Source organism: Lontra canadensis, unplaced genomic scaffold (genome assembly GCF_010015895.1).
Source record: "Lontra canadensis isolate GAN:19392208 unplaced genomic scaffold, GSC_riverotter_1.0 scaffold1, whole genome shotgun sequence".
NCBI classification, from domain to species: Eukaryota; Metazoa; Chordata; class Mammalia; order Carnivora; family Mustelidae; genus Lontra; species Lontra canadensis.
Window position 1 is genome coordinate 84,531,803 of NW_022630995.1, and position 72,089 is coordinate 84,603,891.

Genomic DNA, 72,089 nt, shown 5'->3' on the forward strand with positions numbered 1-72,089 from the left:
CAGATATTGGTCTCATTGGATGTAGTCTTAGAGACTACTGGAAATCCTTTATTACATTACTAAGGCTGTACCAAGCCAGTTGCACAGATGTAGCTTTTGTTGTTCAGATGCTTACAACCTGAAACTTTAATTCATATTCCCACTCAGGATCTGCCAAGATCAAAAGTTTTGCATGCCTCTTCTCTACTCAGGAAACCATTAATTAACACCTCTTCACAAACAAACCTCACTCTGACTTTCCTTCTACTTCATTCTTTCTTTTGTCTAATGTTCCTCCTGACATAAACAGGTAGGATCAAAAACTGCATCAGTTAGCTATCTTCCATAACCACCCTTAAGTCTGCCCTGGTATTTATGTCTCTGACTACCAGACAAGAGTTTCCTTTCCACATCACCCAAGAGTATATTCTATTGTGTATTAGAGCTACAAGGATGCAAAGTGACATTCCGGACAGAATGCCAAACAATGTCAGGGAAATACTAAAAAGCATCCTATTGAGAAAATCATCCATTTACTGGAGATCAGAACCACATATGCAAGCCAAACATGCCCAAGTAGGAAGGAGATACATAAAAAAGAGAGGTCAAATGGTGTAGGGGTGAGTGACTAAAGGAAATAAATAAATAGAAATCAAGTGACTCAGAGCCAATGAATTACCTAAAACCAATGAAAATAAAATAGCACACATGAGGTCTGGTGATTATGTAAAAGTTGGAAAGTTATGTGTAAGTCTAGAACTTCTTTAATTCAAACCCTATTCAATTCCTCTGAAAATAAACTCATTTATTTTCAAATCTTTGACTTTGAGCATAGTTGGCTCCTTTTCATTCATTTATAGAACAGACATTCATATGAACACTGTGCTTTCCTATGATGACTAATCTAAGAAAAGTAAAAGGGGCCACTGGTTTAGCAATGGCTGCCAGATGGCAGCTGGGACACAAACACCCCCAGGCAGCACAAGGAAGTAAAAAGAATAGTTTATTGCAGGTGATAACACCACTTAAAGCAATGCAAATTATGACTAACATATTTGAGAATAGTGTGGATGAATGTTTAGCATTAACTGAGACCTAAATAAAATCAACTGAGTCATCAGGGGAAATTAATGACATTTAAATCTATTCTTCTAAAATGAGGAGAGTAAGGCATTCCCAGATTGTAGCTAAGGCTTTTGTGCCCCAGAAAAATGAGCTTGTAATCCTCTGACAAGGCTGTGAATAACTCAAATGAATATAGTCTTAGTTCAATTTGGAATTAAATTACCATATATCTGCTGGCATCTGTGCTATGCTGGCCTCTAGACAAGCGCCTTATTTAATTTACTCTATCATCTATCATCTGTCTATCTATCATCTATCTATCTATCTATCATGTCTTTATTTCATGCATATAGCATGTTTCCATGTTTCTGGATATGACTTAAATTCTACCAATGAGATGGTTTTTTATGTAATTTGAAAGATAAAATATAGAATCCACTTTTCCTTTGCCAGAGATGAGAGCTACAAAGTGTCTGGCAGATGAGTTCTTACAAGGGCAGTTTGAACCCATTCCCCTGCCGATCACTCAATTGGGGGGTGGGGGTGGGGGGCACAGGCTGAGACACTGGTAGTCATTTTTTGCATTTTCCTGACCTCTAGTGGCAGCAACTTCACTACTTTCTGGATCATGATTCCGTTTGTGATCAAAAGCCAGTGATAAGTGCCTCACATTGTTTTCCTAGTCCTCCCACCAGTTTTGTGTGCACCCAACTCCCTGTATTGTCATTATTTGAAATACCTGTAAGGTTTCTGTTCTCCTAAATGAACCAGCCCCCTACTCCACCCATATGATTAAAATCTTAGAACACTTTCTCAAAATATTTATAAGACCATATTTTACTTATCCATACATCAGTAGATGAATATTTGAATTGTTTTCATTTTTGGCGATTACAAATAATGGTAAATAACTATACATGAATAAAAATTCATGTATAGTTATGGTTCTATGAACTTTCATGGCATGTTTTCAGTTCTCTTGGATGCAACACCTCAGAATGGAATTACTAAATCATATGGTAACTATCTGTTTAAACATTTGAGCAATTTCCAGACTATTTCCCAAGGCACCTGCACCATTTTATATTCCTACTACCAGTGGGTGGAGGGCCCAATTTTTCCACATTCTTGTCAACACTTCTTATCATCTGTATTTTTTACTCTAGCCAACCTAATGGATATGAAAGTATATCATAATGGTATTCTGACTTGCATTCCTTTGATAGATAATAATGTTGAGGTTCATTTTATGAATTTTTTAATCATCGTATCTTTTTGCCCTCTTTGTGTTTATCTTATCTATAAGGTTCTTTATCTTTATTTTTGGGTTGTAAGAGATCTTTATATATTATAGATATAAGTCCTTTATCAGATAGATCATTGGCAAAAATTTTCTCCCATTCTGTACATTGTCTTTTCACTTTATTGGTGTTGTCCTCTGACAGAAATAACTCTTTAAAAGACTATTTGATGATATCTTTTTTATTGTTTCTTGTGTTGCTTGTGCTTTTACTGTCACATCTAAGAAACTGTCAATTCTAAGGCTACATAGATTTATGCCCACTTTTTCCCTTAAGGGTTTTATATTTTTAGGTCTTGCATTTAGGCTTTTGATCCATTCCAAAGTGATTTTTGTTTCATTTTGTTTTATAGACGGTGTGAGGTAGAATTCCAAGCATCATTCTTTCAATGGTGAATTTCCATTTTCTAATACATTTGTTGAAAAGACATTCCTTTTCGATGTATCTGACTGGATACCCTTATACAAATTCAACTGACTGTAAGTGTATGGATTTCTTTCTAGATTTTCAGGGTTTTTTGTTTTGTTTTGTTTTGTTTTGTTTTGTTTTGTTTTTTGTTTTTCCCTGTTGATTGAGATGTCTATCTTTATTTCATTACTGTACTCCATAGATTACTGGAATTTCATTAGTAAGTTTTAAAATTGGGAACTCTGCATTCTCCCAATTTGTTCTTCTTTTTGATTTTTTTTTTCTATTTTTCAGTCTCTTGACCTTCCATATGAATGTTAGAGTCAGCTTGTCAGTTTCTATAAAGAAGTCAGGTGAGATTTGATAGAAACTGTGTGGAAACTGTAGGTCAATTTGAGGAATATTGTCATCTTAACACTATTAAGTGTTCACCTCATGAATGTGGGGTGTCTTTCAATTTATTTCTGTTATTTTAGCTATCACTTAATAGTGGGCTTTTTGGTTTTTTTTTTTTAGATTTCAAAATATAAATTTTGAATTTATTTTTAAAAATGTATTTCTAAGTGTTTTTATGGTATTGCAAATGGAATTGCTTTCTTAATTTCAACTTCAGTTTGTTTATTGTTCCTGTACAGAAATATAATTAACTTTGTACATTGACCATATATCCTGGGGACCTTTCTAACCTCATTATATCTAAGAGTTTTTTAATGTATTCCTTAGGACTTTTTAAATATACACGTCATATCACTTAAAAATAAAAGAAATTTTTCTTCTACTTTTCTAATCTGGATTCCTCTTTATTTCATTTCTATGCTGAACTGTCCTGACTAGAACCTCCATTACATTGTGGTATAGAAGTTGTGAGAGATACTTGTTCCTCATGTTAGAGAAAAAGCAGTCTTTCACCATTTAGTTTGATATTACCTGTGGGTCTTCAATTCAGTTTATCAGGTGAGAAATTTTCCTTACGGAATAACAGTTTGTTATTTTTTTCCACGAAAGGTGTTAGATTTTTCAAGTGCTTTTTTCTGTGCCTATTGACATAATCATGTGATTTTTGTCTTTTATTCTATTCATGTAGTATATTACATTAATTGATTTTTCAAGATATTAAACCAACCAATTTGAATAAAACTCATTTACTCATGGTGTATATCTATATATATTTATATTTATAAATTTTGTTGATTTTGTGTCAATGTTTATAAGAGCCAGTGGTCTGCAACTTTCTTTTCTTGTGATGCTATTATCTGGCTTTGGTATCAAGGTAATATTGACCTTACAGAACTAACTATTCCCTTTTCTATTTTTGGAAAAGTTTGTAAGGAATTGATTAACTTGTTATTTTACAACTGAACTATTTTCTAACAATTAACTTATTTAATCAATTCAGAAGTTATTTGGTTCTATAGAATGAGGTAGCAAAATAAACTGATTTTTTTTTTTTTTACATTAACAGCTAACTAAGATTTCATTTACGTTAACAGCTAATCAACTGGGCCAGTATTTATGGAATAATGTTCTTAAATCACTGAATTGGAAAGTTATTGTTTAATAATGCTAAATTCACAGATTCATCAATCAAAACTGCTTAGCTATTCCTACTTTCTTTTTCGTTTAACTTGTCAAGGTTGTGGAGTCATTCCATGAAGAATTTCCATAGACTTCCTGTCCTGGCTGCCATAGTAGTATTGTTTTAGAAACAAAGTCTGTGTTATATTGTGCTTCTCAATCTTACTTAATTCTTAATTACATTAATTCCAATGTAATTCTATTACATTAATTATTATTAATTATTGTTAATTAATTACATTAATTAATATATCTTGTATCCTACTGTATAACTATTCTAGGAGTTTCCTAATCTTGTATTCTTACATCTTCATTTTCATGGATAACACATTAGACATCTATGGGGCAAACAATAAACACATTTGTCAAAACCCACAGAACCATACAATACAAAGAGTGAATTCCAATGTAAGCAATGGATGTCAGTTAGTAACAATACATCAGTTTGGCTCATGGATTGTAACAAACATCTATATTAGTTGTCGAAAATGTCAGTAATGTCATTGTGATGGAGGAGAGGGGGTAGTTGGAACCTTTCTATACTTTCTATTCAATTTTTTTGTCAACCTAAAAGTTCTCTTAAAAAACATGCATTGCTTTAAAATAAATGAACAACATGTAAAGACATTCTAAAGAGCTACATGAATGATATCTGTTTTTAAAATCAGATATTAACTATAAGAATGCTTTGCAGAATAAAGAATTTGACACTATGGTTCATTATTAGTGAATTACTTCCCTTTACACTGTTCCCCAAAGATCCTCTGCAGATTTAGAGTCCTTCTTGTCCCTTGTGACCCATTCTTTTGAATCATCAGTTCTCTGTTCTACAATATTTAAATTAGAGCAACTGTGACAATGTCATGTCTATTTTCATGTGACTTTGCTGCTTATTTCCCTATTTTATAGAGTCTGAGTCCTGATAGACCCTTGAAGATCCTATCCAAGACAGTAACATCATTTAAATTGTTGCTTCCCAATAAATCATAGCAAAGAAGAGCAAACTTCATCTAATTCCAGTAAAAACACAAACTGAATACTCATCAAATTGAACAGAATTAAATAATTGTGATCTAATGAACAGTGTTCTGCTATCAAGATGGCATTTTTCTATGAACATCTAATGACATGAAAAACACTCTCAACGTGCTCAATTAAAATAGAAAGATAAAAATTGATAGAGATAAATATAGATATGAAAGGAATACATCAAAAATAGCTATTCTGTCCATAATTGCCTGGAAGAACCAAGAAATTTTAAATTAAATTAAATTAAAATTTTTAAATTAAAAAATTCCTACAGTTTGTCACCCGGACATACACTTCATTAAGTTGTCCGTTAGAAAAAATAGCTTAACTGAAAATGCACACTTACAAGTCAGAGGTCTCATTTTTGTAACACTGAAGTGGAAACATATAATTTTTTCAACTTTTTATTTTGACATAATTTTAGATTAACCAAAGAGTTAAGTTTGTATGAAATACAAGTGGTTCTTACATACCCTATACCTAGATCCCCTTAATATTGACATCTTACAATATGATGGCATGCTTACCCAAAGGAAGAAATTATAGGTACAATACTATTAAATAAACTACATGTTTTATTTGGATTTCATTAGCTTTTTTTTTTTTTTTTTTTTCCTAATATCCTTTCCCTGGTCCAGGATACCATATCACATTTAGTTTCCACACTTCTTTTGTTGACTCCAATCTTGACAGTTTTTTACCATGCTTTCTTAGTTTGCATGACCTTGACACTTTTGAAGAATACTGCTCATATTTTGTACAATGTTTCTCAATTTAAGTTCCTGTAGTATTTCCTTGTTATTAGAGTCAGGTTATATTCTTTTATGTTTTGTTTGTTTTACGTTTTTTGTTTTGATTTTGTTTTTGTTTTCACAAGAATTCTACAGAGAAGAAGTGCCCTGCTCACCGAATGGTATCAAGGAGTACATGGAAACAACATGACTTAGTGGCGATACTAATTTTGTTCACTTGGTTAAGGAGATGTATTCAGGTTTCTCTACTGTAATCCATTATATAAATCATTATTATAAAATTATTATTTTTCCATTTTTGCACTCTATTCATTAGAGATTAACAATAAAATTCAGCCCACATTCAAAGGCAGGCTAATTAAGTGCAGAATATATTTCAAAGAAATGTTTTAAACATCTATTCTCTTTATGGCTTTTGAATGGTGTTTCTCTTGATTGACAGTGTGTAACATGCTCATTGTGTAAGAGTTTTGCCTCTGAATGGCAAGGCCTAGCTCTGAGGGACGCAGTACATTTCACACATGCCCTGATGGTTAAAGTTTGGTGCCATTTCCACAGCCATTTTGCATGGTGTAATAAAGAGATAACGGACAAAGAGTGATTTCCTTTTTATTTTTTTTTAAAGATTTTATTTATTTATTTGACAGAGAGAGATCACAAGTAGGCAGAGAGGCAGGCAGAGAGAGAGGAAGGGAAGCAAGTTCCTTGCTGAGCAGAGAGCCTGAAGCAGGGCTTAATCCCAGGACCCTGGGACCACTACCCGAGCCAAAGGCAGAGGCTTTAACCCACTGAGCCACCCAGGCGCCCCTCCTTTTTATTTTTATAGATAAAAAATATTGGTTCATTCTAGAGATTATAATATTGGTGATTCTATTTTTTTAGTCTTTTGGTATTCATTAAATTTTCTTCAATATGCATGAGTGGATTTCATAACAACAAAAAGGGATGTTATGTAAAAACAAACAAAATAATGGGTTTATGCAAGGAATGTATGATAATGGATGTAAAGCTTGAAGTAGAATAGCCAAAAGGATCAATCTTAAACATTTTTTCTCTGACTAAAAATAGGGACTGGCTTTGGTGGTGCTGGTTCTCTGATGCTCTTGGCTGAACTTTTTATATTCTGCCCAGTTCTCCAGGTTTGTTCTCACTGCTGCAATTTATAGAGGGTGATGGATTAGTGGGTGTCAATTATAAAATAAAGAATAAAAATTTCCAAAGGAAATGAAAACTCGTGAAGTGGATGGACCCTCAAATTATGTTGTTTTTTACTTAAAACATGTGTCCTGAATTCATCCTCTTTTCTTCATCATACTTTATGCAACAGAATTATTTCAGACCATCATTGCCTACTACTTTGCAATAGTCTGGTGGCCTCTGTAACCACTTACTTCCCAGTTAGGACAACTACACATTCTAGTGAGGTTTAGCTGCCTAAATTTTAACATATAATGTCATTTCCTATGGTGGGTTGAATGGTAGGCCCTCCAAAAGGTATGACTATAGCCCAGAACCCTTGGACGTAACATTATTTAGAAACCAAGATCCTTTGCAAATGTGATTAAGGATCTCAGGATGAGATACCTGGTTATCCAGGTGGGTCCTAAATCCAATGACAAATATCCTTATAAGAGAAACACAGAGCAGAGAATACAGAGAAGAGGAAAAGACCATACAAAAATGAAGGCAGAGATTGGAATTATGCAGCCAAGAGTAAAGAATGCTAGGAGCTACCACAAGCCAGAAGAAGAAAGGAAGGATTCTCTCTCAGACAGAGGCGTCAGAGGGAGTGTGTCCCTGCAAACATCTTGGTTTCAGACTTCTGGCCTGTGGAATTGTGACAAAATAAATTTCCATTGTTTTAAGCCACAAGCTTATGACAGTATGTTAAAACAGCCCTGAGAAATGGATATATTTTCAGTTTATAAATTCTTATTAGATCCTATGATCTAAACTGTTTTTCAAACTTGGGAACTCATAAACCTTTAAGAATATTTCTATAGGGGCGCCTGGGTGGTTCAGTTGGTTAAGCGACTGCCTTTGGCTCTGGTCATGATCCTGGAGTCCCAGGATCTAGTCCCACATCGAGCTTCCTGCTCAATGGAGATTCTGCTTGTCCCTCTGACCTTCTGCCCTCTCATGCTCTCTCTCAAATAAGTAAAATCTTAAAAGAAAAAAGAATATTTCTATAGACCGCTGAAGTCTAGGGGCCCTATTTTGAGAAATGTTTCAAATTTTTGTCCTCATTTGTTTGTGCATTCAGTGAGTATAGAAATAAGTAAAATGAAAGGAAGAAACTGATGAATCTCGAATCTGGGATAAAAGTGTTACCTGCAGCAGGAAAGTCCTTGGGGAGCAAGACAAGATGATATTCCAGGTACATAGAAAGGATTTAGCCCATGATAGAAGGAGGAAAATTGATACTATATATATATATATATATATATATATATATAATCTCTCTCTCTCTCTCTCTCTATATATATATATATATATAGTCTACTTTCTACTTTCAACACCTAATGTGCTAATAATGCAATCCAGAAGAAAAAAGGCATACTTTTAGTTTACAGAGGGTCTGAACCAAATTTCAATAAAGAGATAAAATCTTAGACTCCTGGTAGGCTCTGTCAGTTAAGCATCATCCTTTGGCTCAGGTCAGGATCCCATGCTCCTGGGACTGGGCTCCACGTGGGGCTCCCTGCTCAGTGTGGGGGAGGGGAGCTTCTCCACCTCTCTCAGCTCCCCCCACTCTGCTTGTGCTCTGTCTCTCACTCTCTCTCTCTCTCTCAAATAAATAAATAAAATCTTTTAAAAAAAGAAAAAGAGTTAAAACCCTATCTGAGCAGAAGGATAAAGGATGCTAACCACTTTTGGTAAAGAATGAAGTAAAGAACCAGCCATGACTAAAAGACAGAATATACAGCATTTTTTAGTTTGATGACAATATGGGGTTAATGAAAGGAAAGAGTATAAAATGAATTTATAAATGTAAATTCCGACCTGGTTAGGAGATGGTCTAGCTTCGAAAGATAGGTCAAAACTTGAGAGTATAAATCTGAAATTAATAGCTAATCACTTATATTTTTTTAAGACAGGAGGAGGATGGTGTAACATAATTAGACAGACCCATGCTTTTGAAAGATAGATGAGGCAGCTTTGTGTCTAGAGACAAAGCTGAAAGGCTGTGAGCAGTAATTGCTGTCAAACTTACTCTGGAGGTGCGGGTTCAACTAGGCACATCATGGCCAAGGTCTCTTCTGTTTCCATTAGGTTTCCTTTAAAATTAAATGATTTAAACAAAAAATAGTCCCAAATAAAACAAGTTCAGAAATTTTATTGACCTCTTAAACAAGCACTAAATAGGGAAAGCAGTGACTTCACTTTGTGTGGAGACTTCCCCAAAAGTTTGCCAAAGTGGAAAGCTGCAAAATATTCTGATTATTTGTCGAAAGCCCCAGGTTTGCTATTCTGAAAAGGATAAGTATTTTACAGCTAGGATGGGTCATAATAACATCAGCTAAATATTTTACAATGCCCAAAACATTGCTTTGAACACTCTCTTAATCTATCTGACTTATCTTAATGGAAAAGATGATCATTTTATTTTCTTTATTAATGCATTAGGGTACTTATCCACTTGAGTGTTTATTGTATCGCTTGTCTTTTCTTCTAAATGAACTTAATTTATCTCTATGTCCATATTTAAACACCTAAAGTGAACATGGCAATATAGGGCATTACTTGCTACTTAAGGCCTACTTACAAGACGTTGTAAAGGTGGTGGCCGACTTTTGGGAATGTTGAATGTGACACTGCACATAACTCTACCTAACTCTCCCTAGTCAGGAGATTCTTCATACTCTGAGTAAGAGTCCAAATATGAAGATTTTTAAAATAAATATAGGCTTTTTTTCTTACTTTTTAAGGAGAGGATATTGTGTGATTTCACACACGTAATTTAAAAATTGTAGATACATACAACAGTAATAAAGGGAAATAGAAATGGGATTTATGTTGTATCATAGATGATTTATAAATAATTGAAAAACAAAAACATCTACGTTTTTAATGCATCATGATTACAAATAAATATTTAGAAATAAAAAAGTACAATGTAGAGTACGTTTACTAAAAAATTTTTACTAAATTGGGTTCACCTTAACCACAAGTGGTGATCCCACTATAATCCATGGCACTGGTCGTTTATTTGAAATAAAATGTTTACATTCTTAGTTACCAGCTCAATTTTTTAAGGAAACTAGGAGAGAAAAGAAAGAAAATTTAACTAATGATTTCAGAAAAAAATAGTAAGAAACACATTTTTAAGGTCACTACATAAATGACCAATGTTTAAATTCACCCAAAAGATAAAATAATTTTAATCGCACTTGTCTCTAATAAGCTGGCCTCAAATTATATAAATTATAAAATGGATAGAACTTCTAAGAAGTTTAGGTAAATCTATTAATATAGCGGGAGAGTTCAACATCCTTCTATTAATCACTGAAGAGAGAAATAACAAACCCCCAAAATGAAGATATGATTTGAATAGTAAAAATAAACTTTATTTTAATGGATATATACAGATTTCTGTGCCCTCAAATTATAGTAAACGTATTTTTCTTGAGTTCAAAACACACATTCACAGAACTGATCACTTCACGAAGCCATGAATTAGGTAAAAATTAATATCAAAGTGTGGATATCATATAGATCATGTTCTTTCAGGATGATTCAATTCAGTTAAAAATGTAAAAGAACAACAATAACATAATATGAATAAATAAACCCCAATTATTGGAAAATTTTAAAAACCTATCTAGACATTTTACAGTGAAATAAGTTGACATAATGTAAATTTAAAACAAATAACTTAGAACTAAAAATAATCACATTGTACATCAAATCCTGTGGGAAAACACAGAAATTTTTTTGAAAGAAATGTATGCTTCATATCTTAAACTAGAAAAGAAAACAACTGAAAAAGAATAAACTTACTTATAAAAGAAACAGTGAATAAATCTCAAATTAGAAGGAACAATGGGAGCAGATCAAAGAACTAGAAACACTTGCACACATTTACCACATGTACCAAGGTAAGACTGTTCATAGCACTGTCTATAACAACAGTTGAGAAAAGCACAAATGCTAATCAGTAAAAGAATATACACATGTTACAGCCATATCAGAATATTAAACAATAGTAAAAATGAATGAAAGAAATCTACATGTAAGAAACTGTATACCTCTTGGTATTTAACCTGTCACCCAGAATGAGTTGGAGAGTATCTGAAAGGGAAAAAAAGTCCTGAAGAAAATATATAGTGTATACTGCTATAAAATTTCAAAACAAACACTGTACTTTTATATTAAACTTTTTATTTTGAGATAATTGTAGGTTCACATACAATGGTAAGAAATAATACAGAGGAGTCTTGCGTACCCTTTATGCGGTTACTATCATTAGTAACATCTTGTAAAACTATAGTATAATACCACAACCAGGATTTTAGTATTGAATCCCAACCACCAATCTCATTCAGATTTTCCACATTTTGCTTGTACTTCTTTTTGTGGGTATATTTAGTTCTACGCCATTCCGTCACGTACTCGTGGGTTTGTTAATTGTGCAGAGTCACTTCGAGTAATCCCCTCTTCAGTATCCCTCTGGCTCCCCTCTAATAACCACACTTCCTCAGCTTTATCCCTAACTCTGGTAAGTAATGATCTTTTCTACATTTCTATAGTTTTGTTATTTCAAGAATCTTATTTAAATGAAATATTACAGCATGTAATGTTTTGCGACTGACTTTTTTCTCTCATTATATCTCCTTGTTGATTGACTCGTGTTGCCGCCTGGATCAGTCATTTTTCCATTTTATTGCTGAGTAGTATTGCTATAGTATGAATGTACCACAGCTTGTTTCACCATCTGGGTTGTTTTCAGTTTTCAGCTATTATGAATAAAACAGCTATTCTTCATGTACAGGACTTTGTTTGTTCACTTGTTTGAATGAATATAAGTTTCCACTTCTCTGGGATAAATACCTGCATGTTCAATAGATGTGTTATATGTAATTACATGTTTAATATTGTAAGAAGATGTCACACTATTCTCCAAAGTCAGTGTATAATTTTACCTTCTTACCAGCCATGTATGAGTGATCCAGTTTCTCTGGATCCTTGTCAGTGTTTGTCATTATCATTACTTCTTATTTTAGCCATACTGATAGATGGGTGAAGATATCTCATTGAGGTTTTAATTTGCATCTTCTTAATGGCTAATGCTGTTGAAAATCTCTTCATATGCCAAATACTCTGTCTTATTTTTTCTAAAAGTTTTATAATTTTATATATTATACTTAAATCTATTACCCATTTTGAGTTTGTTTTTTATAAGTTGTGAGAGTTAAGTTGTGATTTGTTTTTGTTCTTTTGCTTTGGATATAAAAGAGCTTCTACATCATTTGTTGAAAAAAGCCCAGGGGTAATGACAAAGATTGGGTTCTCTGGAAAAGAGAATCCGAGAAGGAGATTTCTGTATAGAACATGAAGAGGAGAGATTGTAGTGGAGTAAAATATGGTTTCCAAAGGGGGGGGAATAAAAAAGGCCTTAACAGCCCCCATAGAGAGGTCTGGTGTTGGAATGGCCCCACAGAGTTGTCCTGAGCTGGAGCAAGAAGCCTGAACCTATACCTTTCCCCACCACACACTGACTGGATACATGCTGCTTCTGAGAAAGTGACCTTGGAAGAGAGCGTTCTCAATTTCAAGAGGGGGATGAAAGAAGACTTTGTCAATCACCAACACTCCCAACACTTGGATGAATAAATTCCTTATTCTTGAATAGGTGATCCATGCAGCTAACCCCAGCATCCACTACAAAAAGTTCAAAATTCAGAATAATGTTTACCTCTGGCAGTGGAGAAGATAAAGAAATGGTACAATGGAGACCCCTTAGAAGTTATTTGGAAGGCTCTAGTTTTTGGTTTGGACAGCAGTTTCATAGGGATTTATGTTATTAAATGAGTGACTAAAAATGAGAATAAATAAAAAAATAATAAAAGACTCTTATATTGGACCAATGATGATAGTATGGCATATATGAAACATCAATACATAAAATGAACTATAACTTAGATAAAGAACTTGTGATTCTTCCTTAAAGACAAAGGTTAGCTTCAGAAGTTGAATTATCCCATTGCCCAGCTGAATTGCTTCTCTAGTATACCTGGTTTGGGAGTATACTTCCTATGCCTCATGTTTCCTCTCACCTTAATATCAAATGAAAGGGTTTTAACCATTCCAAAGATCGATACACAATCTTTGCTATTTACTAACTTGTTGTTCTTATCCTCTGAGAAGCAATAAAGAAACATACAATGTAATCAGATCTATGGGTCTTGGAAATTAACCAAACAAAGCAAGGTAGGATTTCAAAGCCTTGAATTTTAGTATTATTTTCTTGCTTTTTTAAGAGAGAAATCATGGTTTGACGTTCTTGTTTCTTAAACATGAATTCAGGAAAAATGTACATGGGGAGATCACTGGAAGTTTAAATAACTGAGACTCCTGCAGGCAATTTCCATTTCTAGTCTGATTCAGTGATTTCCATTTGCAGTCAGCTTCACTAGAGCGGAAGCCTGTGAACTGTCCTGTTTGCTAACAGCAATTCTCTCTGGGAAAAAAAAAATCATTTGTTCTCTCTCAAGTGTGACTCTTTAGGCAGAGGATGCTGTGAGTGTTTATTCTGTGGTGTTTGAATTTTCCTCTTAGCTTGAATTTCCCTTTACTCAAACACAACGGTAGGATACTGGGTGAAGGGCAGGGAATGGTGAGGGTATAAAGGTCAGGTTTCTGTGCAGGCATAATTTTGACAAAGAACTCCAATTCAGTTATTTCCAGTTCTACATCTAGACTTGTCTAGCAATCGATGTACTATGTGCTTGAATTTCCAACTTCTCATTCTTTAAAGTCCTTTTATGATTCGCAGACATGCTGAAAGTGATTTGAATGTAAAAGAGCATTCAGAGTTATTGTTTCCGCAGTTGCTTTGTTAGTCTGTAAAGTGGATCTCCCAGAACTTCGTAGTGCCAGTTGGGTTCTCCCCATGCATATGCTTGGCACCGCTTGCCATTCTGCTATATGGCATCTAATGGCAACAGACAGAATTTGTACAGGACCTCCATCTTTGAAGTTACTACCCCCATGCAAAAAATATTGCAGTTTAAGAATTTATGTAAATGTTACATTTATAACGATATAGGTTACAGTATTTCCTCCTTGAGGAAATATTTCTAAATGTTTCTACATATTCTTTATATAAAATAGTTTGTCACCATTTTCTCCTGTGATTTGGAGCTTAGAAGAGAGAATGAGATTTTTAAATAGGAAATCTGCCATTTCTCATTAAATTCTCATTACACTACTAGGCAATAGGTGCGATTACTGTCATTGTACAAATGATGAAAGGCTGTGAGATGCTAGGTTATTTGAGGGATTAAAGGGACTAATAAGATTGCTAGTTTGGAAATAATATTCTATCCCATTACACCTAAATTTTGCCAACTTTTTTTGAGTGACTCAGATTTTAACAGGCATTCAAAACAAACAAACAAAATCCTTACAGTTTGGTTGCATGATGAAATGTTTATAAAATCTACTTAATATATGTTGCTTCAATTTATTATGGCAAAACATTAAAAAAATTTTAATTGTATCATACAATATGATGTAACCTACCCAGCCCCAAAAGATGTAGGGTTTCTTTTGTAACTTGTAAACATTTCAAGAGAAATATAATTCCAAGGTACAAAATGTTAGAAAGATGTTGATTCTGAAGTATATATACTTCTCAGTGAAGTGGTTTTTGAAAAGAGTCTAGCTCATTTTCAAAAGCAGAGAGTCACAAAATCACTTTTTCCACAAGGTATAAAGAAACATTTACTTTGGAGTGACTGCAAGTATGTGCTGAGGATTGAATGTATTTTGTTCTCAATATTTTCTTAAAACCACAGGAAAGGATTAGGTTTTATATATTCTTTCATATCCTCACATCTTTAAAGGAAGACAAAGGTATCAGGGTATGCTATGATTTATTCTCAAGGGAATTTCCATTTGCATTTTATAACTATTTTTGTTTTGACATATAGGATTTTCTAGAGTATACCAAAAAGCCTAGAAAAGACTTCAGAATATGGCAGGGCCTTTGATAAAAGAAAGGCAAATTGTTCCCCATTGTGCTTCCTGCACTACTAGCCAAAATACATATAATTGGACTTTGCCATTCGTACCTTGGTTTTTTTGTTTTTTTTTTTTTTTCACCCTCCGGTCTCTCCACCCTTTACCACATACCTACACACAAACACACATGAATGCATACACTCACGCACAATTCTAATATGCAAACCAGAAGAAGTAAAATGTAGATTATGACAATATAGGTAGAATGCTTCGAAATCTTTAGTCTTGAGCATTTGAAAGTAAGCTCTTATACATTTTTGTTATTCTTACATACTTTTCTCTTTGATTAAATCATATTTATCAAACTTCTACTATGTTTCAGGATCTATAGTAGAAATAAGGAGGCCAAGTATGGACTAGATAAAGTCTCAGTAGATATGGAGCTTAGAGTCAAGTGTGGACACTGACCTGGAAAGTGAAGTGTGAAGTATATTAAGGAAGAAGAGGTTCAGTGTAAAAAGTTATTGATTAGAAGGTGAAGAATTAAACTTATCTAATGATGAGGGCGCATTCTTTAAAGATCTAAGTCTTAGACTAACATGAAAGGATAAATTCCTCACCTTATTCCTTAAGGTGAGGATGAAAGATTGAAAGATTAACAGTATCCTATACAAATACACCTCCCGGGGTGGGGAGGAACCAGAACCAATAAATTCTGTAAACAATCCTTGAAATCTGAATGAAAGTCAGAAGATGTACAGCATAAAGATCAAAGATAAAGTGCCATGAGATAAAGACTGGAGCTGTAAGAACTATAATGTCAGTAGTTTCATAGAGATTTTGGATATTTCACAACAAAAGGAAGCTAGCCCATGGTTTTAAGAATGGCAATGACAAGGTTAGATTTCTATTTTCATAGATTCCGCTGGTTTCTGGGCCAAGAATGAATCAGAGAGGGCAAGCACAGACATGGAGGGAATGACCAGAAACCCTCACAGTGGTAAGCCTTTGGGCTTCACTGACGATGGCAGAAGAAGGGATATTAATATTCCAAATGTATTTCTGAGGTAGGAAGAACAATTTGATAAACAGATATGGACTATGAGGAAGAATGAAAAATCAAGGATTACTTCCAGGTGTCAAGTTTAACTAGCTAAGAGATTGGTGGTCCCTTCTGCAATGAAAAGGAACACTGGAAAAGAAATGTGCCTCCTTAAGATGATGAGTTTGGTTGGCTAATAAGTTCAATTTGAAGTTAATGACCAAAGTTCAATTTAACCAGAACTTACAGCACTAATGAGAAAATGTAGGGATGACTGAGGCTCCCTCACCTCTCCCCAGTGACAATATTTCCCAGGTCTCATTCTATAGTGATTGTCCCATTCAGGACTATAATGTCCATCTCAATTTGCTCTTTGAAGCATTGTTAATTTGGGATTGGATTCTATTATTGAGTGTGATGCACAAGCACACAGCTACTTGACGTTCATGACTGCTGACACTCCCTCAAAAAGTGTCAAATAAAACCTGGTGTGACTAAGCAAAGCCTCAAGGAAACTCATCACTCCATTCCTCTCAACCCAGTATTACTGGTAAACTTGATATCCTAAGTCTAAAATAATCAAACGAGAATCTTTTTTCTCTTTTGCATTTTATTTTTCTCCTTCCATTTTTTTTAATTGCATTTAGTTTTATTTTCTTTCTGAAAATATCAGATAACTTAGCAGCCATATGTACAGATTTAACTTCAATTGAAACTCTAAGGTCAATAATCATAATAGTGGTGAATATCTATAGACTGCTTCAAATAACTTGGAGTACCTTGTTGTCATTTACAAATTCAAACTGAAATGTAGTGGATATAAGCAGATTTGTTAAATTGTTCCAGTTGGATTCTAATCTCATAACATGCCTCAAGATTAGATTTTAGTTCTTAATAGTTTAGCCAACTGTTCCCTTTAGAGGATAGAAATCAGTTACCCCTAAGACAAGATTGGAATTACTGTGCAATTCTTGGAACAGGAAATGGCAATCCTGTCTTTGTAGATCTAGTTCCTTATGTCAACTTCAGAGCTTTCTGACCTCATATCTAGAGCTTCTGTGGTTAAGGAACAGTAGTTCTTTATACAAGATCAATGAAACTCTGATTTTAAAGTTTCAGAGACTCATAGTAAGAAACTTAAGAAGAGAGTAAACAAAATTAATAGAAAGAATTACTAGGAGAGACTGAGTAGCTTTTATCTTTGATCTTTTCTTTCCAAAGTTTAAGGCACCTCCACCTTCTTTATCAAATAAGAAATAGCAGTAGAAAAATTAAAGGAAATCTGATGTTAGAGTAAAGGTTTTGGGATAAAAGAAGAGAAAAGAAAAAAAAAACTTTTGAATAAATCCTATGATTTTATTACCATACTATAATGTTCCAATCCATAAAGTGTATGTCATGTTCGAAAAAATAGTGTCAACCATTGAAGCATTTAATACATAATGTAAACTTGGCTTCACTCTGTTCTGGAACAGACTGAACTCATGTGAAGCCAAATTTCAGATCCAAGTACAACTGGAAAATTAAGAACTTCAGTTTTGCAGCAAAAGCGTATCATGAAGTCCATTTAATCGCCTGCCATCATTGCTGTTTCTGTAACCATGTCAACAAAATATAAACAATAGTAAATGTCACTATTTAAGGTGCTTAAACCATGAAGCCACCAAAATTGTATGGAAAATTGTATGGAAAGACGTACTTTGGTACAGGAAGCCATGGTGGAAGGAGTATTTCAGAGAAAGCCGCTCTTTTTTGGCAGAGACTGACCATTCCATGTTGGATTTCTCATTCAGAAGGACCTTTGGAGTTCTACCATCTACTGACTTCATCTGTATGCAATAATTAATGTAGACCTGAACCTTGGATGGTAGAATACTTTCTAAATTGGTTGCTCATTGAGAAAGAAGTAAGTTTCATAAGAAAAATCACTCCCTTGTGTGTTTTATATCCTTTGAGGATATTATTATTATTATTATTATTTTACCAAACAGATAAATCAATGTTAGTGGGATTTTATGGAATAAAAGTAAAGTGGAAACCTGAAAATTAATAATTGGAGCAATTTTTATTCATTATTTCCATTACTTTTTTGAAGTATCAAAAGTTAGTACACAAAGTTGCTTTCCTAATGTACCAAAGGCTTATATTATTTTTTTAAGATTTTATTTATTTGACAGAGAGAGATCACAAGTAAGAAGAGAGGCAGGCAGAGGGTGGGGGGTGGGGAAGCAGGCTCCCCGCTGAGCAGAGAGCCCAATGCGGGGCTCGATCCCAGGACCCTGAGAGCATGACCTGAGCCAAAGGCAGAGGCTTAACCCACTGAGCCACACAGGCACCCCTCAAAGGCTTATATTAAAGAGTGCAGTCACTAACCCTAAAACTTCCCATTACTCAGACAACTTCTCCAGAGATAATAATTTTCTTAGTAATTATTTCCATATTTCTAACCAAAATGTGCTTACATTGTTGTTAGTGATTAGCAATTTGGCATTTATCTATTGATTTCTGCTATGTCAAATGGAGATAGATTTCTTTCTTCAACCTGTCTTTCCCTGCCTTCTCAATATAATTATGTAACTACTGACTTACTGAATTAAACAGTGTTTACATCATCATAACCATTGTCGACTATAGTACCAAGCATTGTACTATAATTGGATTTTAAATTGTCAAACTTGTTTTTCTTAAATCAACAATTCCCTCCTTTTGTCTTTCTTTCTCTCCCTTTCTCCTCCCCCCTCCCCTTTCCTCTTATCTCTTTCCTCTTCTCTTTTTCTCTCTATATGTAATCACCACCAAATCAAAACCAAAAGTCACCAACAAGTAACTTCTCCTATTATCTATTTACTAAGTGTCTTGTTTTCCTACAGCTTGTTCTTCCTCCCTAAGCTAAAAACTGCCCTGGCTATTTTAGAAATCTGATTCCCAGTCACCCTAAGGCTTCTCTTCACTGTTCTCCTGGGTTAGATGCACCCATTCCTGCATCTTACATCTTTTTCTTGGTTTGCATTACTGCTTCCTCTAATCATTCACTAAAAAAGTAGTGCATAGGGACAATATTTGGGGGGCCCCTCATAGATCTGAAATATCTCTCTCTGTATTGTATATTCTTGAGTTGTTATCTAGCCATATATCTGTATTTTTCAGAGTTGTTATAGCAGTTTTTTGAAGTCTGCGTCATTCATCTACTTTTAAAAATAATTTTATTAACTGGGCCACCTAGGTGGAGCCAGTTAAACCACAGTTAAGCATCAGTTAAGCATCCGACTCTTGGTTTCAAGCTCAGGTCATGATTTCAGGGTCATGAGATTGAGCCGTCTGTCAGTCTCTGCCCTCAGCACAGAGTAGGCTTGAGATTCTCTCTCTCTCTCTCCTCCTCTCCTCTACCCCACCCCCTGCTAGCATGTGTGTGTGTGCACTCTAACAAATAAAATCTTAAAAAAATAATAAATAAATAAAAATAATTTTATCAAATATGTATGCATCTCTCAATAATATATTAAGTTTTGTCATTTTTGAATTTTAAAAAACAGAATCATAAGACTCATTTTGCAGCTAACTATTTTTCCTCATTCTTGTTTTTGAGGTTCATTCATATTGGTGCATATAACTTAGAGTTTTAATTTTTTTCATTAATGTATAATAATTCTAGTGTATAATTATTCTAAAAATTACTTATACTTCCTGGCATTCAAAAGTTGAATGGATTGGTTTTTGCCATCATAAACCATGCTACTATGTATACTATGTATACAGTGTCACAAAAATGTAAAGATCTATTGTTGTGTTTCAAGAATATATAAAGAAATGAAATCCTGGGACCATATGTTCAACTTAACTAGGTAATGTGATGTTCAACTTAACTAGGTAATGTGATACTATATCCAACATGGTAGTAAAATGTATACCCCCATGTTTAGTTCATGTTAATCCTTGTCTTTGCTGATATGTGGTTTCTTCTGACTTGAAAATTTTTCCCAATCAGTTCTACAGGAAATGATGCCTTATTTTGGTTTTAATTTGTGGTCACCCAATGGCTAATGCAGTTGGGCATCTTTTCATGTTCCTACACATTTTGCATGTCCTGTTCTGAGAAATACATCCATGTCTTTTGCTCATCTTACTATTAATTTGTCTATTTCTTATTTATAATGAGTTCTTTATTTTGGATATGAAACTTTTAGCAATTAAATGTATTACAAATTTCTCTCAGGTGTTATTTGTTTTTTCACTCTATGCTGTTGTTTGATAAACAAAATTCCTCAATGTAACTTAATTATATTGCATATAGTTAATGCATTTAAATTAATCAATATGTTTATTGTTCACATTTATAATTTCTTTTTCAAGAACTCCTTCCTTATCCAAAGGTTAAGATGAGGATAAAGTATTTGCTAAAGGGCTTAATTTTTTTTCTGTAACAATTATAATATATGTATATATAATAATTGTTACAGAAAAAAATATATATATAAAATTTCTTTGCTTCTTCATGATTGAGTTTTCTTTTATTTTTAATTAACATATAACATTATGTTAGTTTGAGATATACAACATAATGATTCAATATTTTTATATATTGCAAAATTGTCATCACAGTGCCTAGTTAACATTGTCACCATACATACTAACATTTTTGTGTGTGATGAGAACATTAAAGATCTAGTCTTCTAGCAACTTTTAAATATGCAATATGTTATTATTCACCATATAGTACATCTCCATGAGTTATTTAATAACTGGAAGTTTTACATTTTGACCTCCTCTACTCATTTTGCCCACCCCCATCACCCCCACCTTTGGCAATCTCCAATCTGTTCTCTGTATCTATAAACTATTTTTTTAAATTCCACATGTAAGTGAGATTAGATGGTATTTGTCTTTCTCTGATGACTAATTTCTCATAGCATAATGCTCTTAAGGTCCTTCCATGTTGTTGCAAATTAGTTGTTTTGTTTTGTTTGTTTACTAGGGTTTTTTTTGAGATCGAATTTTGAGTTACTGATTTCTAATCATTCCTTTTTTAGCATATTTATTTAAAGTTATATATTTGTACCTGTGAATTTCACAAATTTTCCAAATTTCAGGAAGTTAGTGTTTTTCTATTATCTTAGTTTTATTATTTTCTAATTAATTCCATTGTTATCATTGATTAAGGCTTTCTCAATGACCCAAAATATTGTGTCTGTTGTATAAGCACTCAAAAACATTGTAAGTCACATGTGCACTTGAAAAAGTATATATGAATTATGTTGCTGTTGTATACAATATTCTTCATAAACCCATTAGGCCATTTTCAAAAATTTTTGCTTAGATCTCGTATATTCTCGTGAATATTTTTTTTCTATGCGTTCCATTAACTATTGAGAGAGTTGTATTGAAATCTTTAGATACGCTGATCTTTCTATTTCTCTTGTAGTTCTGTCAATTTTCTGTGGTTTATTTATATTTTGTGTGATTAAGATTTAGGATTGTGTTATCTTTCAGTTTTATTGATCTTTTTCGTTAAGGCTCTATTTTGTCCAAAGTCTATTTTGCCTAATATAATAGCTTCATCAGTTTTATTTTTGCTAGCATTTGCATTTTACGTTTTCATTCCTTTTATAGTGAACCTTCTTATGTCCTTATATTTCAAGAGTAACTTTTTAAAACATAAAAGAGTTGGGTTTGGTTTTGTTTATTGTTATCTAACAATCTTAGGCTACTGGTAAGAGTAGTCAATTTACCTTTTATGTAATTACTGACATACATGTATTTATATTTATGTTCTTACTATCGTTTCTAATTTTATTTATCTGTTTTGTGTTACCCTTTCCCCTGTTTCTGGCTTTATTTCTGATTCATTAAGTTCTTTGTTACTTCCTTTTTATTCCATTAATTTTCAATTTTTGTTCTTTGGTGATTATCCTAGAAATTATAACATACGTTCTTGTTCTGAAAGCTTGTAATATGTCCTGCTATCCTTTTAGAGGTTCTTAGCATCTATTTCTCAATAAGAATATAAAATAAAAAATAATTTTACATAAACTTTTTCCCCTTCATTAACATGTGATTTATTAAGTGCAAACTTCACATCTAAACTTCCTTTGAGTCAGATCTTACCACAGTACCAAAAAATCACATTTATAATTTCATATAAACTTATTTTCTTACACTTAAAGTCCATTATCAAAACAATAGATAGACCTCTGTTTTGTAATAGTGGTTTCTTTTCATAATTTAAATAATATTCTGTAGAACTACAATCATAGTATAAGGTTTATACCCTTTCTTATTTGCATAGGAAAATTAAGATTTTCCATTCTGATCCTCCCTCATTAGGAATAGTGAAATAAAATGGTGAGCCAGCATTTAGGATTCGTATTAATTTAAACAGAGCCAATATTTCTTTCATAATTTTTATGTAATTCTCTAAACTCACACATTTCCAACAAAATAAATATTTCTTACCATCAAGTAGTCCTAATGACAGAGCATGTTCCGAATTCTTAGAAAAACAGCCTAATAATACAGCAAGAGTAAAGAGCCACAAATAAGTAAAATAAAATTAAAATGATATAAATCATTTCTTTAACTTATCTAGAATAGTGAAAGTTAGAATCCCTGGGAAGGTCTAGTCAATACACTAAAGTATCTTTAAATATTTGAAAGTAGATTATGTATTTTAAGGATGATTCAAGTGTTCTTTAGATGCCTTAAGATATGACAATGTAGATATCTAAATAAGAAATATGACAAATTCAGTTTATATTTAATTTTTTTAAATTATTGTTTTAATTATTAAAAATTTCATTTAAAAATTTTTATTATTAAAATTAAAAAATTGTTTAATTACTTACATCTCATAAAATCATGTTTTTGGAATCTCATATAACTCCATCAGTATTAATTATACTTACCAGCTATATAAATGGAAAAGATTTGGAAATGTTTGCTTATCATTTCCAATTTTAAGAATAATAGTCTTGACCTCTTTGATTCAGATAATTTGTCTGAAAATTGAGAGGAGTATCATTACAGTCTTTATTTCCTGCTCTTTCTAAGAGACATATATCTAAATAGAGATGTAATATGAGCCTCTGGTATTTGGTAGCTTTGCTTAAGGCTACAAGTAGAAATAAATGTAATATAACAATAAGCATGACTTAAATTGTTAAGCTGTGTCACTAGCGAACACAATGGAAAATAAGTTCTGTTAGTCTTATGTTATTGATTTTTTTACCGCCCCCCCACAACCCCACATCAAATGTATAAACAACTCCCTTAGATAGAAACATTAGGATATTTGGACAGCCCCCCTGCAGGACTACTCTCTGGATGCTATATAGCTTTATAGCTATTTTTAATAGAGAAATTATTAAAATTTAAATCAGCTTAGAAAATTATTAGTGCTGACAAATTATCTTAGAATTCAGAAATCAAATCTATGGGCTCATACGGCATTTCAAAAAAGTAACTGAACTTTTCTTGTCTTTTTTGAATGCTTGACTAAAGTTTGAAGAAACATAAAAATTTTAACCTTGTGACTGTTAGCATGCAATTTGTGAACAAATGAAAAGTACACCTTACTGAGACATACATAGTTATGATATCCAGATATGCATTGCATAACGTTGGCAGTATACAGAAAGTTATAATATATATTTTAATCTATTAAAAATGCTAAACTAAGAAATGTGTGGAAGTAGTGCCTCTAGTCACCACTGACATTTGCTTTTACCTATTAGATTTAGGATTCTATTCTCAGAATTCTAAAGAAATTCACAATTTTATGGCCAAACTCCTTAGTGTTTCTAGAGTCCCTCTTCTTAATTTCTCTGTAGGTTCTCACTTTGTTGAACACTTATTTTAATTCTTCTGCTTTAACATTTGATAAGTCTTCTTATTTTTTTGTCTTTGTAGCTATTCTCTCTTTGCCTCCTTTTCAAGATCTTTACTTTACCTGGATTCCAAAATATGAAGAAGACACTAAAATTGTGTCTTTGGCCATATTCCCTTATCTCTTAAAGCCTATTCTTGTTGAGAACCATCTAAGGTCCTCAGGATCAATGCTTCTCTGTTCTATGTGTTCTCTCTCGGCTCTTGCCAAGAAGATCTACATGGATATTCTTTACGAATATCAAACTCAAGCACTATAAACTTAATTCATCTGTCACTCTTGAGTTGTACAAACATTCTTGCTCTTCCTCCTCCTGCTGACTCAGCTATCATTTGAATAAATATGAACTCTGGAAATTCAAACTCACCATGGTGCTTTCCCAATGGCTCATGTTTAGTAAGCCCCAACTTCTGTCAATTTTTTCATTGCAAAACTTCACTCAACACCAGTCATTCTTTTTAACTCATCTTTCTCCACATTTGTGTTTAAGTCTTTGTGATAATTTGTCTGAACCACTGCAATTGTCTGCTCTCTGCTCTTAAGGGTTCTCATTTCTACATTTCAATAGTGCTCCATATAATGACAAGAAATTTTTTAGTAATTTCAAGGATGCAGACAAAGGGGAACCTTCCTACACTGTTGGTGAGAATGCAAGCTGGTGCAGCCACTCTGGAAAACAGTATGGAGGTTCCTCAAAAAGTTGAAAATAGAACTACCCTATGACCCAGCAATTGCACTGCTGAGTATTTACCGTAAAGATACAAATGTAATGATCTGAAGGGGCACGTGCACCCGAATGTTTATAGCAGCAATGTCCACAATAGCCAAATTATGGAAAGAACCTAGATGACCATCAAAAGATGTCGGGGAACCTGGGTGGCTCAGTGGGCTAAGCCTCTGCCTTCAGCTCAGGTCATGATCCCAGGACCCTGGGATGGAGCCCCGCATCAGGCTCTCTGCTCAGCTGGGACCCTGCTTCCCATCCTCTCTCTGCCTGCCTCTCTACCTACTTGTGACCTCTCTCTGTCAAATAAATAAAATCTTAAAAAAAAAAAAAAAAGATGAATGGATAAAGAAGAGGTGGTATATATGTACAATGGAATACTATGCACCTGTCCAAAGAAATGAGATCTTGCCATTTGCAACAAAGTGGATGGAACTAGAGGGTATTATGCTGAGCGAAATAAGTCAATCAGAGAAAGACAATTATCATATGATCTCTCGGATATGAGGAATTTGAGAGGCAGGGTGGGGGGTCGTGGGGCTGGGAGGGAAAAAAATGAAACAAGATGGGATCAGGAGGGAGACAAATTATCAGAGACTCTTAATCTCATGAAACAAACAGGGTTGCTGGGGGGAAGGAGGATGAGATGGACGGGGTAGCTGGGTTATGGACATTGAAGAGGGTATGTGCTATGGTGAGTGCTGTGCGTTGTGTAAGACTGATGAATCACAGACCTGTACCCCTGAAGTAAATAATACATTATATGTTAATTAAAAAAAATCAGGTACATCTTGAGTAAGTAAAGATCATTTATTCCTTGCAGGTCTGGCAGTCAGAATCAACATTATGAAAACTGGTATCAACATATTAGCAAAATGCATTTTTAAAAATTTAATAACATCTAACTGAGGGTAACCCAGCAAAAAAGGCTTTTAAGGAATTTTTATATTAAAATAAATTGTGAATCATCCATTTTTAAAGTGAAAGAAGAACTCTGCCTTTTGAACATAACTTGCTTTTGAATATAAAGGATTTATAGTGTCCTTTTATCACCCAATGTAATACGATTTATAAGAGCTATATTGTATACAGATACTTCCTAGTGATCTGAATTTCCTTTATTGTCCTAATTTCTAAGTACAAGTATTACAATCATTTCTTTCTCATATCCATGACCTAAAAAGTATGAGTGTTTATTAATTTCTTATATTTTTTAAGAAATTTAATAAATATTATCTCAGTATTTCTAATAACCTGTGTGTAAGGAAACTAAAATCATAATCACAATCAAGCGATTTGCATTTTAACAAAGAAATTCTTTATACAGACCATTAAATGCACGTAAATACAGATCATTAAATGCATTTTTTTTTTTTTATTTATTTGACAGACAGAGATCACAAGTAGGCAGAGAGAGAGAGGAGGAAGCAGGCTCCCCGCTGAGCAGAGAGCCCGATGCGGGGCTCTATCCCAGGACTTTGGGATCATGACCTGAGCCGAAGACAGAGGCTTTAACCCACTGAGCCACCCAGGTGCCCCCATTAAATGCATTTTTAAGAGGGCTAAGGATGGACAGATAAGAGGGCTGTCACTATGTGTTGTAGTACCACCACTGCATTCTAGAAATCAGGTACTGAAGAGCAGGGAACTGCTACCAACTGAATGGCTACCACTACCCAGAAAGCTGGTGACTATGGAATGAAAGGTAGAGTACAACCTCCTCAAAAATCACTGGCAAAAGAAAGGGAATGGCTTTTACCTTCTTTCTGCCTACCAAAAAATCGCACAGTTGCTGTCTCAGTGGTAGAACCTTAATCACGCTCTCATGGTGAAGGAGTCTGGCAAATTTACTTCCCAATATTTATGGAGTATAAGAGAAATAGTAAGATAGTGGATATTGATTCTGGTTACCAATAGGCAGTATCTATCACATGGGGTCTACTTCACGAGTTTTGTGTTCTCTGTCTAACATTCCTTTCTTATGAGCACCCAATACCAGTTGTGCCAGCTGCGCCCTGCACATTCATATGCCACAGCACAGGCTTCACTCAGTTTTCTTATATTATATATGGAATTAGTATGAGGAAGGTCAAGTAACAATATAAAGAAAATGTGTGACCATGATGGATTTACACCAGCTTTTTCCAGTAGAACTAAAATGTAAGCTGCATATGTACTCTCTTAGTACCCACATTAGAAAAAATTAAAAGAAACAGAAAAAAATTAATTTCAACAATATATTTAGCCCAATATATTCCCTATAATATGAAAATATAATTAATATAACATTATAATGAAATATTTTATTTTTTTCATACTAAATCTTTGTAATAAAGTATATATTTTATACTTACATCTCTTCCAGGTGGTAAATTTTCAGTAAAAATATTTAGTTGTATTTAGATTTCATAAAATTCATAATTGAAGTGAGAAATTCACATACTCAAGCTGTTCCAAAAATACTTTCATGTTTTTAAATAATGACCTTACCCTACAAATATTTGCATGCATATTGATAAAGCTGATTCATTCTTCTTGCATGGATTGATTTGCCTTTAAAACAAGAGCATACCAGTGCATAGACAGAGGATAACCCTCATACCAAGATGTTTATATCTTAAATTTTGAAACCTGTGAATATGTTGTCATATGGCAAAGGAGAATAAGAATTACAGATAGAATAAAGGTTGCTAATCACCTGACTTTAAAATAGATCCCCTGGTATATGCAATATAATCACAAGTTTCCTTAAAAGTGGAAGAGAAAATCAGATGAAAAGACCAGAGAGCAAAGTCTGCTCAATGTTGCTTATTTTGAATATAGAAAAATGAGGTCATGAGCCAAGGAACGTAGGTGGCCTACTAGTGCAAACTAGTATCAAGGTAGGAAAACCTATAAAGGAATTGCTGGAAGCTTAGTGTGAACAAGTCTAAGAGTTAAGAATGCAGAGGAAACCCAGTACTCGAGAGACATAGTCACTTGAGAGTTACCTCCAGAAGCAATGTGACTTTCTCATAGTGAGGATCAAAGGAGTATTCCCTTGTGCTTCCTGGGGCGAGGTTGGGGGGGGGGGGATGAAAATATTTTGAAATATGCCGGAGCATTTGGTTCTTCTTAACCAGGCCAGCTTTCAAAGAAAGTGTTTCACCAGAGTCTAACTGACCTGGGTGAAAGGAAATAGCCAACTCTAACTCCTTATCACTATCCTGCCCCATCTAAGAGGGGGGAAAACCTGATATGCAGGGGCGCCTGAGTGGCTCAGTGGGTTAAGCCGCTGCCTTCGGCTCGGGTCATGATCTCAGGGTCCTGGGATTGAGTCCCACATCAGGCTCTCTGCTCAGCAGGGAGTCTGCTTCCCTCTCTCTCTCTCTGCCTGCATCTCTGCCTACTTGTGATCTCTGTCAAATAAATAAATAAATAAAAATCTTTAAAAAAGAAACAAACCCTGATATGCACTTGCAAATTTCATAGTACAGGGGCACAGTCTTACTAAAAGATTGAGACATAATCATAGGATTATAGAACACTCCCTCTCACTTCACATTTTAGCAGAACACCACTAAAGGTCTATTTACTTGAGTTCCATTTACATAATATTCTATGTACAGCTTTCAACAAAAAATTACAAAGCATACTAAAAAAGAAAAAATATAATTTGAAGAAACTGTGAGAGAATCAGAACCAGACTCAGCTATAGCAGGGATGAAGGAGAAATAAAGACTTTATCATATAGACTTTCTCTTCTTGCAAAAAAAAAAAAAAAAAAAAATGTAAAAAGTTCTTCAGGAAGAAGGAAAATGACATAGGTCAGAAATTTGTATCCACATCAAGAAGGAAAAACACTGGAGAAGGATTAAGCTTCTACCTTAAGAAACTAGAAAAATAAAGCAAATTAAGTCCAAGGTAAGTAGAAGAAATGAAACAATAAATATCAAAGCAGAAATCAATGGAACTGGAAAAAAAAAAAAGCAATAGAGAAAATCAATAAAGCCAAAAGCTAATTATTTAAAAAGTGAAAAAAATGATGTGTTTGGCAGGCTAACTAATAATAAAAAAGAAGACACAAGTTACTAATACCAAAATGAAACAGAGGACATCATTAAACTTTGCATAGACATTAAAATGGTAATAAAAGAATATTATGAAAAACTTTATGCCCATAAATTGTATAACCGAAGCAAAAAGAATAAATTCCTTAAAAGAAACAATCTGCCAAAATCCATACGAGAAGAAATAGATAATCTAAATAAGACTGTATCTATTAAATTTAATTGATAATTAACAATTTTCCAAAAAAGAAAGTACCAGGTCCAGATGGGTTCAGTGGTGAATCCTATCATACATTTAAGGAAGAAATTATATGAATTCTCTACAATCTCTTACAGAATATAGAAGTAGAGAAAATAGTTCCTAACTTACTTTCTGAGGCCTGCATTCCCCTAATACCAAAACTAGACAAAGACATCACAAGAAAAATACAAACCAATATCTCTCATAAACATAAATACAAAAATCCTCATGAAAATATTAGAAAGTCATATCCAACACTATATAAAAATAATTACATAGCACAATCAAGTGGGATTTATCTTTGATATAAAAGGCTGGCTCAATATTTGGAAATCAATTAATATATTCTATTATATCAATAGGCTGAAGAAGAAAAACCACACAGTCATATCAAGAAATGCAGAAAAAGCATTTGATAAAAACTGATATCCATTTTTTTATAAAAACATGCGGTAAGCTAGGAATAGAAGTTTTCTCAATTTGATAAAGAATACCTACTACATAACTACTTAACATCATACTTACTGTGAGAAACTTGAAACTTTACCACTAAGATCAGGAACAATTGTCCCCTCTTACCACTCCTTTGTAACACCATACTGGAAGTCCTGGCCAATTCAATAAGACAGGGAAGGGAAGGGGAGGAGAAGGGAAAGGCAGGGAAGGGAGAGAAGGGGATAGAAGGGAGGAGAAGGGAGGGAAAGAGAAGGAAGAGGAAGGGAGGGGAAGAGAAGGAAGGGGAATGGAGGGGGAGGGAGGGGAGGGGGAGGGGAGGGAAAGTGAGAAGAAGGGAAGAAGACAGTTTAAGGAAGTAAGAGATAAAATTGTTTTTGTTCAGAGATAACATGATCATTTATCTAGAAAAATCTCAAAGAACCAGCAAAAACTCCAGGAACTAATAAATAATTCTAGCAAGGTTGCTGGGTATAGGTTAATATAGAAAAGTCAACCACATTCCTATATACACAATGAACAAGTGGAATTTGATATTAAAAACACGATGCCATTTACATTAGGCACACACACAAAATTAAATACTTCAGTATAAATCTAACAAAGTTGTACAAGATCTATATGAAAATAGACTACAAATACTACAAAACACTGATGAAAGAAATCAAAGAATAATTAAATGAATGGAGATATAATCCATGTTTATGGATAAGAAGACTCAGTATTGTCAAAATGTCAGTTCTTTCCAAGTTGATCTATAACTTCAATGAAATCCAAATCCAGCAAGTTATTTTGTGGATATCAACAAACAAATTCTAAAATTTATATGGAGAGACAAAAGACCCAGAATAATCAACACAATATTGAAGGAGAACAGAGTCAGAGAACTGGCACTACCTAATTTCAAGACGTACTGTAAAGCTGAAGTATTCAAGACATTATGATATTGAACTCCTGATACACCTCCCTAAGGTAAGTAGATAAATGAAACACAATAAAGCACCCAAAAGTACACTGACATAAACACATTCAGTGATCTTTGCGAAGAGACAAAAGGCAGTGAAATGGAGGAAAAAGTGCCTTTTAAACACATGGTGTTGTAACAACTGGATATACACATGTAAAAAAAAAAATCAATCTTGACACAGATTTTATACCCTTCACAAAAGTCAACTCAAAATGGATCACAGAACTAAATGTAAAATGCAAAATTTTCAGTCATGATAGAAACTAATTTTTCCATATCAGGCTAAAACTCTTCTTTGACAGTAATAAGCAATTTAAACACCTACACTATACATTTGATATTTTAAGCTGTCGATTGACATTTCTTTGTTAGTCTGGAAGTCTTTTGGCACAAAATGCAACCAGAGTATTCACTGGGTACTGCCTCTTATGTGAAATGACTAATTTAAGGCTAAAACAAAATTCTTGGAAATTGTTGAACTTTGAATCAAATGATCTTTAGTATTGTTAGAAAGATTTCTTTTGGATCATGGCTTAATTAAGATCTTTCACTTTTTGAAAGACAGTTTTAAATAATATACTTCATAGTTTCATTGTAAAATATCCGTAACTGAAAAAATGATTTTTTTTTTTTTTTTTTTTTTTTTTACCATCTCTCTATCTAAAAGATGTTTTCTTCTTGGAGTCTACAAGAACCTAAGCCATTTTAAAGCTGTCCAAATTTGTACTCTCAGATTCTTTTAAATGCTGTTTAAAATTTTTTTGTTGGCCATTAATTCTAATTTTATGTGACTTATTTTGCTGTTTATTTTTTTAATTATTGAAGGGAAACTTCAAATAAAAATCATTAAGTATTTACTGATATAATAATTGTACATTTTATTCTCCTCAATAAATTATAACATTATAATAATATAGTTTTGTTTTGTTTTGCTCTGCTACACCAAATTGCAATGAATGGCCAAATCATCATGAAATTTATGACAGGACTTTTACTGGCTTCTTTTTTCCTCTACCATTCTGAATATAGTACTATAATCTTTATTTCCACTCAATTCTGCATTAGTGATGTCTTTAGGTGAAGCTTAAAATTTTTCCATACCTTTTTAAAAGTAGAAATACAATTTAATTATAGTTTAATTAAGATATTAATAAGCATTGCAATATATTGACAATTTATGATTCCTTTACAAGAATTGGTCAGCATTCTATCAAATTTATCTTCTTTTTAAATTTTCTGACATGTTTTTAAATAACTTTCATTACATGCAAATGCATTTACTTAAATAAATGATTATTTAAATTTGTACCTAGCCTTCTCTTGAATAAATTATTATACTAATGCCTTTTACTATAACTTCCAGAGGGCAGTTTGATTTCATGGAACAAATACATAAACTCAGGTCAGACAGACCCACTCTTCATTGGCCTGATACATAATGTGAGCTGCAGTTTCCACAACTAGAATGTGGACAATAACACATAATAACACATAGCTATGACGATTATTGCAAGCGCTAATTCATAGTGCACAGACCGGGTGCCAGCTCCTAGAGATTTAAGGATGAATGTGGTATGATTCTTTACCCAGTGCTCAGAGTCTAGCAGAAAAATCAGAAGTGTGGGCCAAAATTATATGTGATTTAAGTTATTTCAGGAATATATAAAACACATAAAAATTTTCAGGGAATAATAAAAGAAAATTTAAATTTTAAATAATACTTGTAGAATATGTAGGACCTGTAGTTTTGCTAGAGTAGAAATTTGTATATAGGAAGAACAGAAAAATGGAGATATATAAAGAAAAAAGATGAGATTTCCAGAAAGGGAAGAAAGTAATTGAAGAATCCTGTGAACTCTCAAGGACCATGTGAAAATATATTAAAAAGGAAACTGAGATCAATTTGTGAAGGTTCTTATTTGTCATGACTTACTAAAGCCTAAACACTGGGCAAGTACAGTGACTGAGTAAAGCAGAACCTGTCAGGAGGCGAGTGGGAGGGGGGCAGTGGAGAGAAGCTAGTGCATGCCTCCATCTAAAAGTAGGGAGTGACTAACTCACCAGGAGACAATTGATCTGTGAAGATTCAAGCACAGTATTGTTAAAGCTGATTTTTTTTTTTTCCAGAAAAACTGGCAGTTCTGATTTTTATGGGTGGTCTCAGTTTTTCAAGAGTTGTCAACAAATTCTAATGCTTTGGAAACATCATAAGTGTTAAACACATTTGTTGACTGAATCCAGTTTGGGACAACAATTTTCCAATTTTACTGTAGACAATAAAGTTATTTGGGGCTTATCAACAGGTATTGACATGATATCATGTTTGCATAGGCTATATGAATGATGGAAAAATGCCCTAAACCGCATGAAAGATAGAACTGATATTCAAAGCAACAGGATTAGATCATAATCGAAGTAAGAGCAGTATAGCATAAGTGACAGAAGGACTGTTTGGAACCACAGGACATCCAGACTAGAAACAGAATAGAGGGAATAGGTGAGAAGACAGAATGGCTTAACATTCCTGAGATTTGACTAACTGAGATAACGGTGATGCTATCAACCAAAGAGTAAAGCCAGGGGAAGAAGAAAAGTTGAGAGTTTGAAAAAACACTGAGTTATACTATTTAATAGATTACATTTGAAATAGAACTATGCAGGTAAAGATATTCAATAAACAGTTATAAAGGTTTGGATTTCAAGAGCAAGATGAGGCATGAAAATATTGCTATTTTAATTAATTTTAATTGAGATATAATTAGAGTAAAATATATAGCTCTATGAGTATAGTTCAAGAGTGCTAACAATTTATACAACTGTCTTACCAATATTCCAATCAAGATATAGAATACTTATCACCTTAAAAGGTCCAGTTACCCATTCAAGAAAATCACCTTCTTCCCAGGGCTGTAGCTATTTTAATTTCTATCTCCATGAATTAGTTTGTCTGTTTTTGAACTTTATATAAATGAAATCATATAAACTTTTACGGTCTGGCTGTTTTCACTCAACATGGAATTTTTGACATTTAACCATGTGCATTAGAAGCTCTTTCTTTAATGTATTGCTGAGCAATATTCCATTGTGTTATGTTATCAGTTCTCCTGATGGATATTGTTTCCAATATTTGCTATTATTATAAGTAAACTGCAGTGAATATTCTTACACAAGTTTTGGGGGGAGACAAATGTTCTTTCTTTTTGTGGAGATGCCTAAAATGGAATTACTGTACCATAATGTAGGAGCATGCTCAACTTTATGAAAGGCTGCCAACATACTTTCTAAATAGGATTGCGTCCTATTATGCTCAGGAAAACAATGGATGAAAGGTTCAGTTGTTTGGCATACTCTCCAATATATAGTGCTTACTGTTTGTTCATCTTTTAAATTTTAACCATTCTACTGAGTGTGTAGCAATAGCTCTTTATGATTTTAATTTGCATTTCTGATGGCTAATGATATTGATCATTTTTTCAGGTGCTTACTGACTATTCATATATCTTACTTTTTGAAATAATCTAAGTCTTTTAGCCATTTTTATTGTTTTTTTTTTTAGCTAGGAATGCTTTGTTGAATATGTGTATTGGGAATATTTCCCCACATTCTATAGACTTTTCCATTTTCTTAATAATATATTCTAAGGAGCAGATGTTTTTAACTGTTATAAAATCCAGTTACTTTTTTCTTTAATGTTTAGTAATTTTGAAGTTTTACATAATCATTTGCCTTTCCTATTTATGTTTAAAATCTATCTCAAGCTAATAGTTTGTCTGTTCTAATGAATAAGTCAAGTCTAATGCTTTTTTTCCCCATATAATTATCCAGCTGATTCAGCTTTTTTTTTTTTTTTTTTTTTTTAAAAGACTGCCCACTGAATTGCATTGGTGTGTTTGTCAAAAACCATTTGACCTTGTACAGGTGAATCTATTTATGTACTCTCTGTTCTGTTCCATTGATTTGCTTATCCTGTTATCAATTTCACTCTATCTTTAATAATATGCATTTTAAAAATACAGACTTGTCCAATGATGTATAGATAAGGTAATACACCTATGTGTCAAGAGCAAACCACTCTGGGAAGAAATAAAACTAAGAAAGGAGCGATGCCTCACTGGCTCAGATGATTAAGCATCTGCCTTTGGCTGGGGTCATGATCCCAAGGTCCTGAACTGAGTCCCACATTGTGCTCCTTACTCATTAGGGAGCCTGCTCCTCCCTCTGCCCGCTCTGCCTGCAGCTCTCCGTGCTTCCGCTATCTCTCTGACAAATAAATAAAAATCTTAAAAAAAAAAAAAAACTAAGAAGGACACTGTAGTTCATCAAATTTTATGAAGCAAGTAGAAGAAAAGTTACTGAAGAAAGTAAAGCGTACTCAAAAAGATAAGAAAATGCAAAGAAAGTTAAGTTATGAACACGGAAATCAAGAAATGAAAGGGCTATGAGAAGAAAGTTTCCAAAAGGGTCTTATGCTGCAGAAAGCCATATAGGTGGTAATAAATAAATAAACAGTAAAAAAATAAATAAAAAGTCATTTTGACAATTACAAGAAGTCACTGATTACCTCAGTGAAGACAGCTTCAAAGGTGATGATGGCATATATTTATTCAATGGATATTTATTGATTGTCTAGGCATATTGCAGAGTGCTATGAACAAGATATACTGTCAGCCTTTCTGAAGTTTATGGTCCTGCAAACACACAGAAGTTATAGTCCCATTAAGGAAGAAATGGGTAATGTGACAAATAAAAATCCAAAGCACAAAAATTCTTTATAGGGTGGCAATAAAAGAAAGAAGTAACATTTGGTAGTTTTATGATAAGATATTGAGAAAGGGATTTTGCTTGTTTTGGTTTCAAGGCAGGGAATGTTTCCATCAGGTTTTAAGCAAAATGGAAGGTAAGAGTAGAAAAAGAGAGACTGAAAAACAGTCTGGGAAAATTGGAGTAATGATGGATTAAGCCATATTAAAAAAAATAAAATGAGATTCCCTCAAAAAAGCAAAGGTAAAGATTAAGTTTTAGAAAGAAAGAGGGGTATTTATTTCTCAAAAATTCTCATGGAGTGTAGTGAGGGATGAGCAGAAACAAAAGTAAAAGTGAGAGGATATATAGCATCATTCATGAGTTCTCTCTTCTTGGAGATGGTGTCTGCTGAAAGAATAGAACTAAAGCAAGAGACCTAAAATGAGTGACGAAGGGTTGTAAGAGCTATTATGAGAAGTAATGGAACTGATTGAAATAACTAAAAAGAATAATGAGGACAGCTTTATTATTCTCACCAGAATTTAGAGATAGTGTATGAAGACACCATCTTAACATACAGATGAACCATTTTCTCCAGAACCAGGAAAAAGAAGTGGAAGAAATGGGGGTGGTGGTGGTGAGGAAGGGTTGGTCCTGGTTTAGTTTTGATAGATGTGTACAGTACAATGGGAAAGGTGGAGAGTTTGATTCTTTGGGGAGCTGTTTGAAGTGATTGCCAGTAAGCTTTAATACAGAAGAAAAGAAAGGCTGATCAACTGAGTGAGGACAGCAATGATTAAGAAATTTGACGTTAGAAAAATAAGGAAAAAAAGGATGAAGAATGTAAAGAAGAATCCATGATCCAGCAGTGAGCTGCAGCCAGCTACTTTTCCAGTTAAAGATTATAAGCACTTTTTCCCAACTCTTCATTCAAGGACATCATGGTGGTGATTTGAAACCAGCCACAGTGGGAGTGTTTATACCATGGTAATCAGCAACAACTACAAATCAGCCCCTCTTTTTTTCTCCCCCCCACCCCAGAGAGTTGTTAAACAATTACCAGTACACCCCTGGGGCAATCTGATAGTAAAACTTCCTATTTTCTTTTTCCAGTGGTGATAACAGGGAAGTAGGATGTAGTTGGGGGAAGGTAGTTCAGTTTACTATCAAGTTGCTGCGTACTTACAAGAGTCAACATTTTATTAAAAGTGACACAAAAGTCAGCTAAGATGAGGTCAGGAGAGGATGGTAGTGAATTAGGAAGAGAAAAGTACTGTAAGGAGCAAAGACTTCTAACTCATTGAATAACACTGAAGAAAATGGAGAGAAGATAGTGGGGCTTAGAAAATGTTAAGTTTAATAAAAAGTAAAGGATGCTAATAGTTGTCACTGAAAACAATAATTTGAAAGTCATAATAATGACTTAGAAGTATTAATTGAGCTAGTATAACTGACAGTCCCTAGCAAATGGTGGGCTTTTGATAAATATTTTGTTTTTATTTAAATCCTGCATTAAGATGTTTTGCCACTAAGGTTAATAGCTGAGAAGAGGGATTGTTAACTTGGAATCCAAAAATATTCATTCCACTCAGAAAAGGTTTCTTTCTGTCTTTGGTTATAAACTTTTACTATTACTTATAAAAACTTCCTAACACTTGAAATAAGTTCCTAAATTAACATCCTCCCTCAAAAAAAAGCTAAATTTTCATGCTATTTCTGTTTTCAGAAATTACTTGATATTTAGTAACTGATATATTCAGTCTAATATTGAAAATATTTTAATAATATTTAGGAATTACCTTGCCTGTCCATAGGCCTAGTAGTTAAATACAAAAGTAGTTGTAAAACTACTAATGTTGCTTAATGTTAAACTAATAAGAAATTAAAAATCTAAGCTCTAGGGTCACAAGATTCTCTGTTTTGTTATTTACTGAAAAAAATTCTCCTCCAATGGTCTGTCTCATGTTAAAATATAATTTATTGCATAATGGGAGAGAATGATTTTGTAATTACTCACAAACCAGATTTACTGATAGAGAAATAGACACACTATTTTCCCAAATACAATATTAGAATATTAATAAAATCAATGGGAAAACAAATAAATAAGTCCCAGCATATCTTAAACATAAAATAGCTAAAGAAGAGTTCACATACATCCCCACATGAATTACACTTCTTGGAGAACAGCTGAAACACCTGGAAAATTAACTTGAAAAGGACATTGATAGGAAATGTTATTTGGAATTTGATCTCAAGAAATCTTGAGAAAATGCACTTGGGAAGGCTTTGTGTACTTTCAAGTATCTTATGGAAGTTATGTAAATAAAAACTCATTCAACAAAGCACCTATTATAATAATCCAATGTCCATTTGGACTTCTCACAGTCTTCCTGAAGACCTCAGTCCCTTAATAATATTGCCAGTATACCAAGTACAAACATATGTGTATCATTAGAATAAAACTGTACTTATTCAGGGCCCACTTCAAAGTACTGAAACAAACCCCACAAAATACATCCCCAAACTCTAACTTACATTTAATAAAAGAATTTGCTTTTACACTCTCCTTCATATATTAATCTTTTCTCTCTTCACTTCAGGGAATATGAATTCTCAAGCACGGAGGGAAGAGAAATCTCCCATTTTCTCTTCCTGAGCCAAGCGTATGCTCAGGATGAAAAGCAATGAATTGTTGCTCCAGGAAATGTTCAATGGCTCCCAGTTCTGAACTTTCATTTGTAAATTTAGAGTGGCCTAGAAATCTCGCAGTAAGATTTAATAACTGCTTAAACAGCTTTAAAACTTGTTAACAGTGGGACAGTTTGAAGCAGGAGGTGGGGAAAGAAAAAAAAAAAACTGCAGAAGGTCTTGAATTTTTGCCAGTCCCTATTCCTAACTGTTTTACCTTTCTGTCCTATTGCTCACTGACCAAGAACCCTAATTGCTGAACTTTTTTAAAGTTTAGCCTGGAGCTGAGAAATCTTTGTTTCCTTCAGCAGTGGAGTTGTCCAAATCCCAACACAAAGGTGTAGGAAGAGTCACCAGACTACAACGTGAAATACAGCTGAGTGCTCTCCACCTTAACTGCACAAGGAAGGTGTACATAGTGTGTTCCTCAGGGACCCGGGGTCTGAAGATTGTTTTAAAAATTAGGTGAAACTTGAAGTCAAAAGTAAAATATCTCTGCCAGGTACTCAATATGCAACCCTGGAGAAGTTCGTGTAGACTCGGTGCTTCTTCCAAGTGGTATGAGTTTGCACAGGTGAAAATGATTATTGCCGATTAACCTCTAGGTCTTGAAAAATAAATTTGGATGCATTTTTGTGCATATAAGTGAGCATAGATGTGTGTTCAGTGGCTCTGGATGCTTTTTAACTCTAGTTTTCTTTTTACAAACCAATCTTCTAGACTATCTAATCAAAGACTCATTATTTATAATGCCTCAAACTGACCCTTACACTATTCATATTAATTCAGTTAATTAACACAAGTGATGGTTCGATCAATAGGACATTACAAATGTTTTTCTTCTTAGAGATTCTAAATTGAGGATAGAAAATAACATCCATATTATCAGGCATAACCACACTTTTTTTTTTTTTTTACAACATAGATCCATAATCTGGAAACAAGGAAGGAAAGTTGGTTGTGTCATAAGGTGAACTAGAGAATTGCCCAGGTATCTTAAGTTGGGGACACATCTTTGCCTCAAATATCTATATAACTAAATTAAGTGCATTTTAACCTAAATTTTTCAGAGATTTACATTTATAAAGCAATTAATGTGTTAATGTGGAAATCATTCCACCTTCTCTCTTACTCTTGAATGAATTATTCCTTTATTTAACAAAGATTTAACAAGCTATGACATCATGCTATTTATTGGGGATTCTGTGATGAAGAAGATAGAAAAATTTTTGCCCTCATCACCCAAATTCTCTTCTCTGGAGAGTTATCCTTGAGTTCCTCAAACACAGTTACCGACTACATATTCAGAATACTTTCAGCACTTTGTATCTATCTCTTTTAGTTATTGTCATTATGCACAATCCATGAACCCCAATACTAAACAGACTTCTCATTACATGACAAGTACATAATACATATTTATGATATGAAAAATGAGAATCAATGCTACTAAGAATTCAGAATTGTTATTCAATAATTATTGAGAATTACTGAGTTTAGAATTTATTCCAAATGTTACAAAGCAAGAATATATGTAAACAAAATATATTCTACTACTTGGTTAGTGGGTGGAAACAGCTGTGAACAAGATTAGCACAATTTCTATCTTCACAGAACAAACAGCTCAGCATGGAGAAGAGACAAATAATAAGACAATGGAAATATGGACTATGATAGATGAAGAAGGGCACTTCAGAAGGGCACTGAACCCAGAATTTGGTAATGGTTCAACTCTAGGCTGAGATCTACAAGATTAGTAAGTGTTGGCCAGGCAAAGAATTGAGGAGAAGAGAAGAAAAATTGGAGCAGAGGCCTGCAGGTAAGCCTGTCCTGACCAAAGATTTCAAAATCGTTTAATACAGCTGGAGGTGGTAATTAGTAGTACTAGATAGTAATGAGGACTCTGTGAGAGAGGGGCTAACACATAAGAATAGCAATGTGGAGAGATAGAAGGAATGTAAATATGGAACAAGCACACCAGGTCTAGTAGGTCTAGTTCTGGATGTATTTATTTCTGCTACTATTTGCAGGATTTCCTATTACTTGGAAGGAGACAAGAAATTCCAAATTCATTTAAAAATAGTATTTAAACATGGAAAAATTGTACATAGACATGAAATTACTACATAAAAACTCCATATATGTCTATCTTGCTTGAAAGAATTTTCCAGATATAGTCCTAATAAATTGTAGGAATCTAAGGAGTTGATAGTTCTACAATGATCATTTAATACAACTGTAGCCCTAATCTAGACTATGATTATATATTTTGAAACAAATTATGTAATTTCTTGGATAAATTAAATATTTTAAAGGAATAAAAGATTCTATGTTATTGTTTTTATTTCTCTTTTCTATCTTTTGGGTCCTCTGTCATTTATTTGAATTACTTAAAACCCTGTAAAATTTTTTTCCAAATTATAAACAAATGTACAAATTTCTAGTCATTCATGGTAATATGTTTAGGGATAAGAGAAACATACATGTTATTAATTGTTGTATTGACTAAAATAAACCATCCAATCTCTCAAAGAGAAAGAATACAAATAAGTTTTTCAGTATATCATGTAACATAATTTCCTTTTTAACAAACAAAATCCCCAAATTTTGGAACTTTCATAAGTGTGTGTAATTTCTGTAAACAACTTGGGAAGTATTATTTCAAAATATACCATGTCAATCATATCACTACAACTGCTTTTGCCAAATCTTTATATGTTCCAACCAAATCAGTGAGAACAAAAATAACAAGTGATCATCTAGTAATCAATAGGAAAAGTATATTGTTCAATATATGCAATTTTTAAAAATTCTCATAAATTCCTCAGTTAATAATTCTTTCAGTTACCCAGAAACAAAGAAATGGTATCACAGATGGACCAACTTTACATCATTTTTTTAAAAACAAGAGGAAAGTTCTATTGAAATTATAATCTATGTTATGTTGAAATGATCTATTTGTAGTTTGGATTCAACATGTAAGTTTTGATTGAGTGTACTTTAACTTTGATATGAATTTAGACGCTCTAAAGTTCCCCTATTGTATCTCCTTATAATAGCCTTCATTTAAGCAAAAAGTGACCTTAAAAAAATCAGAAATGACAATAGAAATGAACACCCATTTTCTCTCATTTTGTTGGGAGAAACATGGAGAAGACATGACCACCAGTTGACCCCATGGAGCTGGACCCGGCAATTGAAGTTCTTCACCCTCTCCCCTGTCCTTGGAATGTGCATTCTGCTTGCCTTCCCCACTCCCAAAGTTGCCCCTAGGACAGAGCCCCAAGACAGTGGCATGGTGTTGGGACCATCTAGATGGTCCACACAACTAACCCCCACCAAGACCTCTCTATACACTTTTAAGATGCTGGCAGGCCAGTGTGCTACTTACCAATCTAGAATAGCCTGCCTCTTTGGTTTCTCCCTGCCCTCCATGTAGAAGGTTCAGTTTTAGATTATTCCTGGAAAGCTCCTAAGATTTCAAACTAATGCATTTTGCTCAATATATGAAAATAATAATGAGTTGTGTGAGTTAAAGAACACTAAAGGAAGAGTCTGGCAGGTTTAAAGTGTGAAGCGAAGCTACGATGGAATAATTGTGAATATACCTTTGAAATTTCTTCATTTAATTTGCTGCCTGATACCAATATAGCATTTGGCTATTTACATTCTTATTAAAGAAGCATCAGAGGTCGATTGAATTATTCACGCATGCGTTTATTTAATTTGTTAAGTTAATTTACTCGACAATCACATTGGGTATGTTCTCTGTGCAAGCACAACACAAAGCACTGAGAAAACAAAATAGACAAACAGTTTCTGCTGTCAATATGAGACAGATTAATACTGAAAACAGACCGTCACATGGTCAATGTCAATGCTATTTTTATAGGAGAATGAAGCAAACCAAAAGCCATTTTAGAACCTGTCTCTTCAAATTAATATTCTATAACATGCTTAGTACATGCATTTATATCTTTTTGCTAGAGAACACACAGAATAAAATTTTCCAATGTCCCCTCTTAAGACATCATAAACCCCATCATCTCCTCACTTTGAAGTTAAGTCATTCTACTCCACAGATAATAACACAGGAAAAAGGCTGATAGGGAAAGGAGAGGGTGTGGGGCATTGCTTTTTATTAGTTTGTAATGTGATATGTATAATGGTGGCTCCACCAAGGAGTTCTGCCTAACCCTCTCTACAGCTGCTGAAAGGGAGAAAAACCGGTAGAAAGAGGAACAGAGCCAAAAACCATTTCAGCAGTTTTAGTCACACAGTTGGTGGCAGCTCTTCATTAACCCCTACTCCTGCTGCCAAAAGAAACCCCCCCAAAACAAAAAACAGACACAAACTAGTGGTGTCATACTATCATGCTACTGTTTTGTTTTGTTTTAAAGATTTATTTATTTATTTTAGAGAGAAATTGAGAGCAGAAAGGCAGTGGGAGAGAGAATCCTCAAGCAGACTCCCCGCTGAGCGCAGAGTCCAATGCCACTGGATCCCAGGACCCTGAGATCAGGACCCATGCGGAAACCAAGAGTCCTCCTCTTAACAGACTGAGGCACCCAGGGGCCCCATTAGCATGCTACTGTTTACGCTGTATTTTTTTCTTTCATTTAACATATGGTAACAGTGTTAATATGTAAACTCCTTATATATTTGAACTCTCATTTATATGTATTAAGGGATTTTATTTCAATGCTAATAACACACATTTTATAATTAAACTTCAAAGTCATGGATATTATAATCCAACAATTAAGTCTAATTTATAGAGAAGGACCAATTTGGTCTAGAAACCATTTTACCAGAAAAATTTATTCATAAAGGCAAAACACAAATGCCCCAAAATTCTAGGAGCCTAGAGGAAGGTCACCTTAAACTTGTCTCACAGCTTCAGGGAGAGTTTTTATAAAGGTCACTGCATGAAATAAATCTTGTAAAATCCATAGTAACCAGCTAGGCGTTGTGGTGATAAGATGACCACAGTGGAAGTGTGACTGATGAGACAGGGGCATTCCAGGCAGATTGACAGAATGAGAAAAGGCACATACATGAGAAAAACCATGGAGTGTGGGCAGCTTTCATTTCCTGCAGATGTAAGAGTAGCCCATGTGAAGCTGAAGCTATAACCGAGATATGAAACTTTATCCCGTAGAGCCAATGCAGAGCCACTGTCAGGTTTTTGCTCTGGAGAGCTCTTTCCAGCAGCTGGGAGGCAGATGGATTCATGGGTCAGGTCAGCTGGCAGAGAGCCCAGTTAGGTGACTGGGAATACTGGCCACTTAAGGAATGACTGAAACTCTTCATGGATAGTGATAATATGAAAAAGAGGGCTCAAAGTTAAAAAAAAAAAATCTAAAAATCTGAATCACATGGGTAGGGTTTGGAATGGGTGATTGGCTATGGGGAAGGGACAAGGTGAGGATAAAGGAAACTATAAGGAAACTTCCTGGATCTTCACCTTGATTAACTCGGTGAGGGATGATCCCTCCTTAAAAGAATATGGCCTATAGGCAAAGCAAGTTTTAGAGAGACTCATACCCACATAGAGACTTAAACTCAATTTCTCACAATTTTCTAGAGATAATGAGTTCCATCTAAGAGAAATATATTTTCTAGAGGTAAAGAACTATGCATAAACTTTCCCTCTGAACACTGAAAGGTGATGCCACATTTGCTAAGACTTTAATTCAGGGTCATCACTTCACTTACATGTTCAAACATTAGAATATAAATCTAAAAAAATTGGGGAAAGTTATTTAAACCTGAATGCAAAAGTATCCAAATAACTATTTCATATAATAATCCAAAAGCCTGACCTATATAGAATGATTCATATATATATATATATATATATATATATATATATATGCACTCTTTTCTCACTACTAATCACAAATCTTACATAGTTTTTGCTATGGGCTGAGTTCTAAGTGCTTCATCATTTCATCCTCATACAACCCCGTGTAATAGGCAGTGTTTTTTCTTATAGTTTACAAAAGAGGAAAATGAGGCTGTGAGTCACACCCTAGAACTGACAGGACTGGGATTAGGACGTTGATGGCCCAGGAACTTCAGTCAGGGAGGTGGGCTCTGGCCCTCAGCAGGTGAGGCACATGCTCTGATTACACCCCCTTGCTTCGAGCTTGAAGTCCCAGCCTCCTCTCTTCATCCATAAGCAACCTTTTGTAGCCACAGACATGGAGTCCCACCTCACCACCAGGTTTCCTGGCCAAACTGCTTATAATTCTGGTCTGTTTCTGGGCCATGGAGACTTCATTTTTGGAGGGTATTTTTACTCATGTATTTAATTATTAGTACTAAATACTTTATCTAGCAATCCAATAGGCTTGAAACTAAAAGGAATTATTTATTACCCATGGGCTTATTCTGCCTTTGAAAAAAAGGATCTAACATCTTTCTAACCAAAGTAATGCATTTTCACACATTAAAATAAATCAGAAATTAAGCAGATTTAAATGTACTTAATTTTATCACATATAATCTTCATATTTGAGAGGATTAGCAAAGACTGTTTTTAACAAACTCATCACAATGGGTCAGGAAACACACTCGACACAAAACCATCAAATTACAGAACATCTTTGAGAATCCAAGAAAATAGTCTAGTCATTGGGAATCTAGAGATATATAAAAGATCTAACTCTATTTGAACGGTAGTACAAGACTGGTCTTTACTGGAATTCACAAATAAAAAAGCAAGGAAGGGGATGTTTGTGTGGCTCAATTAGTTGAGCATCCTACTCTTGGTTTTTTGCTCAGGTCATGGTCTCAAGGTCGTGACATCAAGGCCTGCATCGGGCTCTGCACTCAGTGGGGAATCTGTGTGAGATTCTCTCTCCAAATCTCTCAGCCCCTTCCTCTGGCTAGCTCTCTCTCTCTCTCTCTCAAGTAAATACAAAATAAATAAATAAGTAAATAAATAAGGAAGGAAGGAAGGGTTTCTAAATACGTTTCTTTGTACACATTATTGTTTTTTACAATATAAATGGACTTATTACTATTTTATATATATTCAGAAACCTTTAAAAATATAAACTAATATTTGTTGAGTACTTACTATATGACTAGTACATTTCTAAGTACTTATACATTTTAACTCTCTTAAAACTCAAAAAAATGCATGCAAAAGTATTATTCCCATTTTACAGATGCCCACATAAACAATTAAGTTGTTTACAAAAGATCACAGAGCTAGTAAATTAAGGGAATATTTTGAAAATATTTAACTGACACCTTCTTTCTTAAAATGTACTTCCATTAATTTAAAAACACAAAGCTATTTTTCCCAAAAGGATAATAGAGTGCAACTTAAACTGGACAACATAACTTATTTGAATAAAGACCGTGACATGTAACATGCTATAAGTATGACAGGATCTCTTGTTACTGGAAAAGTTGCTGGAGAAATTTTATGAGAAAGGGTTCTGCTGGAAATTGTGATTGAATTTTCTTCAATAAAGAACAGGAACACATGGCCTAAATTTAAGATAGGACATTGAAACAAATTGCTCTAATTATTTTAAGATATATATTCATTGCAAACCCGAAGTGACAAAATTATGAGGCTACACAAGCAGCTGACAATTCTAGGGTGTTTCATCATATTTGTATTTTGGTGAAATAAAAATCCTATATGTTCTTTTCTTTTTCCCATAAATTGTCCAATAGTGTTTAAGTTATTCATTACAGTCAAGTATTTTAAATGTAGTGATGATAGATATAGTTTTGTCCCTCCACAGTGCAGAGACAAATCCAATACTGCTGAACAGAATAGTGTAGTATTAAGCAGAAAGAAAAGCAAAGTGTCTTTTGTTTCCTAATTTAAAAAGTAACACATGATATTCATTGCTTTCATTAATATCCATAAAATAGAGATTTGTACTTAATTATACATGAAAGCAGGAGAAATAGCACAGCCATTTTGGAAAAGAGCTCAGCAGTTTCATAAACAGTTAAACAGATACCTATGTTTGCCCACACCTATGTACGACTGCTTCACTCAACCAAGAGAGAAGGAAATGTAAGTGTGTACAAAATTGGTGCCTGAATGAATATAGAAGCTTTATTTGTAGTAACTCTAAACTGGGGGAAGAAACCCAAAGCCCAAATGTCCATCAACAGATGCATGGATAAACATATTGTGGGATACTCAAACCTGGGAATATTGCTTAGCAATAAAAACAAATGAACTACTGACACATGCAACACTGTGGATAAATCTCAAAAAAAAAATATTCTAAGTGACAGAAGCCAGACCACCACCTCTAAAAAAAGTGTTCATACTGTATAAATCCACATAGAAAATGTAAACTGACTTACAGTGACAGAAAACAGATTAGTGGTGACCTGGGGAAGGGAGAAAACAGGGAGAGAAAGGTGGGAGGGATGAAAAGAAAGTACAAGAAAAGTCTGGGGAGATGAATATGTTCACAATCTTTGTTTTGATGATTTTGTGTGAGTGTGTGTGTATGAAAATGCATCAAGTCATATAATTCAGTAATACAAGTTATATAATTCATAATAGTCTATTTATGTCAATTATACCACAATACAACTTTAATTTTTTTAAATAAATTCAAAAAGAATGACTGTTAAGTCAGTAATTTAAAATCACTTTTAATCGGTTTAACCATGGATCAACAGTATGGAAAGCTATTCACTTGTTATCTTAGAACAGCTATGAGAGTCTAACTGTATTGCATTTACATTTTTTCCTTGAGTATACTTAACAGATTATAACAGCTTAATGAAGGTAATCTACATAATGTTTTCAAATGGGTTTCTTTTATTTGCCATATGAGTGACTAATACATCAAAGAGCATATTCTGGTTATAATTTTCATGTAGTAAACTTTTTAAAGTGGACACTGGATTTCCACTAATAAAAAAAAGACACGTTTTTTTTAAATCCATTCCATAGTTAACTTTCTTTGCTATTACATTATCAAATTATTGACTCTTCTTTTCCAGATAGTGTAAATTACTGTTAATTTCCAGAAATAGCTGAACTGTACTTATATTATTTTATGTAGGTGTATAGACAGAACGATGGATGACCCTGTTCTCAAATCCTCCAATTCCTAATTGTAGCGGCCAAAAGATCGTCCATTATGCCAGCCTGCTGACTATCCCTAACGCCACCATAGTTCATAGCTGGAAAAACATTTATCCCAAGACTGCTGGAGACTTAACTAAAATCTTAGAAACCATGGGCTCCACCTAGTGGCCTCTCCCCCAGTTGGTATTATGGTTTTAAATCTCGCATTTAGCTCTTCTGTTCATGGCATTATTTAAATGTTTTAGTAAAATTATAAACTAACAACGATGTTCTGTTTAAAAAACAGATAACCTTTGTTTTCATCCTTTTTCTAATTATTTAACCTTACTACTATAGTGTTGAATATCATGATTTTATTTGATTCATTCCAAATGGAAAGAAAATGGGATCATTTTTTAATGGTAAGGAAGTAGAGACATGTATGCAACTGCATTTTTCTAAAATGCAAGTCTATTAAACACTGTGTCTAATCTCCAACATTATGTCAAGGGAAATTAATCTAACGATTCCCTGATATAAATTATACAAAGCAATGAGCTCATGATCATGGTTACAAGTTTTCTATAGCTTTTTATTTGCAAACAGTTGCTCTTTGAGACACCTAATATTTTTAATTTGAAAAATTGTAATTACATTAGCTCATATTTAGATTATATAGGAATTTATTAAATGCCATCTAGGATTCCTGAAATGATCACACCTTTTGCTCACCAGATAAAAGACACTTAGGGATGCAGATTGTGCCACCTGTGAATATGCACATTCCACTTCCACTGGCTCAGACCAGTGGGAAAATATGTGTCATCCAATATGTCAGAGAGGGCCTCTAAACAGTACAAAACTTCTGAGAAGCATATTTTGAGCCCGGAACTAGAAACTCATCCTCTGCTCCTTTTATCGATACTTGAACTTGTTTTACTTTCCTACCTGCTATCCCCTCCACTCATTCACCAACCCACATGCATGTGCCTATGAATGCACAGGGACACACACACACACACACACACACACACACACACAGTTTTCCTAGCTCTTGTGACTACAACTAGAATATACTCAGCTTTTTAACTCATACCAGAGACAGACTGATGGGAAGAACATTTTAGGGTAACCAAGGGTGGAGGCTAGGGATTGGTGGAGGATATCACACCTTGCGAAAGCACTCCTTGTCCATTTTTAGAACTAGGTTGAGGTCATCTGCCTATGAAGGCTTCCAGGCGACGGGAGTCATCAGGCTCTTGACACGAGGTGTGGGAAGGCCGAGGGTGCTGGCAATCCTCTCTCCCCGAGCCCTGGTGATGCAGCTGTTGCATGAGTTGCACAGCACCTGCTCATGGGACCACCAAGAAGAGCAATGATACTGCAACATCAGAGAAAGCCCGGACAATGACGGGATGAGAACAGGGTGAGGACGAATTGTTTTATCTGTATCCCCTATACAGATCGATGTAATCCCTGGGGTATCTCAGATGATCAGTGAAGACTGCACTAAAAAAAAAAGACAGAGCCCTTAGCCCCTGCTTTACCATTGAGTTGCTATGTAACACTGTGCCATTTTTATTTTGAGTTAAAACATAAAATGAACATTTATATATCTATATATCTAATACATAAATTGACATATATTATATATATATTTAATTTTTTTCCTTGAAGTAGCCTGAGTGTGTTCAAAAAATACACAAAATGTTGATGACCAATAGCTTAGTGGGGCATGCATTTTTCAGAATCAATTCAGGAGCATGTTGACTCTCTTTATGGAGGTGAGGACCTCTCCCCCATACCTTTTAGGAAAACTGCTAAGGTTTCAACTGGCTTACCACAAAACTTTTAAATACATTCATAATTTAGGAAGGAGACAATAGTGCCTTACTCTCTTCTCTTCTGCCCTCTTTTATTCGGGATTACAACTAGGAATCAAACGTAAACAACTTTTCTATGAGCTAAAACCAGAGCACACAATATAGAACATTTATGTGATGAAGATACTAGGAGTCATATATAAGATATAATCATATGCACATGTTTGGTGGGACACACAGGAGCCCTGTGGTTCTTATGGTTAGTGGTGATTTCAAAGCACATGGCTTTGAAAACGGTTGCTGTAGAGACAATCAAGCAATTTACAGAATCTCAAACCTAGAGGATTAATTTTAATAACTTCCATCAATAAGCAATATAGCATTGCAGTTGATAGCACAGTCCCCGGTGCCAGGTTGCCAAGGTGCAAATCCTCATTCATCATTTGTCATTAGGTCATTCCATAACAGATTATCTGTATGTCTCTGGACAAGTTAATTGATTTCCCTCTACCTAAATGTTGTTATCTGTAACTCTATAAAACAAACATAGTAATCATACAAACATGATTGGTAAGCACATGACTTAAGCAAATCTGCCTATATAACATATATATACACATTACATGTGAAAAACAGAATCTTGCACAAATGAGTGCACAATACATATTGTTTATTAATCCAAGTAGTTATTAAATCTTGTAACTCTTGGTCACTTGCTCTGCAGAAGGCATTTGTTGCCTGAAAGAGATCTCCTATCAGAGAGCTTGATCCCTCTTAAATGAAGACTGCTTCTTTGTCCCTTCCCCATCTTCTTGGTTCAATTACTCTATTATATTCTTTCCCTTCCATGTAGACTGAGTTGCAGGAGACTACGCTTGAAGCTATTTTGGTTGTGAGATAACTCACATAATGAAAGCTTTTTGTAAGAAAACATGTAGAAGTGAGAAACACAAACCTCACCCTTTCTATCAACAGGAATTTTAACAGCCTGCCATTGAAAGGACTCTGTTGAAACTTTTGGTCTCTGCTTCTATTTAACTGTCTTCTCTGACCCTTTTAGCAAATAGCTGGTTAATTTCTTCAGTTTTTTCATTCTAATTCAGTAAGTTTTTTGTTGTTGTTGTTTGTTTGTTTTTGAGAGAACAAGAGAGAGCACCTATACTCTGGAGAAAGGGTGGGGAAGGGGCAGGAGGAGAGGCAGAGAGAATCTTAAGCAGGCTCCATGCCCTGCGCAGAGCCGACACTGGGCTCCATTTCCCTGAGCCAAAGCCGAGAGTCGGGTGCTCAACCAGCTGAACCACCCAGGCATCCCTAATTCAGGAAGTTATTATTTTGCTCATTGGAATTAACTCTGGGACAAGTTTGGCAATTCTACCTTCCTCTGACAAGTCTCTAGAATGGCTTTGCCTGGTCAAAAGCCAGCTCCCAGTGCAAGGGTTCTCAAACTTTACTGTGCATCAGGGTCCCCTGGGGGGCTTAATAAGATAGATTGTTGGCCCGCATCCACAGTTTGCCAGCAGTAGGCCCATGAGTGAGGCCCGAGTATTTGCTTTTATAAAAGGTCCCAGATGAAGCTTTTGCCATTGTTCCAGGGACTATATTTAGAAAATCTGTCCCAAAGCAAACAAATGATCATCTTTTACTAAAGAAATAACAGAAATAATTGGGGCTGGGGCACCTGGGTGGCTCAGTGGGTTAAAGCCTCTGCCTTCTGCTCAGGTCATGATCTTAGGGTCCTGGGATCAAGCTCCACATCGGGTTCTCTGCTCAGCGGGGAGCCTGCTTCCCCCTTCTCTCTCTGCCTGCCTCTCTGCCTACATGTGATAGCTCGCTCTCAAATAAATAAATAAAATTTTAAAAAAAAAGAGAAATAATTGGGGTTGTGTCCCTCTGTAGTGGTTATGAAATAAGCAGTTTTTTTGCGGGGGGTTGGGGGAGTAGAAGTCAGAATAACAAAGCATCAAGCAAATTATACCTCAGTAAAGTTGACTAAAAATTAAATGTAAAATCAGCCCAGACCTCCACTGAGAGTTACCCTCAATCAGAATCAGGATCTCTTTCAATGTATTCCTTGAACCAAGTTTGCAACTATAATTTTCTAATCTCTTGCTGGAAAATGGCTCCATGTTTTCTATACTCCACAGTTGTCTGTACCCATTAGCTCTCTTAGGCATATCGAGAAAGCTCTCCTTCAGTATCCAGAATCCTGTATATTCATCCTAAAACATAGATAGGAAAGTAATACCTTCTTAGTCATTTGTCAGTAAGTACTAGAGAAAAAGACACAAAATAATTTTAAATACAAGTGGTGGTATGTGGAGTTTACTAGACCAAGAACTGATATTATTTTTACCTATGACTCTCTAGTTTTATCACTGATTAGCTTCATCAGAGTTAATTTTATGGTGTATTCGTCTATAAATAAGCTTTAAGTAGTAAAAGTCATTTTCCTAAGTAATAATTTGAAGTGAAACCAAAAAGGAGAATTGCTTGGCTCAAAATGAGCACAGGGAACCAAGATCTAATCAGTCTTCCTATCCCAGGTTGATTCTACTAAGTGGCTCCCAAGGTATCTCTTCATGGCCTTGGACTCAATGGAACTCAATTTGGAAACCTCTGGGAGAGTGGAAATAGCATGAATGCTGAGGTAAAAAGATCAGACTTTTGTTTCTACCCTTTACCAAACAGTATGAAAGCAAGTATCCCTTGAGAGTAAGTTTCCTCATCAGAAAATGGGGTGAGAAATCCCTTGCTTAATGTATTATTGTAATAAACTCAAGTATACAAAAGTCCTTGGAATACATTAAGTTTCATAAATACTAGTTCCTTTTTCTCTAGTCTGAGTTTAAGCTGGAAAGACTGACATACAGAAGCATTAAAATTCACATTGTCTCCTTTCACAGACACACAAAGTCCGAGATAAAGCGATGTAAACATAGTATCTACAGCTTGAATTCTCATAATTAGGTATCGTTACGAAAAATTTTTTAAATACCTCCAGAGTATCAAAGTCTGAAAGCCATTAAATAAATGGGAATGAAGTTCCTTATTGTATGCCTGGTCTCATAAAAGGTAATCAGAATATATACTTTATAAGCTAGTGAAATTGCTGTATCAACCACACTATTTAATATTTGTGAAGATCTACTGTAGATGTAAAGTAACTTAAATTTCTAAGTCTTCATTTTTAAAAATCTCAGAAGGAAAACTCAAAACTGAATACTCTTTTGATCAAGTTGATAACATGGTTTTTAAGGAAATCCTTCTTTTAAGTTTTTAAGGAAATCCTCACTTTTCTTCAAGCCTATATTTCTGTCAGCATGGAAAATAAACACATCGACTTCCCTACACTGGAGGGTCAGATCAAAAACACAGAAGACATCTGGAAAAGGGTAAACATTTCAATAAGCTCAAAAATGTATTAATTTTGTATTGGAACTTCTCTATGGTTATTTGCACAGTTAAATAGCTATATTAAAGTTCATGTCATGGATATGAGACATGTTCTTTCATATAAACAGGGTTGCCTAATATAATGATAAGGAATCATTTCTCCTAGCCCTGTTAGGGGAAGCCAATGTGTAAACAGTGAAGCTAGACCACAGCTTATAGAGGGCAAGGTTATGTATTTTTCCTGTCACTGCAAGAATACTCCTCTGTGTGAAACTTCCAGTCTCAGCATGGGTGAAGTTTCTCAAGTATGTTTGAAGGCAGCCCGGAGCAAAGTCAATTTGTGAAGGAAGTGAGCATTTCTCTGGTCTATATCAGCTACTTCGGCATTTCTATTCTTTTGCATTTGAAAGCCACTTTTGAAGAGAGGAAAGCATATGTTCAGGATCAATACTCTGCCCTCCAGATGGAAAATCCAACAAACAACTTGGTTTTGCCAGTAGGAGAATAAGCCGACTTCACCATGAGTGCTCTAGTCACATGCCTCCAACTTCCTACTGCACCTCTCCCCACTGGAAGCCCCTTGGGCAACCCCCACTCAATTTGCACTCAACCTATCCTCTTCCCCATTAGCCATCGTATCTCCACTTCCAGGAAATGGCGCTGCCAGCACTTAGCAGCTCACCTGGAGGTTAGCAATGGCAACCCTATCTTCACATTTCCATCGAATCTATCATCGCTTCCACATCCTACATACCTCATTAGAGTTAATCCGTCTCTCCTCATCTTCAGGGCCACCACCTTTGAAAAGCGGCCTAACTGCAAGCAGAGCAACTGCTTAGGAGTAGTTTTCAGTGATTTACCATTGACTTGACCATAAAAGTCCAATTTTTTTAGACCCTCCGTATTATGAATTCTGGCAGTCTCTTACCTGTTCCTTGCCATTCTTTCCTCTATCTGTCTCTCCGGGTCAATATGAAAATCTTTCATGTCTTTGAAAACACACAGTACTCTCTTTTCTCTTGGCTTTTTACTGGGCTAAACTCTTTAACAAGGAGAAACTAATCAATTCATTTGCATAGTCCCAATCAAGTTTCAAATTCCAGCAACATATCATTTCTTTTAGGGTGTCTGATGGCACTCTGTCCACCAATCACCTTTACACATCCACTTGCCAGGCCACCCTCCTGGAATGAGGACCCAGTCACAGGCTTCCAGAAGAATCCATAAGGATTAGTACTATATTGCTCCAAATGTGTGGGAAGCAATTGAAGGTCCTAGAGAGTAAGTTCATCCAGGGGAGAAACAGAGACCAGGACCAGGGTACCCCTCCTGAACTGTATTGCCGGTTTCTGCTGGTCCCAATCAATGGAGGCAGACCTAAAATATTTGAAGAAGCCCTCCAAAGGGCTGAAGTCATGCTCAGATTAAAGTCCTTATTTCCAGGAGTCTAAAGGATTGACAGAAGCCCAACTTTTCAAATTTCCTTTTCCTGGTTCAAACAACTGAATTTGGACAGTGTGGGGCAAAATCACATATTAAGAATCTTTGTGCAAATAACAGATACTCATGGAAGCTTCCTTAAGTCAAATGGGTATGTATTATAAGGATGGAGAGGTATCTAATGGAGACCCAAGGGCAGAAATATGGCTGGCCATAGAAAGAAACTAGAACAAGTGATTAAAAACTTTTCAGGCATTTCTTTCAATATTTCTCATCTCTGCTTCTCACTTTGCATTCATTTCGCTTTGTGTCTCCATATACTAGATTTTTTATCCTTTATCCATAAACCAACCATGGACGGAGCATAATTCCCCTGTTTACATGCTGAAGGTTTATCTTCTTGTAGCCTCAGGTCCAAGCTGGAAGTGGTCCCAACTTAGGTTTCTAAAAGAGAGAATCTAATGGTTTCAGTGTTGCTCAGCTATCTACATCTGACCCAGTGAGCTATATTCGAAGAGAAGAGGTCACATAGCAGAAACGTAACACTCAGGACCACATGACTGTAACACAATGGAAGGCTGTCACGTAGAAGTTTCTAGGTTTCCTCAGTACTCACCCACCTCAGGCTTACTCCAAGAGCACTTGCCTTCATAGTTTCCAGGTAGCTAGAAATCTCCTACCATGCCCAGTATATCTAGGTTCCCACCACCATCTAAAGAATGTACCATACTCTTACAGGCCCCAAATCTATGTGCTACTGTAAAATTCTTCCATTTTGTCTGCTCCATGATTTTGTTTTTCCTTTCAAATGGCTATAAATCAGAGAAGGAGGGGTGGGGATATCTTTTTCCAACCAGTAGGACCCCTTCCTTTTAGATCCCAGAAAATGGTCTCTCCATTTCATAAAGCAATGCTATTACTCCCAATTTTACTGCATTCCTCATTTAATGAACTGGGTCAGAACCCAATCTGTCCTCACTACTGGCCAGAGCAAGAAATCTGTCCTAAACCAAGGTTCCTTGCTTTGTCACTCTCCCTCTTGGTACAGGGGAACTCCTTTTCTACCTAATATGCTGCAAACTGCTCTAATGTACTAATTATCAGTACAATGGACTTGGCCACCATAAGTTTTAAGATATCCGACTGCCTGTTTTTCCTTTCATTTTCATTATTCATGATATTACAGCCCTATCCAGCCCATCAGAAACTGCCAACTGATAGGACTTGCAGTGACTGAAGTAGCAGAGGGTACGGCCTTGAACTCAAGAGTGACTCTCCATGTAGAATGACCTGACAGTTTTCTATGATCCTATTTCGTTTTAACAAAGTAATACAAAGGCTTAGGACCCAGTCTATTGAAAGGGCTCCTTTAACTGTACTTCTCCCTCCTGGTTTCCTTCCCACTACAACTCAGTAACTTTCAGGCGAAGTAAAAGAGAATGGCCCTCAAGCAAGCACTGGTTTCACACAGCTGCAGGCTGCAGAATTTCTCATACAAGCTGTACTTTCTTTCAGCAGCTGTTCTTCATCTGCCCTTTTCTCCTTCTATCCAGACCTTGGAACTTCTTCCAAAAGACATTTTCCCTCTTTGCCAAACTTCCCATATGTTAGACTAAAGAATTACTCCTTGAACCCTGGGGACTCTGGTTTTAGGCTTTCAAAATTTGCAAAACAATGCGTTTTTATTGGTTTCCTCTTTTAAACAATTCAATAAGAAGATAATTTTCTCTCTCCTTCCTTTCTCTCACTCTCTCAGGTTCTCCCTTTGTGATATGCCATATATGAAAACGTTTATCCAGTACCGTTTTTAGCTTCTAGTCTGGAATCCCTTAATCTCATTTTTCTAAACTACTTTTTAAAAATTATCTTATCCCATCCGTACATAAATCCTTAGAGTATCTGCCAAAAGCAGTAAAAAGAGCAGGTGCTACTTCGTTCAATAAAAAAATCAGCATTTTGGTGAAATTTAATACAACTCTATTTGAAACAATAAACACAAAACTTTGCCATTTCTCAATGTGTCCACTAGATGGCAGAGTAGTCCTCTATTTTTAGTTCTACGAAAAAGTCCCTTAGTTTCTTTCACGTAGAGCGTTATCATGTACCTCCATTTATTTTCTTTTTTTTCCTCCATTTATTTTCAAATTCTAGACTTCTGATGCTCTGTCGAGTTATTAAAAATAAAGACAGCAAAAGTTATCATCTAATGAATACATGCCACATAGCTCGCTATGATTTGCTTTATGATTATAAGCACATATGCACAAATAAATTATGATAAAATGAATAATACTTTATGATATAATAATGGTGATAAGATCAATGAGAATACTACTCCATTAGGTATTCCTATTTTATATAACTGAAAAAGAAACTTTAATAAACTTAACAAATTTTAACTGTGACTGAATTTTCAGAAATGGCTACAACACCTTCATTTCTTTTTCTACTCAAAAGTAAAAGTGTGCCAAACCAGTAAGTGGAAAGGATAATGCTATTTCTGGGTCACATTACCATTCAGTAAAATTTCTATTCCCCTCATTGACTAAATGAATTATTTGGATTTTTAGAAATACAGCTTTTTAAAAGGTTAAGTACTATAAAATAAAATACCTTGATTATACCCATAAGTTGTAAGGTAATGGTATGAATTTTCTAGTAAATGGTATTTTTTTTTATTTCCAAAGCTAAAAACATGTTCTTTTGAATAAAGCCATGTCAATTTTTTTTTTAAAAAATGTGTAACACTAGATACTGAACCAAAGAAATACATGCAACTCTCCAATAGAAATTTCACTTATATGAATTAATTCTCTACTCCAGTGGATTTAAAACTGTGACCTATGAAGTGTTGGGGGTTCTGTGAGGACCTGTGTGGGGGCTTTGCCCAGACAGTAGGAAAAAGGTCTGACTCTACTGATGAAGTTCTAGAACCTCTAGGTGAGGTTCGGTGGGGTGAGGTCCGGAGCCGATGACCAAGAAAGAATTCTTGAGACATCTTTGGTGCAAAATGGTGGTTTATTAAAGCACGGGGACAGGACCCATGGGCAGGAAGAGCTGCTGCCCTGGGGATGTGAGGAGTGGTCCATTATATACTTGTAAGTTAGGGAGGGGATTAGGGATGGCTTAAGTCTCTAAGGAATTTTGGAAACAAGGTTTCTAGGACCTTGAGGGCCTAGCTATTGTCTGGGGAAAAGGTTATTCATTACCAGTAATAAATCCTTCTCTGAGACCCTTTAGATGTATATCAGTGGGCCATATGCTTGGGAATGATTGTCAACACTATCTTGGAGGTTTAGAGATAAAGTTTCCCAAAGGAATTGTTAAAGTAGACTTACAGGATCCTGCTTGGGGATAGGGGGTTGGTCAGGCTAGGATTGTCCTTTGCCCTTAGCAAAACCTCAAGGTGAGGGCCGTTGAGTCCCTAGAGGAGAGCCACTCTGCCCGTTTCAAGGGCTTGTCAGTAGGTAAGGAATTTTAATGATTTTCTTCTGCCTCTGTGTCCTACATCACTACCACTCCTATTTCAACCAGAGTGTATAGACATTCATCCTTTCCTCATACTGGGTAATCCTTTTTAACAAAAAATTTTACTGCTAAAAAAGACGTTGAAACTCTGTTGTTAAATATAGGCTGAATGAAAATAATTTGGTATATATGAAAGTAAGGATTCTATTTTTGCCAATGGCAAAAAATGACTTAATTTGATTAATTTGGTAAAAATAAAATCATAATTTTATGTCTAAAATTAACACTAGATTGCAACTACCATATAAAAAAGCAAACTTATTTAATTGGATTTGTTATTTCAATCATTTTGTTGTCATAGCCTGTGGCTGAATGAAATACACTTACAGCAAAGAAAATGAAGGAAAGCAAGAGATTTAAGAAGCAAACAATGTGCTGCTCACAGGCCTGACACTGGGCCTGATTCTGTCAGAGGATTCAGGGGAGGAATGACTTACACAAATACCTACGCATGTAGAGATATGTTGATAAGAACGTGTCTTATGTAAAGGGACAGACAACAATGTGAGCACAGGGGGGATACAGGACATTGTCTTAGCGTGGATAATTCTTTAAACCATGTCTTTTGGGCTTTAAGTGCTTATGGTCTGGTTCTCTTGTATACATCTCATATAAATCTTATATTACTACAGAGACACAAGACGTCATATATATATATGTATATATACATATACATATATATATGAAGAATTTTAATACTCATATGAATAATAAAGAATCTTCACTGCCTGATGCTGAGGTTTTCATTAATTTCTATCACAATGAGAAATCTTACTTGCATGGGATATCCGGATAACCACAGGATCACTGTTGCAAAGTATCTTCCCTAAGATGTTCTGTCTCTCTCTCTCTCTTGCTTACTCTGTCACTGTCTCTCTCACTCTAAACAAGCACAATCCTGGTTTTGAGGGTTTTTTTTTTCTCGATTTCCTTACAAATACTGGTTTTACATGCAAGGTGAAGACTCTCTTGGGAAAAGAACTAGGACCACGTCCTGAGCTGAGCTGAGACACATGTAAACTGTGTGTGAAGTCTGAAGACATTAATGAGCAAAGTAATAACAAGTGCAAAGGGCATGTGGGGCCTCTGAGAGGATCCACCAAGGGGAAAGGACCCCGGAATTCTGAGTTTGGTCCAGGGAGAGGATCCAAGGTTGAGAGGATAGCATGTTTTTGTTAACACCACAGCAGCGGTTAGCTGATTATGAAGAGTTCTCTGTGGGAAGCAAAAATAATAATCTGGTTAAAATGGATAACTACTTGGAGAACAAATAATACAGAAGTGAGAAAATTATCCTTCATCTTTCAGAGAAGACAGTTGTCCCTGGGGCCAGAACATCCCTAGATAACTTTTGACAGAGAGAATGCCTCTGAGAGGAGACAAAGGGAAAGCCTTGAGCCCTGGGGCACCCTTGGGTAGTTCATGAACAAATGTAAAATGCCCTTGAAGTTTCCTGAATCACTCACAATAAGATCCCACATTCACAGTGAACTAATGGAAGTCTGGAAGTAATGTCAATGTTTCCCCATGATTCTAGGATGAAGATTCCACAATGCTCTCTGCAGGGTGTGCAGAAAGATATTCTGGAGTGTGTTTTTAGAAGGCAACCATAATGCCACAGACAATTTCTCTCTGGCCAGAGGATGTGTTAATTGCTGATGGCCATAGGGCCAATGCAGTGCATTGATTGTAGACAGCTGCAAGGTAATCATTCTTTAAAATTGACAGTGGTGGGCGCCTGGGTGGTTCAGTGGGTTAAAACCTCTGCCTTCAGCTCAGGACATGGTCCCAGGATCCTGGGATGGAGCCCCACATTGGGCTCTCTGCCTGGCAGGAAGCCTGCTTCCTCCTCTCTCTCTGCCTGCCTCTCTGCCTACTTGTGATCTCTGTCAAATAAATGAATAAAATCTTAAAAAAAAAAATTGACAGTGGTTATCTCCCTGTTTTCCACAAACATATTTGTAGGACATCTGTCTAAAGTCACTTAGGAATCCAGTGGAGTATTTTCCTAGAGTGAGATGCATTCTCACTTCAAATATCAAAAACAGAAAACTCTTAGATACTTATGGATGTATACATCTGTATGTATGTGTGAAACAATGTGGTTATCATAAACACATTATGCTCAAACAGGTTCAAGTGGCCACCTCGTGTTCTTGAAGAATCCTGTATACTAGCTATCACAGTATACAGTGTCCAACATTATCATGACTAATTTGGTTTAATATTTTTGTCTCCAACTTAAGTTACATGAAGACAAGAACCACATCTCCTTCACCAAGGAATCCCAAGCATTTAATAAGGCATATAGCTCTGTCTAGTAAGTCCTTATCAAGTGAATGAGTGAATAAATGAATGAATGACTATAGTAGCTCTATAATCCTCTAGGATACCCAGTAAGAGTCTCAACCATAGGTATTATATAAATGAAACCAGCTAGTGTCAGCCATAGGTATGCAGTTCACAAACACACACTCAAAGCCTCTTTTCTTTTTTTCTATTTGTTGCTTCCTTCACTATGAGTAATCAAAAACTTAGCTCTGTTATATACTAGCCATGTGACTTTAAGCAAGATTTTTTATGTTTCTCTGAGATTCAGTTTCCTCTGTGCAAAAGGTTTATAATAATGGTTTCATGCAAAGTAACTATGAAGACTGAGCAATAAAATCTGAGCTAAATACCTAGTTATGTGGTCATAACCTCATCACCATATCTGACGAGGTAGGGGTGAAAAAATGAGAGTATCAAGAGTGTTTTTCTTTCCTATTTGCCAACTATTAGGTAAGGTTTACATAGCATATATTGGCCCCAGCCCTATGGCTTTTCTCTGTACTTAGAAGGGGCTTTTCTCTTCTTTTCTTTTTAAAGTGAAGTTGGTAGTAATAAAAAAAAAAAAAAGTTAATTCCATATTTAACAGGTCAGTAGTTTATGAGAGCAAGAGGCTCCCTGGAGGAGAGTTTCCTGATTAATTTTGAGCACAGACTGAAGGAACAGGTGACTACAAAGCATATAATTACAGACTTGTCACCTTACCAGTGACTTCAGTGCCAGAATTTCGACACATAATATGATGATAAGGTTAATATTCTAGACCTAGAAAAAGGTATTTTCACCTGAATTGTCCATCAAGTTTTTAAGAATTCAGGATCTGACTGACCTATGAGATTCAAAACTACTTGGAATTGTCATTTAATCAAAACCACTCTTATGATACATCATCTACAAAATATTATAAACTGTGTTTTCTCAAGATGTTTCAGGTTGAGCATAAATTAACTATTTATAAACAGATAAAAACACATAATTTTTCCACAACCATTTAATTTATTAAATGTATTAAATGATCCACATGTGTGTATATGTGTGTGTGTGTGTGTATGTGTGTGTGTCAGGGGGGTGTGCATATGTTGTTTATCCTCTGCATCCAGATATTATTGAGTTAGTTGACATTTACCTGACTTTGGATTATGTACCTTTTTGTTTTGTTTTGTTTTTAAAGATTTATTTATTTATTTATTTGACACAGGGAGAGAGAGAGAGAGAGCACATGTAGGGGGAGCAGCAGGCAGAGGGAGAGGGAGAAGCAGGCTCTCCACCGAGCAGGGAGCTGGATGTGGGCCCCGATCCCAGGACCCCGGGATCATAACCCGAGCCAAAGGCAGCCACGTAATTGACTGAGCCACCCAGGCACCCCGGATTATGTAATCTTTTAAAGATTTCCTTACTTTGCTACTAATCTGGTCTCCTTAGAAACCCTAAAGATGGACTACAATGCCACTGATTGGGGGGAAAGAGCTAATTGGGAAGGGATACAGGCTGCTCAGTCCTTCCTCAATACTTATTGCATTTTGCACCAGCTTTCATTTGTAAAAAGAAATCAACTACCAGAAACTTTGAAAATCACTGCTTTAGAAACCACTGCTTCAATTTACGGATGAGAACCTAACCTCAGTTTACTCTGGTTTGCCTTGCCCAAGGGCAGAAAGCTAGTCTTTTTTAGTCATTCTTGAACTAGAAAAAAATTTTGTTTAGTCATCCTTGGAAAAAAAAAGAATGCTTTATTTATTTATTTATTTATTTATTTATTTATTTATTTATTTTAGAGAGGGGAAAGAGAGAGAGTGCGCATGCTCCAGTTGCAGGGAGAGGCAGAGGGAGAGAATCTCAAGCAGACTCCTCACTGAGTGGAGAGCCTGATCTCAGGACCCATGAGATCATGACCTGAGCTGAAATCATGGGTCAGACCCTTAACGAACTGAGCCATACAGGTGGCCCAAAAAAAGAACACTTTAATAATAAGTAGTCTCAAATGTCTAATTTTAACTTCATGGCAAAGTAACTGAATGAATTTATCCTGGTATCATAGATTAGAGACTTTTGAAGTGTTCTCACTAGCAGCATCCTTAAAGTCCAGATTTCTACTAACAGTCTTTTGAAGGACATTTAAGCTTTCTCTATCGTGGTTCTCAAAAATTCTTTCAGCTTCTACCCCTGGTTCCAAATAATTCCCATAATTTTTTTAGTTCAGTTGGTTCCAGAAGCATCATACTTCCAGGTACTAAAATTTGTATGAGTTACTTTTTGCTGCATAACAATATTCCCACAAATTTAATAGCTTAAAGATCATACACATCTATTACCTCACAGTTTCCATGCATTAGGAGTCTGAACACGCCTTAGCTGGGTCCAAATTACAATGCAGTACATTGATTATAATGCCTTAGTTGCAATCAAGGTGTTGGCAGGGGCTGAGATCTACCTGAGGTTCCTCTGGGAAAGAATTTGATTTCAAGTTCACTCAGGTTGTTGGCAGAATTAATTTCTTTTTGGTGGTAAGACTGAAGATTTCAGTTATCCTGCTGGTTGTTGGCTGCAGAGCCCTCTCAGCTGCTGGAGGCCACCTGTAGTTCCTTGCCTCATGAAATGTTCCCTCCTCAAAGGCAGCAAGAGAGAGACAGGCTCTATTCCGAAAGGAGCTACAATCTTACACAACAAAACCACATTACCATGTGCATGTAATCACACTTTTTTCCATCACTTTTTCCTTATTTTTTTGGTCAGAATCAAGCCACCAGTCTATCTACACTCAAGGGGAAGGGAATCACACAAAGGCATGAATATATCTTTACCTACATTTATATCTATATCCATATATATCTGTATATAGAGACACATAAACATATATATAATATTTATATATCTACACATTTATATATCTATATATTATATTATATTTATATATATATTATATATTATATATTTATATATCTATTAATATTATCTATTAATATAATATCTATTATATAGATATTATATATCTATTAATGAAGGTATATCTGTAATGATATGTTGACAATATACTTTATACTTTTAATTTTAAACTACCAAATGACAGATTGGGGGATTAGTTGGTCAGTTGGTTTATTGGTTTCATTGATAAAAACAAATGATTTAATCTAACTTATATAAGTACAAAAGGATGGTAATGGACTCAGGTTATGACACAATTCCTTAATTTATAATCTTGAATCCTGGAAAACAATCAGAAGTAAATGACCCAATTTAGGAAAAAAATTATTTGGCCAGCATTAGATATTTAATGTCCTAATTAGGTAGTCTAAAGTAAAGAAGTAGCATAACTGAACTTTTGAAATCAGCTCCAAGAAAACCAGTCTCTTTATTTTGAGAGTGTGAGCAGAGGTTGAGTCAAGAACTCAGAAAGAATGTTTACTAATTAGATGAGCAAATAATTGGCACTGTGTTTTCCTCTATTTTTTCACTTCTTCCTTGGTCAAAAAATTTCAAACATGGAATGTGCGACTGTTGTGCTGCCAATAACTATCCTGGAAATATTTATGTCTCTAATAAACTGGCAGCTAATCAGGTATGGATTATTATTTATACCATACATTCAAGGCACCCATTACCACTGTGAGTTCATTTTTAATATTTAATAGTAAGAGAAGGTATTCAGAGAACCTTTCTCCCATGACCTATCATTTATGACTGGACCAGAACATTTTAAGTGTGTGAGATCATGAATGAAGTCACATTTTCAATCTGAGTTAAGTCTAATCATATTCACATACACACAAAAAAATTACAATTAAGAAGGGTCAAGATAAGCATATTTGAGAAATTTGTGTATGATCGTAATTTCTAAAGTGACTTGTATATAGTGGGTGCTATAGTCTGAATTTTGCATCCTTCCAAAATTCATTTGTTGAAAACGTAATCCTGTGATGGTAGTGGTATATGGTGTGGACTTTTGGGATGTGATTAGGTCAGGAGTTTGCAGCCCTCATGAGTGGAATTAGTGCTCTTATGAGACACTGGAGAGCTTCCTAGCCCTGGTGTACTATGTGAAGATACAATGAAAAGTCTGCAACATGGACAAGGGCCCTCATCAAACCATGCTAACACCCTGATCTTGGACTTCCAGCTTCCAGAACTGTGAGAAATAAGTTTCTGTTGTTTTCAAAATGTGGTCCCAAACAAGCAGCATCAGTCCCCCTCACTAAATAAGATCAGGAACAATGTGGATAGCACCCAGCAGTCTGTGTTTTAACAAGCCCTCTAGGGGATTCTGATGCATGCTAAAGTGTTGATAACCACTAAGTTAGTAATTACTGATAAATTCTTATTAGGAAGACTCTTGTTCTATGAGCTGACTATGGTCTCTCTTTAAATTATCTGACCTCTGTTTCCCTCAGAAGTGACTGCATGTAAATCAACATCTTCCCTGGGGACTGATGTGGAAAAGCTCAGGGATAGGAAGGACTCAGCTAAGGTAAAATGCTATAATGCAGGAAGGATGGTCAGTTCTAAAAGGATGACCCCAGGGGACATGTTCACATTGAAAAGCTTAACTCTGAAGGTGAATTAGGTCATTGTGTACTTTTCCCAACGCCAGACAGAATGCTTCCCAAAATGGTGGCCTAATTGTAAATCTTCATGATTAAGCTTCCTCTCACACAGTATATCCCACGGTTACTAAGCGAAATATGTGAGACCTTTAACTTCCAATCCTTCTCTTCTAGATTATCTCCAAAGCTTTCTTTTCTAATCTACCAAGCATATGCTGTCTTTGTTTATGTTCTAAATGCTTTTAAAGAGTTTAAGTTATGTCATGCCACTGTCTGAAAGTTTGCAGGCCTTCTATTTTCTCCATATCTATATGCATTTTTGCCACGTTGACATTTAGACCCTGTAACGTGGGTTTCAGTTACTCTACTATTCTTACCTATAACTATTTCTTAATATACATATCATTTCTAACAAACTGAACTATTTTCCCTGAATGTTCTTAAGGTTCTCTGCAATGTTATCCTGCCTCATCCTGTTCCTACAACTCTCTAGGAATACCTGCTACATAAAACCTTTGGTAGGATGTGGTTTCACTTTCTCTCTTGGACCTTTATAACTCCCTGTATTTTTCCTCCAACATTCTGGTATAAATTGTACTTATTTGCACATAACGTGGTAAATATAGTAGGGTGAGAATTCAACCTCAGTTTCCTTAACACATAAAATTAGGATTATAGACTTTATAAATCTTTTTAAATAAGGTAATGAGCGCTTTTTAGTTATATTTATTACCTTTAAATAGTATTCACTTAAGCACAAGAAAAACAGTGATATAGAACATTATTAAAATATTAATTCCAAAAATATTTATCAACTACTTAATATGCTCCAATACTAGTCCGAGTACTAAAATGTCATTGTCATCCAGATAGGTAAATTGTAAATTCTAACCAGGACAAACATATAAAAGAACAAATTTATACAATAATTTTAGAGGATGAGAATGCAATGAAGAAAATAAAACAAGAGGATAGAATGGAATGTGACTTTAGAGGGGAGATATTTAAAGCTCATTTTTCAAGCAGTCTCTCTTGTGATTTATATATTTTTTTATCATTCATCTTCTACATCTTCTACATTTAATTTTTCATTAGCACACAGGACAGAATAAGTTGCTACTCTTACAGAATACTCACCAAAGAGGAAGAAACAGTGACAAGTAAACAAATAAAAAGAAAAATAATACAGCATTTATAGTAAAGTTATAGTAATAAGCAGTCCATAAAAATAAACCAGGGCACGAGATAAAGAGTGACTGTTGGGGGTGGGCATTGTTATTTTCAACGAAGTGATTAAGAGACATCCTTCAGGAAGTCATTCATTTTAGAAAAGACCTTAATGACAAACAAGAGTCAACTCTCTGCTTATCTGGTAAAAGACACTGCAGTGAGCAGACATTAAAAAGTAAAGAAAATTCCCACAAAGATCAGGAAATCTTTTAAGGAAGTCTGCTTAACAAATGTCCCTGCCCCGCTGGGCAAGCTTTTAGATATTTTGGCTCAGTGTCTAAAGTACTGAAGGCTTAAGCTAACCAACCCTCCCAGATTTGGTGTTTTGCTTGCCACATGCTGAAGGTCAGAGGATGTGAGTGTGGGAAAGTTTCTCTCCTGAGTAAGAACATTCTGAGTGGTATCCGATGAATTCCTCTTCTGCTGTGAGCAAATGCTTCCTTTATTTTGTGTGCTTTAAAGTGATGCCAAAGTCATCAAACTATGTGTATTTCTTTCTATTTTTTCTCCATTTTCCTTGTCTGGAAGTCCTGAGCATATTCACATACATCATATAACTAAACAAACAGGCAATACAGTAGCCTGTTCTTGCTCTTTGTCACTCCTGTGGCCAGACAGTCTCTTATTTGAGTTTCCTGATGTATTTCCCAATATGACGTTACATATTCTGCATATGTGGTTCCTTTAAAGTGGTTTTAGTGTTTAACTCCCATAAATTTAATCAAAGTAAGAATCAATCCTTCACTCAGTTTTACACTGTTTACAATTAAGATCAATAAGTCGACATTTGACAAATAAATGTTAACCAATTAAAATGTGACTGAATCATATAACTCTTTTGCCAATATAAAGCATAAATATTTTGGCTGCATATCAACTGTGGATACTGTTAAAAGAAAAAGCAAAGGAGGAAAAAAAAAGCTCAATCCTAATCAATATGTAAATGCACTGCATGTCAATTATATCTCAAAATATTTATGTATAAATATGTGCCCCAAAATGTTGACACATCTCTCCTTTGTTCTCAGATTTTTTGTATATCCATGAAATGGCTAAATAAATTGCTGCTGCCAATTCTGGTTCTCCACTTGGCTCTGTTGGTAAAACTTTTTTTTTTGTGTTAGAATTTAAAAATCAATGAAGAAATAGCTAAAAGGAAAAACCTGTAGAGTACTTGTCCAAATACTTGTCCAAAGCATGACCACCTGACCAAAACATTAACACTAGACATTAGATCTATCTTCCTTTCCTCCAAAGCTGTAACAACGCAAAAATTTCTGAGTAAAACTCTCCTTTTGGCATAAACCTAGGTAAACTTCATCACATAAGTCTGGGAAAGAGGGTTCTAAACCTATCTCTGCTCCTCCAATCTGTGTGGTCCTAGATACACTCAATCTTTCTTGAACTCCACTTTTATGGTTTGTAACATGATTTGGTCTAATTAACATCCGGTGTTCTTTGTGGGTTTACATTTCTGGCCCTAAGGTTTCCGCTGGTCTGTTTGTTTCTAGTCAGCCAACCTAAATTCTCTCTCCTGTGGAGTCTGATTTATGAACTAGATTCACTGCTTCTTTTCTTTTCTTTTTTTTTTGGGGGGGGGGGGATTTGTAAATACAGAGGAATGAGCCTGAAGGTTGGAACAAGAGACCAAAAGAGGAGGAGGGTGGGAGATAACACACCTTTTACCACTACACTTAAGAGCAAACTATTCACATTTCCATTCAGGTATAACTGTCAGGCAGGAAAAGTATCTTAGAGAGTAAGTATCTAAGGAGGAACTGGTGTGCCTCTCCCCTCTTGTAAGATTTCTTCAGGTTTGCTATGCTAGTCAAAAACATGTGTTGAAAGGCTTACCCAAAAACAGTGAAGACATCTCCTTTTGCAGGAAAACACTGTCAGTTTTGGGAGGTTCAGTACAGACATCTATCACAGAGTGTAAAGTAAATTATATTGAATTAAGACACTGAAGAATTTAGGGATTCAGAAAAGTTCGGACATATATTCTTTGTACATATCAAATATGTTCTCCATTTGAAAAACATATTTGTATATATATATTTTTAGAATGTTTGGTATGTACAATAAAATGAAATATCTGTTATAGACTGGGTTTGTGTCACGCCAATATTAATATATTGAAACTCTAATCTTCCCATATGATGGTATATGGAGATGAGGTCTTTGGGAGGCAAGTAAATCATGAGGGTGGTGCCCCATGATGAGATTACTATCTTTACAAGAAGAGAAAGAGACTAGAGCTGTAAACCCTGGAAAAATACTATGAGAAGATGGCCATCTGTAAACAGGAAAAGAACTCTCCTTAAAAACCAAATTTACCTGGGCCTTGATCTTAGACTTTTCAGACTCAAACTGTGAAAAAAAAATGCTTGTTGTTTAAGCTACCCATTGTATGGTAATTTGTTATAGAAATCCAAAAAGACTCAACAGTGTGTTTTACATATTTAATCATTTTTGTGGTAACCTTTGCTTACTTCTGAGAGAAGATGATGTTTGAAAACACAGTTCTGTGTTTGGTCATGTGCATAATCTGCTATAAAGTGTCTCTGTCTTCTTAGGAAATTACCATTTTGGTTAATGGACATTTTGATATTTTAAATAACAAGGCTGCCTATAATCGAACTGGAAGATATAATACATACTTCTGAAAAGGGTTAAAGTGTCTGTATCATGTGGTTGAACATGTCTTCTAAGTTTTCAAATGTTACTAACTTAAAAGCAAACTACATGGGACTTTAGCCTGAGAAATTATATTAAAATATTCCAATTATAACTAACTGGTATTTTCCTGCCCTGCCTATATCTTCATCATTTGAGGAATTTTCCTAGTTCATTGAATTTCTGGTACCTAAAACATGGAGCTGAGTTTTAGGTATAACTAGAAAATGGAGAATCCAGTCCCTACACTTCACCTATCGTCCAATGCAGCATGCTCACTGGTCTGCTTCTGGACAGGTAATCGACATGGGAAATCAGGTACAGACATTTGTCACCTAGAGTTCCATCTAATCACTATTATAAATGGAACAAAATGCCTACTTTCCCATCACATGTTACCACCTTTACACTTTTTCTGAGAATCTACTGTCTCTACTATCTATATTCCTTGCATTGAACCTACTTGGGAATAATTAACACAGCCATATTGGAGTGTTCAGAATCTTCCTACTCTGCCACAAAAGTGAAACAGCATTGGTGGTACCATTATTAAATATATCCTTTGGCAGGACATTCTGGCTGGTAATGTCAGATACCGGACATCCAGTTCATGATTTTACTGGTGCCAACGCCTGAGGGTATTCTTGAGGTAACCAAGGTGAAGTAACCATAGTAAAGTAACCTGTTTTTCTCATACTCATTCATTTTTTTATTAAGATTAAAAGCACAGCTCTTCATGCTTCATGAGAAGTTGGTTTCACAACTCTAAGTTTATAAGAAACTCAATTCCTTTGGGACAGAAATACTTTAAAAACATACGTTAATTTTTGCAATAATCTTTTCAGGTGGTCTAAAATCTATTCTGAATCTCCACATGGATCTATCTTCCCATTAGGCATAAATCTGTAAAAACAAATAAAAAGCTTTTGTGTTTAATTGTACTTAAATTTAATGAAATCTTGTGACAATAGGCATCGCTTGTTTCCAGATAAAACCTTAGGAACCTTCTGAGCTCCTGATAGTCTAATACCAGTTTTACAACGTAATTTGTATATAAAACCATAAAATCCAACATAAAACAGGAAAACTAGGAAATCCTCCCTTGACTTTGTTTTCTATTAAAGAAAAATGAGATCACAGATATGGACCCATATATACAAAAAAAGATAATAAAAATACACTAGTGACATCTGGATGCAGGACGGCTACAATATTCAAAGTATGCATGCTTAGTAAAGTCTCCTTTTATGTGCTTCTCCAGTGAATGTGAGGCATGCAATTTTAAGACACACTCCCATTTTATTTTATTGTTTTTCTGATATGAAGCTTCACACCAACAGCCTCCTTCCAACATCACACTGAGAAGCCCACATCAGAGCCCCAGTTCCATGAATATAAGAATTTATTGGTGAAGGGGAAGTTAGAAATGATACTGTCTGACCTCTTCATTTTATAGATAAAAAGTGAACACTCAGAGAAGTGAAATGAATTGTTTTCATCACTCAAGTAATTCACCGACTTAACATACATTTACTGAATAGATAGTGTGTGTAAGGCCCTGTGCCAGCAAGTTAAGTTGGAAAGATAAATAAGATAATATCCTAGAATAGAGACCTCTAAACTGAGCAGTAAAGTCATTGAGGAAAGAGAAAGACAATAATAACTTCCAGAACAGAGGGAGGATATCTAATTCATCTTAAAGCAGGCTAGAAAGACTGAGCAGTCTGAGATGGGATCTCGCGTACATGCAGATATGAGACTGGTGAGTGCAGAAAAGGCATTCCATGGCACAGAGTGCTACAGCAATGGCATGGTGGTTAGAAACAGCCTTTAAAGGATTGTGAAGCATTAAACAGGACTTAGGAGATGAGGCTACAAAGAGAAGCAATCTATGATCATGAGAAATGTTCTCAGCTATTATGAAAGAAGATATACATTTTCTGATTTTGGTGAATATTTTTTTTCTTTTTTCTAATAACATGTAAAGTGTTTTCAGAGAGCCACTTACCTTACTAATTGTATTAGTCCTTCCACTCCCCATTCTTCTGGTGGGACAAAATTAACTTCTAATCCACTTTCAAATTTCTTTCCTCTCTTTCACTTCCCCACTACACAGAAACTTGAAACAGCTTTTAAAAAACACTTCAAATCCATTATTTCTGCTTGAAAGTTTATAAGTAGTTGAAAGTGCTTATGTCAGCCCAAATGATCATATCTGAACAATGTCAGCACTCCCGAATTTGGAACATGTAACAACAGAGTTCAGCAATACTTTGCCTCATTCCAGTCAGACCAGAGGAGCTACTTACTTTCCTAAAGAGACTAATTGTTGAGTGATGCCTACATATGAATGGGAGCTGGACATATATAGAGAAAACAGTTTTCATCATAAATGGTTCTCACTCCTAATGCACTGAGATAAGATTTTTGAGCAAAAGCCCATGGAAAGTTTCCTTCCCATGACCCTCCCCCAGATTTTAAGATTTCCCAGGTCTGTGGTTTCATTATGACCTGGATTTTAGTGTTGAAAGAAAGCCTTTAAGACCTAGTTAGTAGGAAACACTGAAGCTGCTACTTAAAGGTAAAGTCACTTAGCCATTCATGATTTTAGACAGTGAAAAATGACGGATTGAACACATGTAGTTTCTACGAGACAAGCCTCTGTGATTGTTTCCAAGATATCACACAGCCCATCTTGAGGAGCCTATACACTTGGTAGAGTTGGAAATCCATCGGTCTTTTATTCTTTTTCAAATAAGAGTTGGAAAAACAGGACATCTAAATAATTTTCTATGGATCCATACTACAGCCTCTGGAAGACTACAGCAAAGAGATGAAGAGCTTTGAAATCAGAAAACCTTGATAATGAATCCTTCCTTAGTTACGTACTATGTAACAATGTTTAAATTAATTATATCATGTCAGGTTTGGTATCTAGGTTATGCTAAAGATATATAATTTTTTGCAAAAATTTGTGCAAAATTGGCAATTTTTCTTTCTTAAAAATTTAGTAGGGGGGCACCTGGGTGGCTCAGTGGGTTAAAGCCTCTGCCTTCGGCTCAGGTCATGATCCCAGGGTCCTGGGATCGAGCCCCACATCGGGCTCTCTGCTCAGCAGGGAGCCTGCTTCCCCCCTCTCTCTCTGCCTGCCTCTCTGCCTGCTTGTCATCTCTGTCAAATAAATAAAATCTTTAAAAAAAAAATTTAGTAGGGCTCCTTTGGAAAACTATCCAGGCTTGAAGGTTTCTTATGGGAAAGTTTTGATTACAAATTTAGTAGCTTCATAGTTAAAAGACTATTTAGACTTTTTACTTCTTCTAATGCTAGACAAATGAGTGTTAATGAGAATTGCTTCCTGTAAACTCTGCCATTTCATCTACATTTTCAAATTTAATGCTATAAATTATTCATAATACCATCTTATAATATTTTATTATCATAAGGATTTATAGGACTGTTCCTCTTTTAAAAATTTGTGATACTGGTAATTTGTGTCCACTCTTATTTCTTCATCAGTATCACCAGGAATGTACCAATTTTATAGTTTCAAAGAAAATATTTGGTTTTACTTATCTTTATTGTGTGTGTGTATATATTGTCCAATGTATTTTTCTGATTTTATCTTTATTACTTTCTTCTTCCTACATTCTCTTAGCTCAAATTACTATTATTTTTCTAAGTCCTTGAAGTAAATGTTTAGATCATTAATTATCAGTCTTTCTTTTTTTCTAATATGTATATATTTAAGAATATACACTTCCATTTAAAATGTGGCTTTGGCTATATCCTACAAGTATTAAAATAGAATGTTTAAATATCACCTAGTTCAAATTATTTTCTAATTTCTTCTGTGATTTCTTTTTTGATACACAGGTCATTTCAAAGTGTATTTCTTACATATTTTGATGAGCCCTGAGTAATGGACAGAATTGCTGAATAACTAAATTGTACACCTGAAAGTAATATAACACTGCATGTTAA